The 72,089-nt window shown below is 47.5% G+C and overlaps 2 protein-coding genes across 4 annotated transcripts in view; one reads left to right on the top strand and one right to left on the bottom strand.

The window, feature by feature from the left end:
- The window catches only part of LOC149353003 (uncharacterized), a 20,722-nt gene extending 10,216 nt beyond the window's left edge, over nucleotides 1-10,506 (top strand). The window contains exons 2-4 of one of the 3 annotated variants that reach the window (XR_016290893.1): nucleotides 5,144-5,404; nucleotides 6,052-6,187; nucleotides 9,587-10,506. Coding sequence is in view for 2 of the 3 variants with exons in the window: in XM_089582205.1 (XP_089438331.1) it covers nucleotides 5,160-5,404; nucleotides 9,587-9,677 (336 nt within the window). In the remaining variant the exon portion in view is untranslated. Of the gene's footprint in view, nucleotides 1-960; nucleotides 1,042-5,143; nucleotides 5,405-6,051; nucleotides 6,188-9,586 lie in introns of those variants that run through there. The other 2 variants (XM_089582206.1, XM_089582205.1) reach the window with 2 other exon arrangements.
- Nucleotides 10,507-35,997: 25,491 nt separating this feature from the next.
- Nucleotides 35,998-44,332, bottom strand: LOC149353002 (uncharacterized). The gene is made up of 4 exons (XM_089577263.1): nucleotides 44,267-44,332; nucleotides 40,055-40,222; nucleotides 39,061-39,144; nucleotides 35,998-36,063 (listed from the first exon to the last, which is right to left on the bottom strand). The coding sequence occupies exons 1-4, from the start codon at nucleotides 44,330-44,332 to the stop codon at nucleotides 35,998-36,000; spliced, it is 384 nt and encodes a 127-aa protein (XP_089433389.1).
- Between the last annotated feature and the right edge of the window lie 27,757 nt (nucleotides 44,333-72,089).

Here is a 72,089-nt window from a genome sequence, read left to right as displayed (position 1 = left end):
TCGGATTTGGCATTGGTCCTGCTGCAGCCATGGTGCAGCACTCCCGCAGCCCCTCTGCTTCAGCGGTGCCAGTCTATGGCGCGGATGCTTCCTCTCTCTTATTTGCACGCACGCGCATGCGTCGTGGCATGCATCGTGGTTCTTGCCTGCTTCGTGGTGCTGTCTTGGTGCCATCACCTGCGTCGCCGTCTTTGCCACCTGCTTCTGCCTGCTTCGTACAGCTCACCTGCCGCGTTGCGCTGGCTTCTATATGCGCGCGCTACCCAAGCAGACGTGTTTCGCGTCTGTTCCGTCAGTCTTTTCTCTTGCGTTCCACAGACGGCCTTGTAGTCAGTATTAGTAATGCATCAGGAAGAGGGCAAAGTATGTCAGGTTTATTGTTCGGCATCTACAGATGAACAAAGAGAGAATAATGGAGGGCTCTGGATTGATTTCGGCCACCTGCGGTTTACTTCGTACTGACGTCGCACAACACCTAGATACTGTGCGTATTTAGGAAATTTCCGCAACTCAGCTTCGCCTTCGGTGGCAAAACAGCTCCTCGCAGCCGCGCGAACGACTTTACTTTGTCATATACTGGTTTACAGTCCACGACAAAACAGTTCATCGCCTACCCTCACTTGCGAAGCACAAGTTTTCAAAAACATTGCGTACCATGCCCTGCTTCCGTATGACATGCCATCTGCTAACCGGCCCCCTCGTGTGTTCGATGTCTGTTCGTTGTCGAGAGTCTGCTCTCCTGGCTACCTTACTCTGTGCTATAGGGACTTTAACCAAACATACCACAGCACGCCCTCTCCCAGCGCTCTTGTGTACCTGTAAAGCCGATTCTTATCATCTGAGTCACTCAGGCACGCGTGCACGCAAGAGTTGCCAGCTATGGGTTTTTCTGCGAAAGAAGAAATATAGCTGCCGGGCTTCGAGCCCTCGATAACGTGTCGAGATAAGATAGTGAAACTAATGTTCTACAAGAGCCTATCGAGGCTGAAGCTTCTTGCTTGTCTTGGAAAGAGACGAGAACTCCACTCTGCGTAAAAGCAGGTACGTGCAGACCTTGGCAGTGCTCAGATTCCAAGTTTCTCGCATGAACGGAAAGCATGAATATTGTCACTATGGGTGAAGGGATCCTTTCCCTGGTTCCTGTCGTCGCTAATGACGGCTGCAATTAATGTTCCGTGTTGGGTGCACGGGAGGTCTCGGTGACTTTGGGACAGGCTAACTGCCACTGAATAGATTCGCTACTGTATAGATTTGTGTAGAACTCTTCGGCTGCTTTGACTATCTTATCCATATTGCTAATGACATTGCCCTCTTTGTCTTTTAGCGCATACATCTGGTTTTTACCTATGCCCAGTTTTCTCTTCACTGATTTTAGTCTACCTCCGTTCCTTAGAGCATGCTCAATTTTCTCCATGTTAAACTTTCTTATGTCGGCTACCTTGTGCTTATTTATTAACTTCGATAGCTCTGCTAGTTCTATCCTGTCTGTGCAGTTAGACGTACTCATGCTTTGGCGTTTCTTAATCAGATATTTAGTCAGATCATGAACACAGTTTACCAATATCCCTCAAGAGAAAAGCATACAACAGCTGTATCTTACCGGTACCCACCTATGGGGCAGAAACGTGGAGGTTAAAAAAGAGGGTTCAGCTTAAGTTAAGGACTACGCAGCGAGCTATGAAAAGAAAAATGATAGGTGTAACGTTAAGAGATCGGAAGAGGGCGGAGTGGGTGAGGGAACAAACGCGGGTTAATGATATCCTAGTTGAAATCAAGAGGAAGAAATGGGCTTGGGCAGGGCATGTAATGCGAAGGCGAGATAACCGCTGGTCCTTAAGGGTAACGGAGTGGATTCCAAGAGAAGGCAAACGTAGCAGAGGACGGCAGAAAGTTAGGTGGGCGGATGAGATTAAGTTTGCGGGGATACAGTGGCCGCAACTGGCAAAGTACAGGGTTAATTGGAGAGACATGGGAGAGGCCTTTGCCCTGCAGTGGGTGTAGTCAGGCTGATGATGATGATGGTGATGAACTGCCATTGTGTTAGCTTTCAGCGGAATTTTCTTTCTTGTATCACTGAACGGATGAAGTACTTTCAGGAAAGACATAAGGCGCTTCTGCGTGTGTGTGTGTGTGTGTGTTGGATGAATTGGCAAGCAGGCCTATGCATGAGAACTATACAGCACTCAAATACGACACGATATTACAGATCTCCGATGGGACATATTTAGCAACTGAACGCATATTCTCTGTTGGTCGACTGATTCCAAAACTAGCCGCCGCGGTGGCTCAGTGGTTATGGCGCTCGGCTGCTGACCCGAAAGACGCGGGTTCGATCCTGGCCGCTGCGGTCGAATTGCGATGGATGCGAAATTCTAGAGGCCCGTGTACTGTGTGATGTCAGCGTACGTTGAAGAATCCCAGGTGGTCGAAATTTCCGGAGCCCTTAACTACGGCGTCCCTCATAGCCTCAGTCGTTTTGAGACGTTAAACCCCATAGACCATTCCAAAACTAGAGCCAAGCTGTTAAAGCCAATCCCCCAAACATTAAAGCCATTAACTCATTAATGGGACATTAACTCATTCAAATCTAAAAAGAAAACTGCACGGTTGTTCTGTGAAAATTGAAGGTGTAAAAGTAGGACAGTGAGTTAGTTTACACTTAATAATTGTAGCACGAAAGTGGAATACGCGATATAGTGGAAGAGAGCAAGGGGTCATCAGGGAGGCTTTTTGGTTCTGAATATCCGCCTGCCCCTTTACATATCTTGCAATGGCGAAAATGCCGCTGAATAGTTTTGGCGTGACAGGAACTGTGGTCAAGTATTAAGGAGCCTGAATTTGGTCCACGTGCCTATTTTCGCTGTGCAGTCTCGTTCTGAAGCGTTTCGTTGCACGTGGCAATGTAGCACTACGCGATGAAATCATATCTCATTCTTGGGCCTTTTGCATTCGCGAGAATGCAAAGGCTGTGTGCGATGGTCGGTTTCAAGCACTGGAGAAAAACTCGGTGAAAGTAATGACAAGCCTTCCTAGTCCCGTCGTTGTACTGAGAGCCTAGGTATAGAGACCTTAACGTCTGATAAAAACCTCAACTATTCCTCACAAGGAGATGAAGCGTTGATCACGGCTTTAGTTCCTTGGTCTAGCTTTTAATGCGTTTACACTAGAACCCCAATCTAGTCAAAGTCTGAACTGTCGTTTGTCTGAAGCCTCGGGTAATAGCTGATCAATGTGGAGTTAGAGAAGGGTAGAGGATGGGTGAACAGAGACGCGGTGGCCAGTCAGAGAAAGGGAAAGGGGTGATGTCTAGGGGGATGGAAGACGGAGAGGGGCAGCGCTGCCGGAACGCGGCCAGGGGTAGGAAACTTCCCATATATAGGCCATTGCATCGGGAGGGAGTTGTCGAAACACCTCCTCTCTGGACTGTCGGAAAGCGGTTTCGCCCCCGCTTCCACCGTGCTAGCGCGAGGTGCTCACGACAGTCCAATGAACAATATGGCAGCGCCCAAGGAGCCCTTATTGCAAATGTCTACACATTGTCCAGAAAACCGAGACGTGAGCGTAAATCCTTCGATAGCCGCCGGAGGCAAGCCAATTGTAGCTTCATATCTTTGTGACTGCCAAGATATCGACAAGAAAAATATTTTGATCACCGAGCGGGATTCGAATCATAGCCGGCGAAAACAGAGCAGCGTCGTTTCCCCGTGCCTCAGACAATTCGGCCTGTGCCGCAGCGTTCAGCAGTGCGTCCAGTCATGAAGGAAGGAAAGCTAAGGACAGGTCCTCGCTATCCGAGCGGCGCGAGCTGCAGTCACGTGTTTTCTCAAGGGCTACTAGGTGTCTCTGGCACATGGCGCAGTCAATGGGGAACCTGCGCTGAAGTTTGCCGTGTCGATTGCAGCGCCGTAACACACAGCATAGCGAGAGAAGCAAGCAGTTCTTGGTGCACTCGTAGTGCTATTTCACGCCACCTTCCTGAGCTTATTGGCGTGAGCTTCTGCGCTCTGTCGAAGCCACACGTGGTGCGTGTCAGTTATCTGGGTTATGTCTACAGAAGCGAGGCAAATGTTGCTATCAACAAAACGCGGGCTTCCAATCGTTCAGAATGTGCCCTCGCGTTTGTAGCGGCCCAAGCGACTGACGGCAGCAGTTTTTAGTCTAATGGTGGAATAACTGCAGTGCCACCAGGGCAGCGCAGGCTCCCCATAGTAACGTTAGACGTAGTGGTGTCGTCTGCTTCATTATCTGCTGCGCATGCGCAAGTGTGCCGAGACGGCAGCCAAATTGAAGGGGGGGGGGGGGTAGTCCTCACGTCCGGCTTCAAATGATGGTTCGTAATGGCCTCTCCTTAATTCTTTCCGTCACCATGCAGTGCAGTCCTCTTCCAGTCACCAGGTGCGCTGAAGTAGTTGAAATCGAAACCAATTGGAGTTTCCTATTCCGTGGGCCACGTGCTCGCTGCTTTGTACATACAGTTTAATTCACCTTCTGTAACTGATTGTGCACAATGTCCGCTCACGCGCACCTATTTTCGGACAAAGCTTGGGCATTTGCGCGAGCGGAGCGAACTTGAATACTTTTGTGTTTTGTAAATAGCGTACAAAGTTCTCCTCTGTCCTTGCTTGCTATCGCTCCCCTCTACACTTCTCCTCACTATCCTCTCCCTTTCCCTATCACATCCGCCGGCTGTAGCTCTGGTGCTCAATATATTAGATAGCAATTGCCGCAGCCGGCAATATTCTTTTCCTTCACCTTTTTTTTTCTTTTTTTTTTTTAAATAAACCACTACCACCACCACCACCTTCAGTTCTCATTCACTCTTTGAAGCGGTCGGACGGGTGGGTACGTAGCGTCCTCTTCCTGTCTCCGAATCGGTTGCACTTGTGTCCACTGAACGATGCCAGTTTAATTCAGCAAACGGAAACGTTAATGACCAGATATTAGTGATTTCATTCCGTCCGCACCAATTGCTCGCACAGTTGGGGGTCACTAATGCTAACGCGTACTCTGTCGCATGAATCGCACTGATCGTATGTGAATTCTTTTCGGCGAAAGCCTCTTTGTCTTGTTTCGCTGCACGCTTGCACAAGTGGCGTGGGGAAGATGCGAAACCGAGAATGTGTGTTTATTTGCCTCGACGCAGCAATTCATAGGACGACATGAGCTACGGGTATCCGCAGGCCCCACACCAGTACCAGCCCCCCGCTGCGCCGGGCTTCGCGCCGCCCCCCGCGTACTCGGGCTACCCGCCACCGCCGCCAGCGCCCGTAGCGGAGCCCTACTTTGCAGCGTCGGCGCCAGTGGGCGACACATACCAGCCGCCGCCGCCACCTGGCCCCCAGCACCTGTACCCGCCGCAGCAACAGGGCGGCTACTACGTGCCGCCTCCTCCGCCAACAACAGTGTACGTACCGATGACAGCTCCGTTAAAACGAAGGATATGTAAAAGATAGTTTTTACTGATGCAACCAGGTAACGAGCAGTACATATGGACAATTTTGTCCAGGCGACAAGCAAAAGAACCGTTTGAAAAATAAAATCCAAAGCACTAAATATGTATTAAAATGATCCCAAGCCTTAGCAGTGAGATCCTTGCTCCCTTAAAATGTCAGAAACTGCGCCTTAGGTCCTTCCTAAACTTGACAAAGTCTTCCGCATGGTCATCAGGCAGGATCCGCAAAGGTTTTTTTTTTGTACTTGTTCCCCATGCGGTATTGTCGTGAAAACAATTTGTGGGCCTACAACCGCAACTTTTTTGCGGAAATAGAACAACTAACAATAAGTGATAGAAATTCGCACTGTTCTAAAACCAAAGACTTACCAACATTATTTACATGTTTTCGTCGGACACAGACAAGTATATTGCGCGAACAACACTGGTTGACAATGACAAAGGCTTTAAAAGCATGTAATAAATTGGAAGCAGCATACATTTCTGGTTGGCACTGTTTGCCCTGCAACCCGATTTGAAGTGAATCCAGCTCGTGTCCTTGACGTACAAGCACAGCCACAAAGATTTGTGCACAAGACTGTGTGGTTTCTGATATACAGATCTCGGCTGAGCGATGCTCTCTCTACACTTGGTCGCGCGGAGCTCATAGTGACGGGAAATTCAGCGGAAGGAAAGCAGTAACGCTGACAAGAAAGAGGAAGAGCGACAGTACAGAGGACGCGCGCTGTCCCTCAGGTACCGTTTCTATACGGAAACCATATTCATGCATAAGGAAATACTCAAGTGGCCAAGCAGCCAGAAAGTGCAAAAACGACATTTCATTACATAAACAGTTGTTCCTTCTTCTCACGTAGATACAGCAGTAAACTGTCACGTGTGAACGTTCATTGTAATTTAAAACGTCAGCCTTCTTTGCTGAAAACGCAACGAAGGCTTGGCTAACACATTCACTTTCCGGTTTGCTTGTGTGGGATGCTGCCGTTACTTCACGTGTCATCCTACCCCTGAATAGAAATAGGGCATGAGTATTTGAAATAGGGGTGTCTATGTACACTACTTACCATGAATCACCCGGTTTGTATTGGCATTATTCGTTAAGGCAGGCGCACGCTCATAGATTATGATATCCAAACACCGACCGATGGAATATTTGGCCGTCGTAAGAGCACCCAGAGATTGAGGAGAAGAGCACCCACAACATTCACTTGTATGGAACGTAGGCTCCGTGTTGACCGGACAGCACTGATTCCTAGACCCTCATAGCGACGCAGCCTTTTTTACACCGATTGCGCATGAGCTACTCAGACAACAAAGGGGCGAGAAAACAACGGGAACACCGTGCCAACTGGTCACACAGTTGATGGCGTGATACAGGGTCTGTTCTGAAAGTAGTAGGACTGATTTTTTCCTGGGCGAACGGGCGGACGAGAGGCGGTCTGCGCGTGCAGGATCGTTGAAGGGGGATATTGGGAATGCTCGGGAAAATCGGCAGTCGGCTCTCGGCCGTTGAAGAGAGCAGGTCGCTTGTACTGCGAACCCCTGTCGAAGCGTCTCGTCACGCAGAATCATGGAGCGTTTGCTGGATCAGCGATACGCGATCAAATTTTGTGTAAATCTTGGTAAAACCGGCAAAGAGGCTTACGACATGATTAAGGAGGCCTACGGTGACGCTGCCATGGGTAGATCAGGTGTTTTTTGAGTGGCGCAAGCTGCTCCGAGAATGTAAGGAAAGAGTGGAAGACGACGACCGCTCGGGACGCCCTTCGACCAGCAAGACCAATGAAAATGTGTAGCGAGTGAAAAATTCACTGACCAGTGACCGTAGTATGAGTATCAAAATGATTGCTGATGACTTGAGCATTCCTCAAACCCACGTTTTTGAGATCGTGACAGAAAACTTAGCCATGAGGAAAGAGTGCGCGAAGTTGGTGCCGGGAGTGTTGTCAGAAGAGCAAAAGACCAACCGGAAAGCGATTTGCCAGCATCTTCTTCATCATGTGAATGAGGACCCCGATTTTTTGCCCAGCACAAGGCGGCAACGCTGCCTCAGGCCCTCTACAGGCCCGACTTGGCCCCGCTAGATTTTTCTATTCCCGAGAATAAAATCGACGCTCAAGAGGAAGCATCACGGACCGGTAGAGGCGGTCCAACAGGCCGTGACGAGGGAGCTCAACAGCATTCCGGTCCAGGCGTTCCTGGAGGCGTACGAAAACTGGAAAACTCCTTGGCAGCAGCGTGTAGGTGCGGAAGGGTGCTACTTTGAAGAATTCTAATCGTTTGTATTACTCTCATGAATAAAATTTATTAAAAAAAATCAGTCCTACTACTTTCAGAACAAACCCTGTATAACTGGTGCGTATTGAGGACCACCACCGGTCTTGAACTGTCTCTCTGCCTCCTCCTTGTAACCGCTTCATGCCGAAATGCTTCCTTAGTCCCATTGCCCTGTCTTCTCGCACAGAGAGGCAACCCGACGTAGGGCACACTGCTGAGTGAAGCCTATCAAGGTAGCCATCGAGACTCTTGTTCCTACGATGGTGGCACTGTCTTGACAAAACTGATCTGAGTGGTGCCGTGACACAAACCTAAGCACGTAATTGTGTATATAGGCTTTGAACGCTTTTTTAGAACAGCGCTGAACGGCAATATGTAAATACGGCATACTTGCAGAACCTTAATAAACTGTAGTAAACTTAATAAACCTTAATAAACTGTAGTGCAGAATGTTAATAAACTGTAGTAACAACTTATATAAACAACGTTTTCTGCGCGACGTAAAGATGGTTTGGTTTGGTTTGGTTTATGGGGTTTAACGTCCCAAAGCGACTAAGGCTATGAGAGACGCCGTAGTGAAGGGCTCCGGAAATTTCGACCACCTGGGGTTCTTTAACGTGCACTGACATCGCACAGTACACGGGCCTCTAGAATTTCTCCTCCAAAGAAATTCTAGCCGCCGCGGCCGGGATCGAACCCGCGTCTTTTGGGTCAGCAGTCGAGCACCGTAACCACTGAGCCACCGCGGCGGCTCGCGACGTAAAGAAATTTGTACGTTCGTGCCTTTTGATGATGAGCCAGACGACCTGTTGTTCAGTCTTGAAAGGATCGTACTGACTTGATAGCTGGAGGGAGGGTTTTGAGTCACTGTCGCATATATATAGTCGGACACACATTCAGGACCGCCGTGACAGAAAGTAGACCGTAGTTAAACGTATTCTTGTTACCTAACAAACAAGCTATACTCACGAGACAAAATTATGAGCCCAAGAATTTTTATGCCTCTGGCTTGTTTGATACAGTGAAACACTAAAAAGCTGATTTTGTTCACTGTTGTGATTGGTCAACAGAGTAATAGAGGACGCCATGGACCGTGATCCATTGCTACCAACTGCTGTTTTTTTTTACGTTGCATCCTACTACAGTACTACTTCAGATGTAGGGAAACTTTTAGTCATTTGTGAATAGTTGATTGTCATGAGATTCTGTTTTAGAAGGATTTCTGAAAGTATTGGCATTAAAATAACGAATTTTAATGTCTGAAAACGTGAAAAAGGGCAAACTGATTCCCATGATGACACTCAATACAGTTTCTATCTGAATGACCACAGGCGCTCGTCCGCTTAAGGAGGACCGCCTGCAGGCAGTCAGATTAAAGACATGAATCAGCAAAAATACAAGAAGAGCTCGGCAGAGCGTAATTAGCACTGGTTTTAGACGCGCTGATGGAAATGCGGCGGAAAAATTGCGTTCCTGTCCCATTTGTGCTTTGGGAGCACTCCGGCATTTCATGGGAGCTAATGAGTCATTATCTGGTGCTAAAATCTAATGTTCCATAAAGATAATAACGTGCAGCGCCATCCCTTTTCCTTCTCATTGTTGGGATGAAAACACAGAGCTTATAAAACATTTTTTCCCATGTCATATCGGCTCCTCGACCGCCGTTTTTTTCTTCCCTTGGGCCCATTTTCTGTCCCCATTTTCGTCGGTTTCAGCGTAGTGCAGCAAAAATGTAGATATTGTTTAGATTCTTTCCGCGAAGTTAATTTCTTGGTAACAGTGTTTCATTTTATGCCGGCAGACCACTTTTACTGCGAGCACAGCTTCACAGGCTTCACCTTTTCCCCCATCTGCTTGCAGGATTGTGAAGGAGAAAGACGACAACTGTGCCAAGGACTGCTGCCTGTGTGCGCTGTGCATGGGTCTCTGCTGCCTTTGTTGCCAGGATTGATGCGGACAGCCCTAGTGTTTATACACTCTCTGAAAGTGCTCCAGATATGGACAGTTGCGAGGCTCGTCGTTTCTTTCACTGAGTGGCGACTGCGCTCAAACAGTGGCCATTGTATGACGCTTGCGAAAGCCGAAGAAAGCACGTACTCAGTGCGTTAGTTCCTCTGAGCCTGCCACAAACAAGAAACCTAAAAATTAGAGTCAAATACAGGCAGTTGCAGATTGAGCCACGGAAACACAGCCGCCTGCTCTGCAAGTGGACAAGCGGCCCTGTTTCGATCAGGTGAAGGAAAAAAAAACGAGAGTGATTTTTAGAGATTTGTGTTTATTAGTAATCCATATATGATTGCAAAGGAGAAAGTTGCATGCATCGTGCATCGCGATAACTCTCGAGCCGAAAAGAAATAAATGTTCCTTCCCCCGCTGAACACCCAAAACCTTCCACTCATTCCAGCCTGTCAGAAGCGTTGGAGATTTCTCGGAGTGCAAGAGCGGAGATGCAAGGTTATTTTTTATTATTGAGTAGGGCCCATTGCCTGTCTTTCGAAGGATTAAATTGGAAGTTTTCACTATATGGTAGGTTTTTTTCAGTTTCGCCCTTGAAGTATTCAGTGCAGCTCTGCTTCATTTGACCGTAGCAGTGGTGCTATATATTTTTTTTATTGATTGCAAAGACCCACATCCGCTGCTCGGATCATTGCAGTCAAGGGGTGTACAATAAGGTCCTAATCAAAATTGACAGATCAAAGTGTTTGGTGCACCGAGAGTTGGAAAAGAAGTCTCAAGAACACTCATGATAGTAAAAATAAAGGCAGGAAAATAAACATCTATACGTATGTTTTCAGATGATTTGTGCAGAACGAAGTCGCTTTGAGAAGGTGGATTGAGTCTACGCACTAAATGTAGACGCATTAAAAGTGCATTAGGAGCTCAAAGAATTGGAAACTACTGTCTGCTAGAGGGCGATTTGAACTTGTCTGGAGTCTGTGTCAATAAAGGTAGAACGAGGCTCGCGCAGAGCGATATGACTTGTAGCTCCAGCCTGCTCGAAAAACTTATTAGCTCAGCGCTTGATACGAGATCTGGCCTGGAGGCACAGTCTGCGAAGCAGGTGAGCAGCTGGCGTTCGGTGGTGCGCCCAGTCCAGCTGGCGTCGACCGTATTTCTCGGCAAATAACCAGAACGGCACAGTGTGAACCTCGTTGGAGGTCACAGCTCACATTAGAAACGCAGGGCAGCGCGACGACTCTAACTGCAATGGAACGAATAATCTCAGCGGGATTGGAACAGTGATGCAGGCTATGCTTTGCGGATATAAGGCTGCAAGAAAAATGGAAAGCTGTTAGAAAGGGAATGGCTTGAGCTCGCGTTGAAGACGCATTTCTCAGAACTTGGGGCCAAGACCTTTCCGGAACATTGCGTCGAAATCCACCCGCACGTTTCAAGACCGCAGCGTCGGTTATTAGGGACGCACAAAGAGTGTAGCGCTGTCGTTTCGTACTTGCGAAAACGCTTCTTGCTTCCGGAAGTTGTTCACTTTGGAGCCATGTACAGGGCCGACGATATGAGCGGGAATTGAGGTGGTGGTTTCTAAGCCGACGTCAGTGGTCTACTACTCTAGTTACGTCTAACAATACGTCCGAATCCCCAAAGTAGGAAGCATTTGCTGCTCTATGCCCGCTGTCGCCAACAGGATAGACAACTAGTTTTTATTGTGGGTGTATTCGGGCTTTTGGAAAGGGCGATAAGCACTGCGGCTGTCCGAAAGCAAGAAAACGAGGCAGTTGCAGCGCTGAAGTGCATATTCACCTGAAACTCGATGCCTGCAGAACCGTGCTATTATCGAACAATGGTAAGTACTAAATAACAGCAAGAACGAAATGAAAGACACAAACAGTGCACGGACACCGCTGGCTGGAGCGCAAAGTCAAACTGCACAGACCATCACACGCGTCATCTGCAATCGTCTGTTCCTGCTCTCTGCGCCGCACAGTAAGCTACGTGGTGGTAGTGACAGATGTGCGCTGCATGCATCGGCATTGACAACGTTATGCCAGAAACGCGGCACTGATGCCACAGGCCATAGGCCATCGGCGTTCATTGTGTTCATTGGCATTGGCATTGACAATGTTTTACACTCCGATCATAATAAGGAAAGGAATTGTGCATAATTGGCTCCCTGGGTCAGTGGACGCCTGAATCGCGCTTTAGGTACGTAGGGTGATGAGAGAGAGATGTGGGCTGCATGCGTTAGCGCTGACAACGGTGAGCAAACTCTTGCGATCACTCATTAACTGCCACCTGCCAGGGTTGCAGGGGGTTGGGGACTTTAATGTAGATATATTTTTGCATTAGTTGTCGTCCGCTCCGACACGGGGTGTCAGGCGTCCGTGGGTGACCTCATTACTGCGAACGCAGCCACCGCTGCGCAGGACTAACGGAACAACCTCCGGCATAAACAGCATCGCTGTTAAAAGCAGGGGTCCCAGTACAGTGCAGTAACAGAGAGATAAGTCCGTGACAGATAAAGTAATGGCTTAAGAGCAAAACTTGGCTAGTGGACTCCGGTATGATGGGGGATTTGACAAGGACGCTTAGCAGCGCAGTGGCCTTCTGGCGTCACGTGTTATGCAAAACAGGACGCCCGCTGGACTTGCATTAATGGCGCCCGTGGAAACCCAGAGACTCGACCATTTTTTCGTGCAGACTTCCATGTTTATAGATTAACGCCCTGGAGTTGAAGATAATCCATTCATCTCCGCGGTGAACAGCGCGAGGTTAGTCGCTTATCTTGGAGCGAGCGCCACTCATGAGAGAAACATGCAAATAATTGGAGGATTGCAGAGTGAGCAGATGCGGAATGTAGGTACTCGGGAAAAGTTTATTGTGGTGTTGCCTCGCGTTCCACTCGTTTAACATTTATACCAGCGTGTGGCGTGTGAGCGTCATCTTATACCTGCATGCATTTAAAGCGATTGGCAGGTGTGACTACTCCGAATTTTTTTTTTCGCACACCCGCATCTCGTGAACTTTCGCTGCCGACTGTACACATAAAAGGACCTCCACAGCGCTATTACTGAGATGTCAGGTCTAACGGAGAGAAGTAGTTAGGTGGCAGTGGGGCTAATGGGCGATAGGGCTTTACAGAGGGTGACATGGATGCGGAAACTTCTGATAAGCTTACCTATATTTCGAGGAAGCCGCGCATAGCGGCCTAAAATGCAGTGATAAAAAGAGCTATCAATGCGGGAGTTCGTTTAAACTTAAACAAAATATTAGGGAAGAGAGGCACTGCAAGCGAATGACTGTCTTTATGCTCGAATTTTATTGTTGCATGACCGGAGGCAAAACCTAACCGAAAAACGTAAGCACGTCATCTTCACGTATGGCCCCGTTGCGGCGAGTATCGAGTGAGAGCTTTGCCTTAACTGGCAAGCCACTTTTCAATAGCCGTATATTCCGCCACACCACTACCAACCTCGCACACCGTCCCATGGACGTGAAAAGAAAGAGAAGAGAATAGCACTGCTTTCCTGCGGGCACACGTATCAGGTGAAAAAAATCACTGCTATTTTGTTCACCTACTTCAAACTGACCTAAGCATATTTTGAAGATACACGGCATCAGAAAACAGGCGATGTTCTTCTTTTCTTTACTAGGTTAGGAAGCCGCCTTTCAGAAGTCGGGGCTCATTAAAGTGCGAATACTTCTGCAAGAGTGACACTGATCGCTCACTTTTCCAAAGTTTCCATTTTGAGAATTTATTTTGTCAATCTGAATGATAGAAATTCTGCCATTTTAAAATTAGACATGCACCATTTTTTAAAAATAAATACCAGCCCCCCAAGGAAAGTTACTGCTGCCGTTGAAATTGCGCCGTTTGTTTTCTTCACCAAAAAAGGCCGTTGATCTTACCAGATATATATCCCAATACCGCGCGGCTCCGTCTAATGCAGGGGAACATCATACTAATTAAGCTGTTTGTGCACGCTGATAGTTAACTCCCACACAATTGCTGGGACAATGTAAAGTGAAGCGCACCCAGTGCGCGTTTTATCACGACCATGTTAAGTTTGCCGCGCTTTAGCGGGCACAAATGGAAGATTCTTGCTTGAATCAAGCATCTTCCTCGTTTCTTTTAGCGTTTCTTCCAAGAAACTGGTTACCTATGGTACGCTGAATGACCGATCACCCATTTCTCGACAATTTCTAAAAGCGAGAAAAATAAGTGCAATTCGGGACCTATGACGCCGACAATACGCGCTACGTTTTTTTAAGCTAGTGAATACTGGGGTCCTACTGGTAGTTGTAGTAAGATGTAGTACTTATGTTTTAACTATGAGACGGCCTCATGTTGCACCGGCCGCCAGGAAAAACAAAAAAAAAGAAACGAATGCTAGTACTTGAAATGTCTCGTACCAGAATTTTCTAATTTCCCTGCTTGGTGTACGTTAGTAGCAAGTCATAAATGAAACAACAACTAATGCTTGCTGTAAGCAGTTGCAATAAATGGAGAGTAAGTACGGGCGAGTTGGATGCGGCCCGCTCTCCGGTAGGAGCGGACCGCCGAGTGCGCCGCGCCGCCGGTGATCGCGAAAGTTCTAGTTTGCGCCGCCGTGGCGCTGGCTATCGGTGAAGAATAGATTCTCGTAGTTAATGTTATGGCTGTGGCTAGAGTTCCGTCCAGACGGAACTACAATTCGCGCTAGAGTTCCGTCTAGACGGAACTACAACTTGCGCCAAAGTTCCGTCCAGACGGAACTGCATGTAGCGATGGGGTTCCGTCCAGACGGAACTGTATCTGACACCATACAGTTCCGTCCAGCATTATCTGCCACAAGAGTTATGTCAAGACGGAATTAAAGCTGGCCTTAGGGATTGTGAAACCAGTTTGCTTGCATACTTTTGCATGTCCATTTAAAAAAATGGCAATCCTGTTCCGCCTAATGTGTGACAGGATATTCTGCTGCATCATTTTATTTTCCAAGCAGTCAGTGAGAAATGGCAATAGATCGAGTTTTGGCTTGGGTTTGTTGGTGCGTTCGCATGATGCTTGTTGACCGTTTGTGTACGTCTTAGTCTTTTTCGCGCTACGTCATCTTGCAGCACAAATAGCGACAGGGCTTCACATCACTTCGCGAAGAGTTTCTGCACTCTGCTTCTAACAGTGTCATTTTCGCGATCCTGCATGCATGCACGGAAGTTATACCTACGAGGATGTAACTAAACGCAGTACGCGGACAGATATTTTAGTGCCGTATACATGCGTAGAGAGAACATCTGGATACAGCTTGGTCAACTGGTTATTCCAGACGCAAAGAAATGCTTTATGTGGGTAGAAATCACCGATTTTGAATAGTATGGGCCGCACGGACATTAGACAGTTTTAGTTTTACGTACGTAGAACCTTCACACACGTAAACGTGAGCAGTCTACGTAGCGTACGCTCGTGTCGCTTCGTACAGTTTGCGTACGGGACGCAAACTGTGTAGATTTGCCGTAGAACCTAAAAATGCGCTATCATGTGGAGCCGCGCCATCTAGTACAAAGAAAACTAATTTTGCTTAGTCGAGCTGCTTGGAGCGCAGCCAGGCCAAGCCGCAGTGCGGGCGGCAAACACTTTCCCCCTCTCTTCTGACAAACGTTGAGCGATTTTATTCCACCGAACTGTATGTTGCATGTTATCTTCAAAGCGATTGCATTCTTTCACGCCCCGCATCATATTTAAATCATCGCTTTCCGAGAAGCGAAGGCGCGCTGGTGTCCCACTCATGTTGACGACGTGTACGTATGGAGCCAAAACGTGCACCGTTTTGCTTTCCCGCTGACTGTGCCGAGGGTCTCGCGATATCACGCTAGGTTTTGAGCTTCGCGTGGTCTCGCGAGACCGTCGGCACACTCGTTGCTATGACGACCACAAACGCTTCTCCGTCAGGCTTAGAAGCTGCTGAAACGGATTTCTATCTGGAAAACAAAAGCTAGTTCTCACCTAAAACGTCATGCGAGAGCAAGAATGGACCAACTGAAGGCAAATACAGCAGCTTACAGCACGATACCACGTCGAGGGATTAGCGACGAAGCTGTTATCGTTGTGAAGCGGGCGTGCAGGGCGCCGCCATCTTGCCAACGCCACGTACGCAAGCAACGTGAAGACCGCAACGCAAAGATCCGAATCTCACGTACGTCGGTGCGACCCACACAGACACTTCACGTTCTGCACATATGCACACTGGTGACCCGTAAGCGCTCTACTTACGTGAAGCTTCTACGTACGTGAAAATAAAGCCCTCTATTGTATGGACGGAACTCTAGCTGCAGTAAATATTCCGTCTGGACGGAACTGCAGCAGCAGCAAATGTTCCGTCTGGACGGAACGCTAGACACTCCGTAATGTTATACAATGAAAGCGTATTTCTACGCGGAATCCACCGGCTTGCGTGGGTCGCCTCGAGGATGCTGCCGGATGCAGCGGGACGCCATGCTGCAGACGAGAGTTTCACTATGGAAGTACGCCGGCTAAATGACTAACAAAAAGGATAAAAGAGCAACAAAGACTTCTGCGCTAATGAACAACAAGAGTTTGTCACTTGGTTCCGAACATATAGGCGCTTACTTGGCTGAAATTATTTCCGGAGAGCTAAATCACTGCTCGCCATCTTTTACAGACGTCCTCAATGCTTAAAGATATACGCTTTGGCTTATTTGATAACACGCTTTTGCCCAAGAAAACAAAAATAAGTGCGTTCTGGACAGAAATAAATAAAAGAGAAGCCTTCAGCCAGCGCACTCTAAACAGCATTGATAGATAATACAACGCGTCAAATTACATCCCAGGTAGAACGCGCTGTAAAAATTTTTACGCTTACAAAAGTATGAAATGATGGTAATTCGGCAAGTTCTCTGTTCTGAATCATTACGGGCATCCTTAATGCTCCAGAAACCGTTTAAACGATAAGTGATCTTCTTTCGCAAAATCGAATACGGCCCTTGGTTAGCTGCCTCAGAAAACAGCGCGCCGAGAAAGGGGATCTAACTGTACTCGCTTTCCACCACCTGTAAGCATTATTAGAAATCTAAGCTTATGTTTAAAGTAGTGCGTGGTTATTAAATTTCTGAGTACAAAATAGCAAAAGGGCAAGGCTTTTTCAGATAACCCTCAAGCGACTGTGTTGCGAACTTTTCTAGCTTGTTTTCTTCGCAAGCAGCATAAGAATCGCTGGGCCATGCTTACTTGAATTGCTAAATCCAAAAAATTGAGTTTACAGTTTTGTCATCTGCCGGTCCTCATCACCGATGTGATTGGTGTTAGTTGCTTTCCAACGCGCACGTCGACCGTCTACTGCTGCGTTTTCTCGTCGGCTGTTTTTAAACGGTAAACAGCGGCATGTTCCTTGTCTCACGCTTATTTCATTCCACCCTCGAGAAACGAGACTGTTTGCCTCCCACGGTATTTCTACCATCTCAGAAAAAGCAGAGTTTATCGTAAAATTTTTAAATAACCGCGGTTCTACTTATACACCATCTGGCAAATAGTTTGTCGCACTGTGAACGGCAGAGCTCCTTCGTCCACTCAGGGCGAAGGAAGACAACAAATAGTCCCTCAAATATATGGGTAGTGTTGAAACAATTTTTGAACACTTATATTGCAGCAATTGAAAGGTAGTTCTGATTTTTATTTCTTTTTTAAAAGTGCATCGAGCGCTTAATTTTAAATAAGGGGAGAAACATCGCGCGAACGCAGTACTGCGGAGGCCTGCCGCGAAGAAGTGCACTATCATTCGCAGAAATGGCGTCCGCCGAGTCTCCTGCGTGCAGCAGCTCCACGCTGGTGTTTTCTTTCCTTCCCTATAATGGAGCCACCAGTTGCAGGATGACAGGAGGGAGGAACGCATTTTTAAGCGCGCGTCGTTCTGATTGGCTCAGATCACCTCATCTATGGACTCCACTGCGCTGCAAGCTACTTTAGAGATGGAGTATAGGCTAACTCAAGAAGGAGTCCTCTGTGGCTCCACTGTGTTGGATAACTTGAGGCGTCCTCTCAAGGTCTGGAAGATCGCCAATACATGACTTTCACTGACGTCACAGCAGTTGTCATTCTGGTGAACCACGAGTACAGCGAGAATGTGCGCTTTCCTATAATCCGCTTGTCGGCTCCGGCCTGCACTGTGGAATCTATGCGCGGTTAGCCATCACGGCACCCGTGGCGGCACGTGAAAGACATCTGTTATTCAGTACCCCTTCTGAAAATCAGCCTGCTGCCAGGGCTGGTTGAAGTCCAGCGTTGCCCTAGTTCTAATAGCAATTATTCAGGTCTATGTATTGCACACGGTGGAAAATAAGCTGATCGGCTCGCAATTTTCAAGCCTTTGAATCATCTTTGTTGCCATATAGCAACGCTGTGATAAACATCAAAGTCCAGCATAGGTATCGAAATTCGACCGCCGTGGCCGGGATCGAACCCGAAAGACGCGGGATCAATCCCGGCCGCGTCGGTCGAATTTTGATGGAGGCGAAATTTTAGAAATTTCCGGAGCCCTTCACTACGGCGTCCCTCATATCCTGAGTCGCTTTGGGACGTTAAAACCCATAAACCAAACCCGTATAGGTGCTCTACGCACACAGCTTAGGATGTAAAACCTTCCTCTGAAAATTTGTTGTTATTTCCTGTGCCTTTTCAAACTGCCGCTCTCTTTTCGCACTCCTGTCAGGTCAATTCTCCACCCCCAATTTACAATCTCCGCACAAACACCCACACTCACACGGATGTCAATTTTATCGCACGATGTTCGCGCGAACGGAGCGCAAATTCCAACCGACGCAACGGTGGTTCGTGGTGACCTCAGCAGCTTCACTCACGAAGGGCGCGCAGAGCGCTGCATCTCACTCAAACGCGCTAGGCGACACGAAATTTTCATGCTCGTTGCCGACGATAGCCAACCCCTCGCAGCAATAGCTTCGTACACAAGCGCAGCGACAACTGTTTCCGGCGGCCAGCGATATACTCGCGGAGCAGAATCGGACACGCGTTCTGCTTGCGAGCCCTCATTTTTTGGAACGATGAGCTAAACTACGTGAGATGATGAGTCAAGTGAAACTTTCGCGCTGAAACATCTTATAGCGTGTGGTACTTCGATCAGCTGGTGGCACGGGGTCTTGCCCCCTCCCCTGCCGCTGCTTCCGGTCAGTAAAGCATGCCCCATCTCACAAAAATACCGTACAGCGTTGCGCGGAGCTGAAGCTACAGTCAGCGAGTGACGGGGATTGGCTTCACAAAGCTGGTGGCACGTGGGTATTGCTCGCGATTGGACTACGCCACGACTATCGTGATAGGCCCGTGCGCAGCCACCCGGGCAGTCACGAAGCGTTCGAATGAGCGATTGGATTCGTGAACACGGCCTCTGATCCTCTGACGCCAGCTGTCACGTCACCAATGCTGCACGGACTTCCTGAGTCAGCACGCAGCATTCCCCACAAGTTTTCTGATGACGGTGCCGCGTTCCGCTGCTCGCCAGCGCCGGATCCGGGCGGCCCCCGCTTCCGCCCATTTAGGAAAGGAAGCCCGCTCTCCCTACAGCCCGACATAAAGCCGGTGATCTGAAGCGACGAGATCAGGCGTCACGAAGCCTGAAACTCGTAAGGGACCATAGGCATGTCGGTGACGCACCGTAAACGCTGCGCCGTCTAAAGTAATTTAGCGGCTTTTCTTTTTTTGTGGCTGCGAGGGTTATTCGTTGTGACCGCTACAGAGCCCGTTGAATGCGCCGTTCTGCTGCCGCAAGTGCGAAGTCGCCCGTTTGGATTCCGAACGGAGCGGTTGCTTTTGAATGGCAAATAACTGAGAAGGTAGTTTTAGCCCAATTCGCTCGATATCAGCGCAGGCGGTATGAATAACATAGTCACGTGTAAGATGCACGAGGAGCTGTTTCAGAAGCATTGCTTGAAAATTTTCGCTTAGATATTCACGTTTAATTCAGCGTTCTTCCTTTTTTTTTAATTGACTGGCTACAGTTGCACCTAATATTACCCGTTGTTAACGTTACCTCCACAGTGTTACGAAGTCTATTTTTTCTCCAAAGATGTCCGCGCCTCGCACTCACGTCCACTAAGCTTCTTCCGTATACTACTTTCGTTAGACCAGCTTTAGAGTACGCTAACGCAGCTCGGTTCTCTCGCTCAATTACTAACGTAATGAAACTAGAAAAAAGTACAGCGTAGAGCATTGCAGTTTGTTCATAACAAATATAAGTGCACAGATTCACCCACTAACCTTGCAGCTATTTCGGGTAAAGTGGCACTGTAAACTAGAGCGCAATAAGCCGGACTCAGTTTTATTCACAGCTCGATTCACAGCACAGCTTTATTCACTTGATTCACAGCTACTACAAGATAAATTATCAAAATACTTGTCTTTTTCGATTTCACGATCATCGAGGAATAAACAAGCGTGCGTCATAACAGAATACTTAAGGGATGATGACACGTTCATGTATTCTTTCCTTCTCCTCGTGATCAGACAATCGAATCAGCTCGATCCTTCAGTAATTACTGCATGCTCATTATCTCAATTCAAGCTAACTTGTGAAAAAAAGGCGCTAGATTAGCACACGTAAAAAGACAGGACGACGTTAATATAGAGCCTTGTTTCCCAAGTTAATATGCAGAACCAACTAGCCCGGCAACATACCTCACTTAAGTTAAAATGACGGATAGAATTCGTATCAATTAATCAATAACGCTGTCTTATGTATTTATTAAAACACCTCTCAATACTTTGACTGATTCTGAATTTGTTGTGAAAATAGTTTTTTTTTCTCGTTCCCGCTCACCGTTATTTCGCTGACGTTTTCATTGCGATGCTGCACCTGACTCCCTGACATGTAATGTTTTTTTTTATTAGTGCTTTTATTTCTAACGTACCTTATACTTATGTGCTCACCTTTGTTTGACTTTTTAACAAAAATCCGTAAGTGCACTGTTTGAACATATAATTTTTTTTTTAAATTTGCTCCCTCACCTGCTATGGTCTCAATGAGATTGGCAGTATTGAAAATAAGTGTGCAAAAATCACCCAATGTTAACAGGTTGTGAAGTGTCGCTCGTTTTGCGTCGGCAATGGTCCAACTGTCTAGAGGGTGAGGGAACCTCTCGTTTTCGCCCCTACAGTACTTAGGAGTGCCAGGTGCGCTACATGAGGCCTGCTACGTCGCGCTGCATCAAAACCAGTAGCCTGAGTAGTTTTGACAAAGGTTTCATTCAGTAACAGCTGCAATTAATATCAAAACAGCACAACAGCACGTTTAGTACAAGCCTTTGTGATCAGCCGGATAGCTTACATATGCGCTTACCTAAATCTCAAGTCAGCTGAAAAAGAGAAAGTGGAGGCCACAGTCAGAAAATGCGTCAAGGAAGCAGTTGGGCTAGCCATCCGCACAGCGACTGAGAAAGTGCTGGGCCTGGGACCTTATAACACCCTAAGTGAGGTTATTGAAGCGGTCACCATCTCGCAGTACGAGCGGCTATTGGCCACATCAAATTTCATACAAATTCTGCCCAGGTATAACATACGACAGACATAACTACGAACGACAAGGCGTACCAACAACTGACCTTCTCAAACATATACGACAGCTTCTGGTCATCCCACCGATACCTCGGATCATGCACCCAGTTTTCCACTTTGAACGTCGTGCAGAGAGAGCCAAATCGTTGCGAAAACGTTTTCTTAATGATACCTCTGTAGTATATATAGATGAAGCAGATTCCTCGCCTGACAAGATGCTAGCTGTGGTCACCAAAAAACATGGTGCACTCATAACTGGGGGGAACTGTACGCACTCAGCACTAATGTTGGAGAAGAAATAGCATTGCTCTAGCCATTGCGAGATCCTCGGCAGAAACCACTGTCAGCGACTGAAAGTTTGCGATACGTAACTACACGTTGGGAAGGATCGCCCCACAAGCAGCACGGATTCTGCAAAGTTCTCAGCCTACACGGCGCATTCGCCCAGTCTGGACGCCTGCTCATGCCTGCCTTGCTGGTAATGAGGCGGCTCATAACCGAGCTCGAGAACCGGCCCGCCGAGGTGGGTCGAGCAGTTCGTCCTCCCTATACTGGGGCTAGGACAGGTTGTTTTCTTACAGAGAAGCACTACAGGCTTGCAAGGCTCAGATTCCCCCCAGCAGATAAAACGCTCTCCAAACGACAGGTCAAAGCCTGTCGTTGAATTCAAACACCCATCGAAATCCCCAATTGTGTTGCTTCTGTTCGGAAGGAATTTACTCAGACAGCAAAGGTTGTGATAGTAAAGCCGATCTAAATCATATCATCTGGAACTGCTCGCAGTCCCAACCCGCGAGTCGCTTCATTACCGGATGTGATCATTGGGAGTCTCTAATGCTCAGCCTCGACCCAGGGACACAAAGCTCCTCTAGCTGGCTGAAGACGCCGTCGCTGCCCAATGGATAGCGGCCGTCGTTTAAGCGGGGGGTGGCTTCGGGTCACTCTTCTGTATCCGCTGGTAATACAGTCTCACCACCACCACCACCACCACATCCACCACCACCACCACCACCACCACCACCACCACCACCACTACCGCCACCACCCCCGCGTTAGGTTTTCCTGTCTCCAGTTCGGAAACCGAGCGCGCCCGGTGGTGAACAGGAATCCCGCGGACTGGGGCCGCACTATGGTAGAACGCTTGGTGCTTTCCCCATCTAGGCGAGGCAGCACTGAAAAGAATCTAAGCAGGATAAGGAACATCAAATGACCAAAGGACTCGCTGTCCCCATTCCCGCCCAAACTCTCATAACCTAAACCTGAAAACTAATTTCCCTTTCCCTTGCACCACATACCTGCCCACCGCTTCCCAGGGGAGATGAGGGATGTCTTCCCGGGCCCACTCCCCCGGCTGTGGGTCGCTATGGTAGATTTTAAATTTTTTTTATCCATCCACATTCGGGTGTGTAAAATCTAAATTGTCCCTTTTCGCGTCTCATCATTTATATTACAATCGGTAGTGCACCTGTGGTACTGTACTGGCGTGTGATAGGCTTATTATTTTTATTTATTTGTGCCTGGAATTGCCAGCTGTAATTTAATACACGAATAAGACGACGCTCTTTATGATTCAACTGTTTTCTGGGCTGTGATCGGTAAGTGTAAACCCTGTTGCACTCTTGACTAGACGCAAAATAAGTTCGAGAGCACTTACTTTCAGCTTTACGTCGACTAGGCTGTTCAAGATTTAAGTTACAGCGCATTTCATTTTTGGGAAAGAAGGAATCAAAAGGAAAACTGACACGATATTATTTGCTTTTAAAGAAACTGAATTAAAGTAATAGCTCACTTGTTTCTGATAGGGCATGCTGCAACTCTATTCGAAATTCAGATATTCTCTAGTAAGGCTAGGCGTGTCTCAGGCGTTATTGAGTGGATGAACGCTGTACAACGAGTTGTTCTGTAGCTTTTCTGCAGGGTTGGCTGCTGCATAGCTTCGCCGCGTCAGATTTATATCGAAAGAGCAAACGAAGTTAAGAAGCATCTCTTTGCGGGAGTGGTTGGAGGTGGCGTTCATTCATATTTTTACAATGCATTTCTTGAAGTTACCGATAGTACAGGTGTTCGACTCGCTCCTTAAGCGTGCCACCTTCGTGGTTGGCTCGCCCCTGTTACATGCATCTCGTGAAACCTGACGCACGTCTTTCGTTTTGTAACACCTACTGTAGCGAAAGCCACAGTAGGTTACAAGAAGCGCATTTCGCGATGCCTGCCAAAGGCCACTACTGCGTATGCGCCGTTACCAAGGCAATCAGTAACATGGCAACCATGGCGCCACTCGGACTATCAATGATAAGAAAAGAATAAGAAAAGAAAATTTGAGTCTACGCGGGAAACGAACCCGGGCCGCAGGCGTGCGAGATGGGGACGCAGCCACTCTGCAACACTACTTTTCTTTCTTTATTGAACGGAAATAGTGCCGAAAAGAAAAATCTAAGCATGCTTACGCCACAAAACACCAGGCCACCATACCGCTGCATTACCCCACCTTCCAGAACATCAAAAGTCTGGGAGGCACACATAGTAGCTTGGTTTGGGCTAGTTGGTAACAGCTCTTCGAAAACATAGCGCAAAAAGGACACGGACGACACAGAAGTGGACAGGACAGGCGCCTGTCCTGTCCACTTCTGTGTCGTCCGTGTCCTTTTTGCGCTATGTTTTAAAAGGCACACATATGCATCCAGATAGGGGAGCCAGCTGGGCGACTCTTGCAGGACGGCATAGATTCCCGCACCAAAGCCCATTGTTCACGAAACACAGAGGTCAACGACCGTGGTGATGCGGCGTGGCGGTCCATCATGCGGCTCTCACAGAGACTCAATAGTCCCAGCAACATAAATAGATCATATGACACAACACAGTTTTTCTCCACAGGCAAAAAAACAGATACCGTAGGGTGTGATGTCAATGTCTTTCTTAATTGTTCGTTGTAATATTTCCCAGAAGAGCACAGCATCAATGAACAGAATAAAACAATGGTCAATTGTGCCTGGTGTACTGAACAGGCGGCAATTCACCTTCCATGGCACAAGCATCTCCTTAGCATGAAGCCATGCTTTCACAGGCAGCGTAGATGTGTGCAATTTAAAGAAGAATGTTTTTGCAGTAGAAGATAAGCGCATTCGCCTAAAACTTCTTAAAACACTGGTGTCGAGGAACTCTAGATAAGGTTGCCGATACAACCGTACAGGAAACAAATACTCTCTAAGTGCCTGAGTCATCTGCCTTATGGAGAGGCTATACAGGTAGCCTAAAGAAAAGCGCACAGTGAGGAAATTGAAGGTGTCAGCAACTTTCTTAAGGAATCCCCATAAAAGCCCAACACGAGTGTGTCCAATCGGTGCGAACAGGAAAGGCAAATAAGCACTCAGGCAAATAAGCACAGCCACTAAAAAAGGGTGGTTTGCCGATATGAAAAAGAAAAAAACGCGAAACAAGCTGATGCACGAATAAGTGAACAAGGCCTATTCCACCAGACTCTAGAGAAAGAAATAGCTTATCGCGACGCATGGGTTCCCGTTGGGAACGCCATACGAAGGTAGCAAATATTTTGTGCATCACCTGCACTTTCTTGTTCGCACAGTGGAGAACCTGCAGCACATAGGCAAGTTCTGCAAATAAAACAAAAATGTTGCAGACTTGAGCCCGATCAAACAATGACAGTTCCCTACCCAACTAAGCCTGGATTTGTTGCCTCATGGAGATTATCTGGAAATCCCAGTAGGCTCCACTGTTGCGAATTCGGTGAAGAGGAACCCCTGGGCAGCGAAGGGTCCCGCAGACCCTGCTTATGCCATCATAATGAATTGGCGTTGTACCCCAATGGCCCAACCAAAACCCCTTGGATTTATCTAAATTAAGAGACGCACCTGACACCTCACAAAATTGTTCAGTCAAATGTAATGCATCAAGCGCACTCGTTTTGTCAGAACAAAAGAGGGCGACATCATCTGCATAGGCTAAAATCTTAATTTAACATTGCAGCACAGAGAAACCACGGCCAGTTGCGCTGTTAATAATACTGAGACAAAGGGGTTCAAGATATAGGGAAAACAAGAAAAGCGATAATGGACAGCCTTGGCGAACAGATAATTTAAATAGAATAGGTTTGGTTAGCTCTTGGTTAACAATTATCCTTGTATAGGACTCCTTATAGCACAGTCTTATGCCCCTAAGCAAAACATCTCTAATATTTGATTGCTCTAGGACCGCAAACAAGAAATCGTGACGAAATTTATCAAAGGCCTTGGCAAGGTCAGTCTGAATTAGAGCTACTTGTCCGGTCTCATCTGATAATACTGAGACAAAGGGGTTCAAGATATAGGGAAAACAAGAAAAGCGATAATGGACAGCCTTGGCGAACAGACAATTTAAATGAAATAGGTTTGGTTAGCTCTTGGTTAAGAATTAGCCTTGTATAGGACTCCTTATAGCTCAGTCTTATGCCCCTAAGCAAAACATCTCAAATATTTGAATGTTCTTGGATGCTGCGGCCTCTGATACCGCAGACCTGATGCATGCCTATTAAGTGAGCGACAACTAGCTGCAGACGATTGCAAAGAACCTTGGAAGAAAGTTTGTAATCTACATTACAGAGGGAAATTGGATGATATCCATCAAGTGTTTTCAACCGGTTTGTATCTGTGCTTTTTGGAATTTTTATAGCATGCCCAGAATAGAAAGGGGGTGGCAATAAACCAACATCGTAAGAAGCCTGGAAAACCTCCATCAAGACAGGCGCTAGCTAAGTGGGAAAATGTTTTATAGAACTCGCTAGTAATGCCATCTGGCCCGGGAGATTTCTGAGCCGTCTGATCAGAAATGGCAGATTTATTTTCGTCCAAAGTGATAGGCCCCTCCACTACATCGTAAAGTCGGGGAAATGCTTCAAATAAGCGACTGTAATCTGACCTCACATTTATGCCACACAACCCCCCAACAGCTTCCGATAATAGTAAAAGAAAGCATCAATAATACCATGACCATCGCTGTATGTGCAACCACCATACTGAATTTCCAATATTTCTTTAGCAAGAGCAGTCTGCCTTTCATCACTCAGGGCCCGTCGAGATGGTTGCTTATCCAGAAACCTACGGGTCCGAGACCTTATCAAGGCCCCTGTGTATCTTTTGGTTTCAAACTGCTGAAAGTCTGCTTTTACGGCAGTGGTATCTTTTACATAGGCACCTGGGCTAATCCTCTCGAACTCATGTAGCTCAACCATAGTACGGCCGAGCTCTCGTGGGTGATGTATCTTCAAAAACGAGATTCTTGCTGAGGCCTCAATAGCAATGTTTTCTTTTCTATCTAAATAAGTCCCATTTTTGCAAAACTGAGAGATCACCGCGTGACCATGTCTTCTTGAAGCAAGTAGGTACAGCACATTTGAAGATTTCGTCTGAGAGCAGACATATATTCAGCTTCAACAGCTCCCATCGAGGATGGAGTATGCGCTGACTGTACCTCCCTAACTGAAGGGACACCATGCAGTGATCACTGAAGAATATGGGCCGCAGCCAGTAACCAGAAACGCAGGCTAGCATGTCTGCTAAACGTAAATCCTATCAAGCCGAGCACTAGAGGAGCAATGGAAATGAGTAAAGTGATTGTTATGTCCCTTATCTTGCCCAACGTCCACCAGGTTGTATTCGCATGCCAAATCAGTAAGGAAAGCAGAACTAGGGCCGTAACGCTTACTTAACTCTGCTCGGTCTTCATCCCTACAAATACAATTGAAATCACCAACAGCATAATTTTGCGATCCGTGCACAAATGGTCAACTAGTGACAGGAAAAAGAGCCTTCTATCATGCTGCTTTACAAGTGCATAAACTCAAATAATTCGCCACTGTACACCCGAAATTGCGAGATCACAGCAGATAAGTCCCCGTCATCATCTGTACGATACGACGTGGCAGTAATCTCCAGTGTGTTGGCCAGGAATAGCATGCACCCTCCTGAGAAGCCTCTCGAGTGACTAACGGTAACATTGAGTTCTGACAAAGAAGGCTCGAGAGCAGCTTCAGTCTCCTCATCAGAGGACAGCTTTGTTCCCTGGATGGCTGCCCCACTCACACCCCATTTCTTTAAAAGCTGCCGTAACTGATGTTGCCTTCGACGGTTGCGCAACCCCCTAATTTTAAGGGTAGCGACCTGAAATGCCGCGACGCCCGCCATTTTTGGTGCTTGTCTTATCGAACGCCATCCCCTGTACTGGGGTGGCCGGCCTGCAAATCGACGGCCTGTAGGGCCCACATCACCCTCCGTTTTTAGGTCACCCTTCCCAATGCCATCACACCAGTTGCCTTCTGCTCATCGCCACCGACACACACCTCATCATCTGCAGGACGCCTCAAAGGTGCGCTGTTGTCCATCGCCTTTTCTGAGGCAGCCAAGGCTTCGGCCCTTGAAGCCGAGTGGACCACGTCGCTCGCAACCACGCTGACAGCCGACGGTGCACCGAACACACCAGAGGCTGACACTTCAGGCGACATACTGCTGCATTCTGGCAACGAAGGAGCATCGCCGGTGCAGAAGGCATGTCGCACATTCACTGGCTGTAGCGACTGCCTTGACTCTACAGAAGGGGTGTTCTGCTCTCGCTATCGCTGGGTAACAGATGGCTCCTGAGCAGCAAGCACAGGACTCAAAGTAGCAGGCCCAGGCAGACCCGGGTCCGGTGGCTTTGGGCCTGGAGACGGGGTTTCCTCTTTGTCCGTATTTGCAGGCGGTCTCTTGCCGTTATTCGGTGCAGTAGCCTTTGGTCCGTATCCTGTTGGGAGCTCATGACTCAGTTCACCCGACGCTTTCCCAACAGCCGACACCTCCATAATGTGTTCTGACACCACTTCATCCTCATGTGTCCAGTTGCCCTGGCGTAACCTGTCAGCATAACTCATAACACAGTTGTCTACTGTGTGCCCAAAGCGTCGGCACTGGGTGCATCGAGGCGTACGACACTGACGCCGTACATGGCCCACACGGCTACAACGAAGACACAGAGGAGGCCTGCCTGGAATCACCACTAAAGCTTGTACCCCGAAAACATTGAACGTGTGAGGAATTGTACTTGCTGACACTCCGTCCTTAAGCGTGAGCGAGATTTCACGGTTGGCTGTTTCCATGTGCTCCATTCCGGGGCACCGCCACTTCTCGCGTTCGATAGTTTGTACAGTTCCAAAAGGCTACGAAGCTCTTCCACAATCCTCCGGTGCTTCATATAGCACAGGAGCCAAACAAGCTTAAGCTTCACGATTTTAGTGTCCGGGTCAAACACGATACATTTTAGACCTTTGATGCAGAACTCTGCTTTGTCAACCAGCTTCTGCTTTGAGGAACTGCTATCGCAGGTAATCATTAAAACGTGGCTCATTTGGTACTGGCCAATACACAGAATCCCACGAAGGTCCAGAATTGCGCGAGCGCGTCTCGGAAGTCGGGAGCATGGTATGGGCGACCCTTGAGGTCACAATGCAGAAAGATGGTGTTGAGGACAACATTACCGGTGGGTAGTCGAGGGAGAACAACTTTGTACGAGTCCAAGGCAACTCCACGTGTCGGAAGACCTCGGCCAACAGCCGATGCGCTGTTTCCAGCTAGAAGCATTTCAAGACACAGCCGTTCAGAACGGCTTTCTCTTCCTCCTTCTGCAGCGACACGTTTTAAACTGAATAAAGGCGCGTCTAGTGAATGCACAGTTCTTCAAAACACATTTAAGGCTGTTAAGGCTGCATGAGTAATTATGAGCGTGTTAATTACAGATGTCGCAATCGAGCGAGTACCAAATTTCCTCCGTTTCTGGTAAATTTCCTCCGTGCTGGATGGATGGATGGATGGATGGATGGAGAGGAGCGCCTCCTTTGAAGCGGGGTGGTGGCAATTGCCACCATGCTCAGCTTTTCTTTTTTTTTGTTTACTGTGTTGGCAATTCTCATTAAGAATCGCCATCATCTTTACCTACGGTTTCCTACAATTCGAACCTTATGCCACATCTCTGCTTTTCAGCCACCAATCCTCCAATCGCTTTTTGCTAACTTCCACTGCAGATTTATTTACATGACCATTGTTATCTTTAAACCCTAGGGCCTCAGGAAGAGTGACTGCGCCTGCATCGACAGCCGGATGGATACCATCACATTTGATTATGAGGTGTTCAATTGTTTCCACAGATCTACCACACACTGCACATGTGTCATCTTCTTCGTGAAATTTCTTTTTGTAGCTGCGCGTTCTAAGACACCCTGACCTAGCTTCAAAAAGTAGGGCACTGCCTCTTGAGTTATCATAGAAAAATTCTTTCCTGATCTGTCTTTTCCAGTATCGATATAGTTCTACACTATGTTTCTTTTCCATTGAATTCATCCAATTTTTAACTTCCGCGTTTTTAACCTGTCGTTTAATGCTCTTTCTTTCTCCGTCCTCATGACCTGCATACTTAATGGTTAGTTTTCTAGTTTTCTAGTAGAAGCGCCATCATGCGGCACCCACTGAAAACTCGTCTGTCTCGCAATGTACGGCGCTGGCCGAGTAGATGGCGCAGGTAGCGGACCGCGCACAGCTTCCGCGCCGCGTGAGAACGAGGCGAGAAAGGCTCAGCGGGCGGCCGAGACGCCCGAAGAACGAGAGGAACGTCTCGCGAGGAGACTCCGCCAAGCTGCTGAACGACAACGACGGCATGTCGCTACCGAAATGTCTATACATGAAACTGCTTTCGCTACGTATATCCTGACCTAGCTGAGCTAAGGCACTGCCAATTTTTCCGCTCAGAAATTTGTTCTATTTACGAGAGAAAACAAAGTAAGAAGCCCTCTTGAGAGTTACGCTCCAATATGCGATCTACACGCTAACAAAAACAGCCGAAAGCACAAAACAGTTTCCTTGACGGCAGCGAGGAGCGCAGGGAGACATCAAAACAGCAAAGGCAAAGGATGTCAAGTTCGAGAAAACTCGAGGAGCGAAGACTGTTCGGTGAGCTGATTATGCTCAGACTGGTGGAAATCAAAACGAGTACGCACACGAAAGAACGCAAGTGCATTCGCATCCAATAAAAGCAGGGAAAAGCTATGGTCGGCGATATATACAAGCAGGAGCACAAGTAGGCTGAAAGAGCTTAGGGCAGTGTCCGGGCCTATTGGCAGGAACCGAGTAATGAAGTTGATTGGGGGATAACATCGCTTGCAGGCGGACTGCGAGCAGCGTCCAAATTAGAGGACCCAGCACTTCTGCTTCCTACGACTCGCACGACCCTGCTTAGCAGGCGAGGGCAGCGAGCGAAAAGACGTGTGTCGACAAGAGAAGTGTAAGTTGATAAAGCTGGTCCGGTGGTCCGGCACGAGCGATAGCGAAATTTCTGTTGTAATTTCCCTGATAGCAGTTGCTTTGGGACACGCGTCGCGGTGCCCCAATGGCTTCTGTGTTCAGCTGCTGATCTCAAGATCGCAGGACCGATCCCTGCCGCAGCGACCGTATTCAGATAAAAACAAGTAAATGCAGTCGTCATTTGCTTGCGGACGGAGCCCTGAAAAAGAAAGGCTGCTTGTTTGGCGCCAGTACCCAATCGTCGTCAAGAGCTGATTTTACGTTTTTTTTTGCTATAGTAGCTATAGAAAATCTTAGTAACTTATCAACTGTGAATCATGTGGAGCCAAGTGTAGGTACCATAGAAAATGTCATTTTGACGTCTCCTGGAGTTTATTCAAGCGTTTTAAAATTGTCTTAGTGCTTGAAGAATGGCCTAACTTTGTTCCTGAAAGCAAAGTGAAACAATCAGAGAAAATAAATTCTTGCATACATAACGCGCTCTACACCTTCAAAGTCACACTCAGGATAACTCTGTCCATTTTTTTGTTCTCAGCAAACCTCGATTGTATGGCTCTGTTTGGATATGCTGGCGTTTGTCTAGCAGCGAAAAACTGATTTAGTGCCGACAAAAATTTATTCCAAAAATTTCTTGCCACTCGATTCAAACTCGTGACGTCTACACCGAAAATGACTCCGTGATCATCGTTGTGAAGTGAATGGAAATATAGCTTAGCCTCTGAAATGCGCGCCCGGTGACCTGTGTCGGCGCACCGCAGTTTATTTTCGCAATTCGCGGCTGGTGACTACACTTGTATTTAATTTCCTGGGCCTTTTCTAGTTTAAAACAACTCCACTTTCAGTGAAAGTGGAGTCTGTCTTAAAAATGCCGTGATCTATCGTTACAGGCTGACTTAAATTTCTCCCTATAGTGTCCCTTCCAAAGTTCACTCTTTAGGCAATGCTTTGCTATAAACCGACGGCTAGTCATGCATTACTCTAGCTTTTTGGTTTCTGGTTTATTTTAGACTAGTTTCTTACCAAAGTGCATGCTTTTCTGCGATCACGCTCTTAAAGCTGAGCTTGCAGTTCAGCGTTTTCTACATGAGAAGAATAGCAAGTATGGCTTCTTTCTTGCTTCGCGTAGCTGCGATAATCTACGTTTCGCATTCATGTAAACTTCCCTTTGGGAACACAAAGTTCGTCGATTCCTGCGCAACTTATGGTAAACGGCTAGACATAGATCTGCTATTAGAGTTACAGAATGCCTTGCAATGGCTGCCGCATGTAACCAGTGTAGGTAAATACAAGTAAAGACACGTTAGAAATCATATATTTTCTTAAAATTTGCTACTCTTAGTAGAGGCTGACATGAAGCAGACGGTGTAGCTTTTGCTCGGACAAAATTGAAGATGTTAGCTTCCATTTCCAGCACGAGCTATAGAATACTCCCGGACTTGTAGCTACTCCTTTTTTTTTCCGGGCAGTGTGGCTATGCGAAAGCAGCAGCTTTTTCAAAAACATTTCGGTTCAGAAAGAGCAACCTGAAGTCCTACCAGCCCCCTTTTCACCTTAAGGCGTAAAAGGCGCCTCAATATACCCGACTTAACGATTAAAGACGCATGAGGCATAGCTCTGCAGTTAAGTTATAGAGCCACCAAAAAATATTGTTTTGAGCGCGTGTAAAACTTCTATTGCGCGTGTAAAATTGTCTGAATTGCTGTATATACTTCGCATGTACAGATTCGCTTCCTGCCAACCAGTCTTCGTGAAGTTTATTAAACAGAATGGAACGAACAAGCTTCTATGCCCCTTGAGCTACCGCCTGGCCGTGATGGGGAGCGGGCAAGGTGCGGGCGCAGTTCAAACTTACGGATTCAGTTGGATCTTTCTGGAGCTGACAAGACCAAATAGCGGTCTGGGATTTGTCTTACGCTGTTCGTATCAAGGAGACAACATGAGGGGCCCGCATTACTTTTTTTTCCTTCTCTGTGCTCGCATTTCTGCACCGGACAAAGAGAGGTAATCGAGAGACACAAAGAATTTGCAGTGTTCGCCAATCTGTGCACATTTCGCCGAACAATCCTGTTATCGCTCAGAGTCAACATTTTGGCGAACTGCTCTTGTTTGTAACATACTACGCGCCATGGGGTTCAAAGAGAAGAGAAATAGACTTTAAAATAACAAAAGTGAAGAAACTGCGACAAAATCGCAAGCAAACAAAGTACGAACAAAAGAAAGGGTAGCTTGACCAAGCATTTCCATCGTCACTTTGGAGTTGTTTTGTGAAGATCGATTCCTAGGGATCGGATGCGTTGGTTCTCATGCACATTGATACCATGTGTGCCACAAGCTTGCTTTGAACAACGAAGACGACGGCACAAGGATTTTGGTGACGGTATATATTTGCTTTGCCCGGGCTTGCCTACTGGCGGTGTCAGGCTGTGCCATTATATAGACTGTGTGAAGCCGGTTAGCGGCCAGAGAGAACGGTAGAGGACAGAACAATGCAAAATTAAGTGGCGAGCAGACTCTATGGAGTATGTTTTCGCGGCCACATAAATTTCATTCCCTGGGCCGTATTTTGTCAAGATTCTTTGCACGATTCCGTCTTTCTCCCCTCTATCATTAGTAGCAGTCACTTGTGACGTCAGGGCCGAGCAAACGATGCAATTCGTCTGCCCTGCTATTAGGTCGGGCGGGAAAAGGGAGAGGATGCCCGATGGCAAAGACGCAGAAAAATGAATAAAATGAATATAAGAGCCATTGTGCTTAAATACTTGCCAGGTCACCTCTAGTACACCTAAAAATGCACATTAAACACCCTCGAAAACAGTCGGCAGTGTTTCGGAGCCAACAATGGAGCCATTTAGCAGCAGAGAAGCTTTCAGTATAAAAACGTGACTCATGTAAATGCATTCTATTGCATGGCCACTGAGTGCCCTGAGGGGCACCCTAATAACGCCAGAAAAGTTAGCGGCTTATTAGAGCAGCTTTTGGTAATAGTTTTCGGACCCTTATATTTATATATGGTCCTTCTGCGCGTTACTCGAACATGTTCGCCGCAGATAGTCGTGTTTTGTAGCCCACGGGGTCCTGAACAGACCTTTTAAGGCCGATTCACACGACGGTCCGTTCGTCCGCGGCCCGCGCATCACGTGTTCATGCGATCACCACCTTGAGGGGCACGCTGTCGGCCCGCGGACTGGTCAAGCAAGGAAGCACAGGTGCCTCTCCCCTCGCGGGAATTAGCGGCGGCCCGCGAAGATGCTTGCACTAGCTCTGGCAACTTGGCTAGCAAGACGGTCCAGACCATTGAGGAATTGGACAAAGGGCCGCACCCCCTCTGCAGGACTTCCTCTGCAGTTCAATAAAGATTTTAAGGCGAAAGCCTTTAATGGCTCATACTGTCGTGACCAAGACGTGTTAGCAAATTTGTCCGCGTTTCAGATTGGTGGAAATGGTCATGACGTCACTGCGCGCGAATTTTGACGTGTGTCCACCGAAATATGAGAGACAGTTACTGCGCAATTTCCTTTTCTCAAATACAATTTTCGACTCGTGTCCACCGAGATATGTGAGACAGTTACTGCGTAATTTCCTTTCCTAAAATACAATTTTCATTTTCTTCATTAAGGCCCCTCTTCCTCTTTCTTCTTTCACTCCACTTCCTCCCTTCCTGTAGGTGCGGTTCAGGTGTCCACCGAGATGACAGAGAATTACTGCGTCATTTCCTTTCCTCAAAAAGCGTTGCGTTCAAAGGGCAACGCATCGCGCCGAACGGGTGGTGGCGTTTCGTGGACTCCCTGGCAGCGCTACAACACGCTGTCGCAATCCAGTCCTAAAGGCAAAGATTAAGCGTCATTAATTGGCAGTTAATTAATGCACCAACAGAATGTGAAGTGAACAGTCGCGTAGCAGAATGCAGCACTAAAGCTTTCGCCTTTCACCACTTTAGCCGCTAAAGTTCCTCGTAATTTTTTTTTTCATTCAATCGCACAGTCATAGGTCGGGAGGAAAAACCAGTTCGACCAGCCTTGCCAAACACTTTAAAATAATCTGGCAACTGTGGTACACCCAGCGCGTCGTCTGCTCCTTTGGTCCGTCACGTCCGCTTCACGTCTTCGGATCGCAGGCCAGTTTTCTGTGGCGTATGAACACGTGATGCGCGGGCCGCGGGCGAACGGACCGTCATGTGAATCGGCCTTTAGCGCAGTAAGCAAATACATTACGCGGGTCGAGCCGGTGACACGCATAACATCCTGCAATGCCTTCGGGGAATTCGGGGAACAGATTTGAACATATTTTTTAGAGCGAAAGCTCTACTCCTCCCATACAAAGCTGAAGGTGATGTGGCTATGAAATTTGACCTTCAAACCAGGAGGAGCGGTGACTTGGCTCTGACGTCATGCCACGTGACTCGCCACGCCTCGCCACAGCTGCGCGTGTTGAACTGACGGCACTCGCTCACCTCGCAACTATCGAATCACGTGACGCACTGCGCCTCGCCACAGCTGCGAATGCGGAGCCGATGGCGCCCTCGTAACTGCCGGAAATCGCGTGACACGCCGTTCGCTATATAAAAGCGTGTGGCGTGTGCTTACCTTCGTGTGCTTAGCTTAAAAGAGTTTTCGCTCGTCTTGCTAGCTGCAGCCGGGTTGAATGACAGGTAATTTTTTTTTCCAAGTGCACGAGAAAACAGTTGTACGCGGTTGGGCTGTCAAGACTATCCAATTTGCGCTTGCGCATAGTTAGGATAGCTTGGAGCGGAGGTTCGTGCATGGAGAAGTGCTGAGTCCACAGTTTTAATCACCAGCAGCAACAATCGCACTTCTACAGAGGCAAACATCCAGTACGTACGGACTCCAAGCACGTTGTATGGATCCAAAGTAAGCCCCATAAACTGGGTCTGTACAGCGCGTTATCGCTTACTGGAAGGGGTATTCGCTGGAGGCGATCATTAAAGCTTGGACGCAGGCATGCCAACGATAGAATTACTCGCTGTGAAGGCGCAGCGTAGGAACACTGTAGTCGAAAGCTCACGCCTCCGAGTTAAATGCATGTGTATGGATGGATACACGCCCACGCTACACAAGACAACTGCAATTTTTATTGAACGTCGCAAGAAAATAAAAGACAAATGCGAGCGAGATCTTCACGCCGTCCTAGCAATGTTTTTATGCTGATCGTAGAAATTCGAACCAAAATGACATTATTCCCTCTTCTGGCCATATTGTCGCTGGACCTGCTGCTTCCATCTATGCACTATCGGTATTCTTTTACAGGTTTTGACATTCCATAGAGTTAAAGTAAACGCGACAGCAAAGTTAAGTATTATTTTTTTCATCTCAAAACGTGCTCCGGGCACATCGGATGAAGGCAATTTCTGGTGTATTACTGTTCATATCAAACAAAACATGGAGGAAGTAAACACGCGGTTGAGCAGTCAGCAACGCGGCCTGCTCTCAGTTCTTTATGAGCGAGTACACGAAGTGCACAAAATGGAAGCCTCCGCAGACAATAGCGGCGACCTGCATAAGAAAAGAAAGCATTGCATTAGAGGCATCTACAGAGGACCAGACAGACAAGGTGCAGCTTTGCAAGCCATCGTAACGGCTCATCGCCCTCTGCAGGAATACAGGTGAATTAAGCTAACCGACCATTGAAGCTGCCTGTTGAAACTGCTTTCTCCACATCTACAGCGAAAAACTTGAATTCATGTTGCCTTAGATTTCAGTGACAAGCAGCTAAATGTGTTCTGATTTGAAATGGTAGACAGTATGCATGCACGCACGCACGCACGCACGCACGCACGCACGCATGCCTCGCACGGGCTCACACCAATTCGAGTGCGGTTAGGGAGTACCATAAGCACCGAAAAGGCTGCGTCGCGAAGTGTGCCTCAGGGAAGCATTCTTTCCCCCTCACTGTTTAACGTTGCAGTGACTTGCCTTTCCGATTACCAGCCGAAAAATTGTGGGCATGTGCGTAAGTCGATATATGCAGGCGACATTTGTCTTTGGTTAACTGGCTGCCAACACAAGCGATTAGCCTGGATAGCTCGTCAGGCCCTACTTTCGGTACAAGATTACCTTCAAGGTGTAGGATAGTCTCTATCAATGGAAAAATACGGCTTCGTCCTGTTTCCAGATATAGCGAGACGCAATGCGCTGTGCAAGATAGAACTTGGTCACTCTTGCATTCGTCAATTCAGTCACACGAGCTTTTTGGGCGTAATTATTGACTACCGTCTACAGTGGCAACGAACTGTGGACTCGATTGTCTGATCTCTATCTTCGCGTCTTAATGGGATCCGTATAATCGCAAGTGAGCTATGAGGAAACCACCCCTCCTCAATGGTCAGACTTCACGAAGCACTGGTGATTAGTCGCATAATGTTCCAACTGCTTTTCATTTCTCCCTCGGTATAACAGCTCGAACGTCTAAAAATTTCGAGCAGAAAGGCCCTGAAGAGCCCTTGGAGTTCCGCAGGCCGCAGCGAACAATGCAGTTCTTCATGAGTCACTATCGAAACCTCTTGGCCTTATCGCTTCACAACGGTTACTAATGCAACTTGGCCGTCTTGGAGAGACGGTAGTTTGGCGAGCTCTTTTGCAGCGGCTCCGAAAGAGATCTTAGCTCCTAGCTTACTTAGCACTTGATATTTTTAGTTCCCTAGGCCATGATGTTTGAACACAAAGCAAGCGGTTGAAACCACACTGGTCGTCTACGAGCATCAACTGTACGGTCGCTATTCCTCACGCGCGCGCTACGCGCAGTTCTCATTTGGCGGCAACCCTATCGCTCGTACTTGAACATTTAGAAACAGAGTATGCCCGCCATCTTCAAATTTTCACAGATGGTTTTGTGGAAAAGGTCGCAGGAGCTAGCGCAGCGGCTTTTCATATTCCTTCTTTGAATCTTTGAATATAGCTTGGTCTGTACGCTTTACTGAAGTCATGCCCTTAGCAACAGCAGAAAGCGCTGTCGCTGAGGTGGCTTTACGGAAGCTAGGGTCTTGTCTGACTCCACCTGTTGGGATACTGATGGATTCCAAATCCGCCCTTCAAAGGTTAGAGCGCAGGCTCCTACTGATGCCTTGTCTCTTAGCTCTCTACGCAGGGGGCATAATCTGTACAGCAGAGGGTTCTCTATTCGTGTCCAATGAGTGCCCTGTACATAGGTGTCATAGGCAGAGAGGTGGCGGACAGCCTCGCCTATGAAGCGCTGTCAGGTAATCCATCCAGAAAAGTCCCTGAAGATGCCAAGAGACTCTTCAGAGAAAAGGTGCTCAGTACCCTGTAGAGTTCACCCAACAAGCCATCTGTCACCAAGGAACTAAAAAGGTCCCAAGCATCGCATTCGAACGGGCTCTGCTCGTACCCCTGCGTGGATGCATAAGACGTGCCTGGCTTCTTCTCCGCTATGTTCCACATGTGGCGTGCGTGGGGGTATAGAACATTATCTTATGTGTTGTCCAGTGTACAGCGCGGAAAGGTGTGTGTTGTTCGGTTCCCACAAGAATACAGGAGCCCCCTCACAGTTCCCTTCAGGACGGTGTGTACCAGCGCGGAAAACAGTCATGTAGAAAGGAGGCTTGACGCCTTCTTTTAAAGTTCCTCAAGAACTACGATCTGGACTCCAGATGGTGACAGCAGGAGTTGACTGTTGACTACTATGGGTGATTGTGTGTATAGCGCAGTAGATCAGCCAGGTCTAAGGTATGTGTAAGAAGTACTTGAAACTGGGCTTGTTGGTGCATATTCGTTAAAGAAAGAGAAGCGTGTAGCCTGCAAGCCTCGACTATATGATTGCAAAGTGCTATTGAAAAGCCGAGATAGGACTGAACGTGAGCTTGTGGAAGCCTTCTATATCAAGAAGCGAGGTGATAGTTGTATTAGTGACACGTCAGTTGTTCTTCGCCACAGTGAAATGCTGTTTCTTGATGCGTATCTGTGAGAGGCGATTGTCTGCGATCAAGAGCATGGATAAGAGCAAAGGCTATTTAAACATTCTTCCCTGAATAAATACTGTTGAAAGTGCAGCGCTCGTCCTGTTCCCTTCCTCGTCCGTGTCCCCGTTTTGCGCTCTCATTTCTTTAACTAAGGTATGTGCCTGGTTTGTGGGGCTTATTTAACACTGAAGTGCCGCTACGGTGGAGCAATTGCTGGCAGAATTCGCAAAGCTAATCCAACCTGTAGCTTGCAGCAACTTCAACTCAACTCAGTTAAACTCAACTCACACCGCACCACACACCGCACAACACCACACACACACCACACCGCACCGCACTACAATACAGCACCCGGGTACGTAGGTGTTTTTTCAAATGAAAGTGAATCACCGCTGATTGTTTGCAGAATCAAGTGGTTAGATTTCCGCAGTTCAAGCAACCTGCCAATACTAACGCGCATCCAAGCACCACGACCGGTCGTGCCAAGCACAAACCACAAACCAGTGGCACAACCATCGGTAACCGCATGCACGTCTGACACTCACGCTCGTCAACGCAATGGAGTGTCACTCACCCCGTCGATGACCGAGGCGTTGCCAACGCTGCCGACTCCGCCGCAAATGTAACAACCGGCAGCTATTAATTGGAACATGGTGTACTGAAAGGCGAGGAAAAGGGCACGCACGTGTTAGAAGCAGTGTGATGGACAGAAACAGTGTATTAACCCCGGAACAAAACTCAGAGGGTTTAGCGTTAGAGAATCGCGATAGCGTGGCCAACTGACAATGCACCAGCGTCTCGGTTTTTAACGCTTTTCTCCTTTCAAACTATATTTAGGAGTGGCCGATAAATAATAGTCCATCCAAGAGAGAACATTTCTAAGCCCACGGAGTGCAAAACTAGCCTGTTTAGAAGTTGAGCAAAGATCAGAACCACCAATGGAAGCAAAGCTAAGCCGCCCCGCACATTCGTGACACAAGCTGGCCACACTGTTTTACACCTATTTGATTTCAATCCCCTGCACTTGTGCATGAAGTAATCACTCACGAAAAGAATGAGTTCGCAGAAAATTAGAAGTTAATTTTCACTGGTATTGGGATTTCACACACAATTTGTTCAGACAACAATTTGTAACGATTACTAGATTATGGTGCTCGGCTGCTGACCCGAAAGACGCGGGTTCGATCCCGGCCGCGGCGGTTGCATTTCTTTGGAGGAGAAATTCTAGAGGCCCGTGTGCTGTGCGATGTCAGTGCACGTTAAAGAACCCCAGGTGGTCGAAATTTCCGGAGCCCTCCACTACGGCGTCTCTCATAGCCTTAGTCGCTTTGGGACGTTAAACCCCATAAACCAAACCAAACCAAACCAAACCAAACCAAACCAAACCACACCATTACTAGCGTTAAAAAAGAAGTTACCTCGTGAAAAACAAAAGCGCTGCATTCTTATTGTTTCAAGGGCGTCAATACAACCTACAACGCAGTATTCTAAAGGAGAGCGCCAGACATCGGCCAGGATACGAGCCGAGCGGCCGGCTCTGAGGAAGAGTATTCGATGGGCACACTCACGTAAAATAACTTGGGCAACATGAGCGCCGTGTGGAGGCTCAGCATGGACGAGCAGAGGAACACGCACCCGTTGGCGGTGAATGCGCACGCGCAGCCGTACAGGAATTGCTCGCTGGCTGTGGTCGCGCCAAGAGTGCCGTACGTCACCCACAGGAAGGTGCCCACTATCTGCGCCCAAACACATCACGTACGCTGACAATCTGGACAGAAGAGCGAAGTTCCAGCAAATATCGCATTAGCACCGTGTTCAACGACGATGAATTGAAAGCGCTCAGAGGCCGCCTATAGTGTGCGCTCATGAGGAGAGGCAAGGTGCTGTTCTACATCTACTGTTAATATTGTGCCATTTCGTTATTCCCTCCATTGGACAAGGTACAGCTGTGCGTTCATTTTGCCTTTGTTGCTTGTTGTTTTCTAATTACCGCTGGTACGTTACCTCAGATTGTTTGAGCGCTCTGCAGGGCCGGATTTATGGGGGGAGGGGGTCGTCCTCTCACTCGTCCCACAATTTATACTATACTGAGCCCCATTTGTTCGACAGAAAAGGTCCAAGAGGTATATGGTCAAATAGACCCCCCCTACCCGCCCCTTCCCCCCCAAATCACTCTCTTCAAGAACGACCCATAAATCCGCCACTGGCACTCTGTTGTTTTTAATCATAGAAGACTGTGTTCCCAGTTTCTACCGCGGGGCCTCCTACTGAAAAGAGTTTGCAAAAACATGCTCTGCACAATGAATTTGTCACAAAAGATTTTGAAATAAAAAAAGAGAAGATAAAATTAATAAAATATTTCTTATTTTCTTCTAACTTACGGATCCCCAAGATGGTGGGGTGGCGCTCAAGATCAAAATGTACTTTGGTAGGGCTCAAAACCGCGTTTTTTTTTCTCGGTAATTTGTCCGGCAGTGTGCGTAAAGCGCTGCGTATAGAATAGCGGGTACTTACAGGAATATTAAGCGCATTCATGCATATTCTCATTGCGTGCACAAGCTAGACTTGCGGAATTTTTAGGCTATGTATAAGCTCACAGATTTGCGCGTCCAGGTGCGTATGTTTCATTCGTCTTTGTTGTGGCCCATCTTACCTCCGGCGCTCAGCGCAGTTATCCGTGACGTCATTACCAACTTATATGAATATCGATATACAGGGTGACTTTGTAAAAATTTTACACTTTTATTTTAAAAGCTCTGCGAGATACGTTGGTGCCTTCCATTGAGCTGGATTGTACAGCAAAGTGGACATTTTGGACCTCATACGGATAAATAATTAGACGATTAATGAACTTAAATGAACAAATAAACTTCTGTACTCAAACTTTCAGAGGGCTAGGCTATATTGAGAAATTTATTGCCATGGACATTGAAGAAAAGCCCTATTTTTAAGTTTTCTTAATCGGCAATGCGTTTCGAAATATTAAACTTTAACAATACCCGATTGAAAGCTTGTTAGGTTGGCTTTCCCGCATTACCTAATCATAAAATGGCGTGTTTGCGCTAAATATTGTAGGCGAAATCAAGTTAACTTATTCTGTATCATCGAATGCGCCAACTGCGCCTGTATTTGGTGCATAAGAAGTGGGAGAGATTCTATTCTGTAAATATGCAATGCGAAAAAGCCACCTCAACGGGCTTTAAATTGCGTATTTTTGACTACATATTTCGAAACAAATTGCTGATTAAGAAAATTTAAAAACAGGTCTCACCCTCGATGCTGACGGCCAAAATAAAAAATGAAAAAGTTCATTAGATAATTTCGGTTAATTAATTTTGTAATTATTGATCCATATGAGGCACATAATGTCCGCCTTGCTGCACAATTCATTTCCACGGATCGCACCGATTTGCCTCTCGGGGGTTTAAGGATAAGAATTCGTGAAGGGTAAAAGAGACCATCTTGCATGATGATTAGTAGCGTCGCTGTTGGGGAACAGCGTCATTTTAAGAAAATTTGCCCAATGCACGCAAAAATACAAGAAGAAAACACACGTAAAACCCGTGTTTTCCTGTGTTCTGTTTTTTCTCAAGTGAAGTACAACAGCGCTTAACAAAATGACCCATAGCATGTTGTAGCTTGTGGGAGCATAGTTTACGAGGCGGGGCAGGGCGCGCGCTGAGCTGTCGGAACAGGATGCTGATTCAAAAGCGGAAGTAGTCTTCAGGCACAATATTGAGTCTCGTTTCTTCGTTGCAGCGCACAGCGTTGCGCTGTAACGCTACAAAGCGCAACTCAAGACGAGGTCATAGTTTCCCCTAGTGGTGGTGGTAGTCCCGCTAGTGTCCGCTGACCTGACAATGCACTCAGGAGCCGAGAGGAGATTCTTCCTCAAATATTTCATTATGCAAATAGACGCACAGGCGTGAACCATACAAAACAAAGCTCACTAAAGGTCCAGCTCATACAATCATTCGCGTCAGAGGCTGCATCAAGCAGGATTTCTGTCAGCCTTCTTCGTTTTGTTTGTTTCGAGATCATTTAACAAAAATTACCTCGTTTGACAGGCAATTTTCTTAAAGGGGCACAGACATGATGTTATGGTTGTCCGTTTTTTTTTTTGCCTTGAAAGAGGCCTATTAAGGTCTATTAAAGAGGCCTAGTATTAATTAAAATGAGTTAAAACACCAGTGGACAGCGTTAATAATTACTAACGATTTTGTACCGGAAGTTTAGGCCTCGGTCGGCGCAAGCACTGAAGTGCACCTTGACGTCACGGTCGACCGGTCAATGTGGACTACCACATTCGTGATGACGTTGGCGTCCCCGGCAAGCACTGGTTGTTCCTGTGAACAACCACCGAGTTTGGTGACGTCACAATACTTGGGGCAAGTGCACCGTGACGTCAGTGGATGCGGGTGGAAATGCCGAGTGGCACCTCGGACAACATTGGTTTGGTTTATGGGGCTTAACGTTCCAAAGCGACTCAAGCTATGAGGGACGGCGTAGTGAAGGGTTCCGGAAATTTCGACCACCTGCGGTTCTTCAACGTGCACTGACATCCGACAGTACACGGGTCTCTAGAATTTCGCCTCCATCGGAATTCGACCGCCGCAGCCGAGATCGAACCCGCGTCTTTCGGGTCAGCAGCCGAGCGCCATAACCTCTGAGCCACTGCGGCGGCTCGGACAACATTCAAAATTATGACAAATTACGTTCCATTCAACGTCTGCGACTGAAACTTGCTAGGAAGTATCTCCTTACGCCCAAGAAACAAGCGATATCGTTTGTTTGCGTTCGAAATTTTGGGCCTGTACTCCTTAACAAAGCGATGACATTTCTTTTAGCCATTTGGTTTTATTATCTCCAGCATGACTTCGCTTTCGGAACCTCGCCCTCTTCACCGCATTTAACTTGCACGAATGAAACAAGCTGCGTCAGGTAAGATTCTTGTAATTTTGACAGCCAAGAAAATTGAATTTCGCAGTGTTTTGTCCTCCTGCTTGGGCTGTGGAAGCTGCAGCATTGAATAAATAAATTACGAGCAAATTGGTTTGTCTTGCCTTTTTCTTCTCTTCGCTCACCCATTGCTAGCTGTAAATGGATATCCCGACGATGTGTACCGATTGTCTGACGTATAAAAGCTTACTAACAAGCGGGGAAGATGAATGGATGAATAAGGACTTCGTTCCAAGAGGAGGGATTGCTCTTGGCCGCTGTTTGTGAAATCGCAGAGAAGACGGGGGGGGGGTTCGGGATCAGAAGCAGATTCTTGTCTTTTAATGTCCTAGTGTTCTGTCTTGCACGTTGCTTTGCTTCCTTCTCGAACTGCATGATTTAATTGTGTTGTCATAGCTTAGGTCAGTCTACCTGTAGAGCAGTACTCGGAGGAGGACGCTCTGAATACCGTACGTTGCAATGGAGCGCTGCGTTGCGGTGCTAGAATGCATCTTAATTGCTAGGAGGCTCATATTGTCATGTGGTATGTGTCGAGTAATCTGTCTCCCTCGTTAGGACGCTGTGCAGTTCCTTATGAGTTGATCTACAGATCTGCTCTACAGCGTTCTTGACAGAGTGTGCATTGACTGTGAACATGCGTTTTGTGTCTGGCTGGAAGCCATTTGTCGAGCACGTGCGGGGTGCGCGCGCAGCGTTAGCTATGAAAGAACAACGCATCGGCTTCTCTCAGTTTCGCCTGATATAGTGGTGTTCTCACGATAGCACTACCGACGTCAGCGACAAACTCCACGGAGCCAATGGGAATGTTTGTTGCCACTCACCACCTCCAGGACGTTGAGCCATCCGTCGGTCGTCAAGGTGTATTCGCGGATGTAGATACGCACCATGGCAACGCAGTCACGCTTCTAGACCCTGCACGCGCAGTGAACAGCAATGTATCGAATTCTTCAAGTGAAAAATATCCTGGAAACTATCTCACATGCTCAAAAAACCTAGCAATATTTCAAATATTTGATTAGAAACGCGTTTTTTTTTGTGCGCACAAAACCTATGGATTGTGATGAACTGGGATGATATTTATTGAAGTACTGCGGTTATATTCTTGCCGGTATGCTTGAATGAAATGAAATTTAAAACGAGGCGGAATCATATTGGAATAATGTAAACCGGGATGGAAACGTCTGCTTTTTTCTTGAAGATTAACATGTCGTGCCGGTATATTGCAGAGCAGGTTATGAAAAAATGGTGTAGCTGCCGCTGCACAGTTCCCTGGTTGCTTTGTACACGTTATCTCGAGTTAATTAACTGCCCTTAGATCACTGCAGAGTGAAACAGCGTCAACGAAGACGGAGCGTGCAGGAAAGAGATAGCGGGGCTATGCTGTGTAACCTCAAAGAGCCCGCGTCGCAATTCCAATCTTGTCGTGGGTTAGGTCGGAGGTTGCGTTATTGATCTTTTGAGTAACAAGGGGACAGAAAAAACAACGCTGCTATTTTCTCTGTCCAGACATCTATTTGCATTACGTTTTACACTACCGCACAACATGTATTACAGCGACTGTTGAGGGTGTCGTTGCGCAACCGGTAATGCTCTGGATTGAGCTCGGTCACAAGGGTAGCGGGAACGCTGCGCAACGGAGCTTGCAAACAGAGACAATGGTGATATTTTTGGGCATGTCTTCTACGGGAGTAAAGGAAACGAGGGCGTGTATATCTGCATGAGAAGTTTATAGTTTATACGGTAGTATTTTATAATATTAACAGGTTTTTATTTTAAACAGCGTGAGCAATTCAGAAATAATGCGCGTGATGGAGCTCGATTAATAGGCAATTAAGTAAATTAACTAATAATAATTTGAAGTTTTGGTTCCGAGGCGAAAGGTCACGATGCTATGGCGCTGCTGTCTACACGGAAAACTGCGTTGCAGGTTGTCTATGCAGTCTATCGCTGCCGGTGACGTCACTGTGTCAGACGCCACTATTGGGTAATGCTGTGAAAGTACCACTAAGGTTTGTGGATGTAAAGGAGTGAGGGCACTTTTCTACATGCATGGGATGGCCGTGGGACGCGATAACAATTAAGCGCCTCTTCCAGCATCATCATCACTCTAACTACGTCGACTGCAGGACCAAGGCCTCTCCCAAATTCCTCCAGTCAATCCTGTCCTGTGCCAGCTGCGGCCACCTTATCCCAGCCAACTTTCCAACCCTCATCCGCCCACCTGACTCGAACCTCTAAGTACGAGGCCGAGAAGCCGTTCATGACCGTAGCACGGCGGCGGACGCGAGATACGAATGCGAGATGCACGGTGCAACATGCACTACTCGGAGCGTAATGTTCGCCCGTTTCTGACCTCTACATTGCGGCGAGGAGCGAATGCAGGCCACATCGTGTGTTAGCTATATATCGTCGCAAACACATTTGCCGTAAGGCGAAAATGTGAAGCGCGGCTTGTCAAAAACGCGCTAAAAACACGTTTCGCAGCCAGAGCTATCTCGATTTATAGGCGTTGGAGAAGCCCGCAAAACCCATTGCGCTTTTTCTTTTGTTTTGCGACTACTGGGTTTTCCCTTTCTATCTAAGCTTTAGGTGCCACCCAAGAGCTTGAACGATGACATGCAGCAGATCGCTCTGGACTATGCACTCAATAAATGTCTGATTGTGGGAGACAAACGTATAAGTAAAGAAAATAAATGAACAGTCAGCGAGCTGTGAATCAACCAGCATCTCGTTATGGCCAGATGGCACACTTACGTAAAATTTAACCGCCACTGGGATGAAGAAGGCGAAGGAACAGGTAGGGTGGGTGATGACCTTCCCGAGAGGCCTCCGTGGCCTGCGTGGCGTGACTGACTCTTTGTTACCAAGCATGGAATAACAGCGTCTCTTGATGCGAAACAGCGGCGCGGTCTATAGCTGTCATGACCTGTTCTCCTCATGAGCACCTCCTTTGCTTCGACGTCGTCTTCGATCGTGTCCAGTGGGATCACATCATTCAGTCTATTTTTATCAATAACACGCAATGTCTGCTGCCAGAAAGTTTGTCCTGCATCTCGAGAGTTCATTAAAATTCTTTTCGGGGAGTTCACGCAAAAAGTTAAAGCGTATAGACGCGCTCCGAATCGCGCAGTCGCGCAAGGGTGGTGCTGCCACAGGCAGGCTGGATGGCCCATAGAAACCACGTAGAAAAAGAAAAAACAACAACTAAACTTTCATAACCTATTCATAAAGGTACTTTCTGTAAATACCACCTGTGTTTTTTTATGCACTTGCAAAATGACGGAAGTTGAGCTGAGTCTAATGCTTTATTATAAACGTCAGCCAAAAAAGCCATCTAGGGACTTAAGCTGGGACGAACGCCGACGTGAATGCGCGGCGGAATGCAAATGCAAACGTTGCATGAGGGAAGGAAACCCGCAGTTAGTGTCGTACTCTCAAGTAATAACTTAACCACACGGTGAAGGAGGGAAGGAAAGGAGGCAGAAAAAACAGGACGCCGTAGTGAAAGGCCCGGTGTTGATTTCGACCATGTGGCGTTTTTTACCGTCCAGAGACATTGCACAGTACACAGAAGTTCATTGCATTTCGCTTCCATGGAAATGCGGCCTCTGCGGCTGGAATTCGAACTCGCCACCTCGTGCTCACTGGCCTAGCGTCAGTGTCAGGGGAGCCGCCGCGGCAGGTCACTGCGCATCACCGCTCCGTTTGCCGGTGTGATTCCCTTGTACAGCGCGCGCTAGCAGACGACGAAAACGACAGGGCGAACTTTCGCGCACAGCTGGGCCCAATCACGTACTCAAAAATTATGGACAAGCGTATTTCCCGGTGGAAAATAGTTAATGAACGCAATTTTTCATACATTGTTAGATTCCACTGTAACAATGAATATATACGCAGCTCTTCCTTCGGTAGAGTTAAATTTTTGAGAGCACAGCTCTTCAGCGCCCGTTCGTGGGTTGAGCCGCGTATCCTTCGGAGGTGTAACTGAGCGCGGGGGAAGCGAGGGCAGGGAAGGAGAGTGAGCGCGCTCCCCCCGAGATCCGTGTCTAGTAAATTAAAGTACCGCCGCCGCTCACTCATAGATGGCGCCACAGTGGTGTGCTGCTGCTAAACGAGCATCCCGAGAAGAGGCTCAGCGCCGCCGCCGCCGAGAGGACCGCGGCATAGTCCTTCAATGTTTTTTCTGGTCACAGAACTCCGGCCAAAGTTGCATATAGACGCTTTACAGAGCCGTATCATGGTGGCTGCCATCTTTGATCAAGTGATCACGCCGCCATTACACGCCTCCTGACCGCTCGGCGCGCGCTTCGTCGCGGCGGCTGCTGCGTCTGATGGTTCGGTTCCGACAGGCAGTGTTTCGGCTGATACGGTTGTAAAGGAGTGGGAAGACGACACTGTGGTTTGTGCAAAGCTTCGAAGGAGATGTGAGAACCATAATGTGATCATTTTAGGCGTGAAAACGTGGTCGGGCTTCATGTCGCGGAGAGCCGCTGAGCTCTCCGCCAACTCGAGCCAGCGGGTGGATCGCCTGAATGCTTGTCTTTGCATCCGCTGAAGGCTTAGCTTAATGTTTTTTATTGCGAAAGCAATAATGCCCACAGTTTGAGCCTTCAGCGTCGTCCTGGCGGATCCACCATTGACCTTTAGCATGACCTCTGTTGTGACGTCACGCCAGACCGAGAGAGACAGTGCCCCAACTCGTCTCGTCACGATCGTTCTAGCGGATCCACCACGCCGCGCCGCGCAGCAGCTGCGCGCCGCTGCTGCGAGGAGGCGCTCGCTGTGATGACGTCAGACAGAGAGAATAAAACAGGGCCCCAGCTCGGCTCGTCACAGTAGTCCTAGCAGATCCACCACGCCATGTCGGAGGCGAAGTTGCAACGATGTGCTGCATCTAAGAAACGGCGGCGTGCTGAAGAAACGGATGAAGAACGGGAACAGCGGTTAGCCAAACGGCGTGCATATTGCGCAGCGAGGCGTTGCTGTTACAATTTCCGGGCTTAACCGAGCTAAGCCTCTGCCAATTTTTTTATTGCTATTATCTAAAACAGCAAGGTTTAATGCTCCTGCGACAGTGCAGGTCGTTGTCGCATCGTGTACATACATGCAGGCACCGCTCTCAAACGCTCACATGCACTTGCCGCTAGTAAACTTTGTTAGCGGTGGTTTTCTGGCCAACAATTCACGCGCTTACTTTCTCTCGTTGATTTTTATAAGACGGTGATTTTTGTATACGGGTCCAGCTTGCGCATTCATTTTCACGGCAACTTGCCTGCAATGCCACTCTGGAAGATCTAGCGCAGTGGTCTGGGTTGCGCCTGTCTCGGCCGAGTCCTCGCTTTCATCTAAGTGCACAAGACTGCTTACGGCTGGCGTTTACCTTGTGAGAAATACTGTAATCTTACTAATGATGAAAACAATACGTTGCGACGACATTTTAAGAACCGGAGTGCGCACTACAAAAGCGATCACATGACGAATGCACCAGCAGTTTGATGGTGCTACCTCAAATGTTTTTTTTTTTTTTTTTGCTGACACTTTCGGAGGTGGCAAAGCCAGCTGCTGAAGACTGTTGCTACGTAAGCCATTTGTTTACACTTTGCCACGTTGTGACTATAGAGGCGCTGGCGAGTGCAAGGAAATTTTGAGTTTTTTGTTCATTGCTCATGTGCTGGCTTTGCGCAACCAAAATGAGAGACAGGCTGTGAGTGGCCACGTAATAAGCCAAAAATGAGCAATGGTAGGAGTCACGGAGCAACATGTACAAAAAAAAATAAAAAGCGGTAGGCCTTGAATGTAGTTAACCGAACAAACGTGCGACGCATGTGTTTAGCCTGGTTGGCACATGGTTTTGCTTTGCTGGGTCGTCGGCACGTCTGGCGACGATATTAAACTCGAGTTAAGCTCTGATCGAGGTTAAGCTGATCTGATGTGTTCGTTCCGCAGGTGGAAGTTGATGAAGACGACGGTGTGCAATGCGCGCAGCGAGACAGTGTGTTGCAGTTTAACACGAAGCGTATTCGGCGATAGCCTAGTGCTCTCGTGCAGTCCATGGCCAGCGAAGCTGATCTGTTCGCGCCGCCGCGGGTTCGAATCCCAGTCGCGGAAATATTTATTTCATTTCCGCACCCTCAAAGTCAGGGACGCTACAAGATTCTTGGTTCGGTTTCACCCCGTGAAGTAGTGCTTTCGCACCAAAAGCCATAAGCACATTGATGAGTACAGCTCTCTGAAATGCAACATCGTCACAGATTCGTGCTCAAGTGCGCTGGTAGGCCTTTGAATATCCATGGGACGGCGCCGGACTTGAGTTTCAACTTCTCGCGTTGCAGCGACACTGCTTCTCCGTTGATCAGAAACTCGTGAGACCGAATTAAATCCACTGGGCAAAATGCCTCTCTCACACAGGGACGTGCTTGGAGTCGAAGCTAAATAAACCGCTTTCCTGTCGGGGTATCGCTCGCTTCCATATTTTACGCTGCGCGGCGTCGCTCGGCAAACAGAACAGCGAGGCCTTTTCCTGCGTACCTCCGTAGCCGGAGCGGCAACCTCTCGCGCAGCAAGTATTAGGCATCGCAGCTTACGCGTCACGTGCACTGTACTTTTTTGCGAACGAAGGCGAAGTCAGGAGAGAAAATAGTTGCTGTCACACCGCCGGTGTCCCATTCCGCCCGTAGACTCGCGGCCGTAGAGACGCTCGCTTGCTCGCGTCGTTGCCCCCACGTAGTGTTCCTGTATATGCTCCCGACAGGACTTTTAGCGCTGCCTCGTGGAAGGCGCGGTCAACGTATGAACTCTCCCAGAGCGTTACGGAGAAGTTTCATGACAACAAAAGCATTGAAGGACTATAAACGTTCCGTTCACGCCACCGAAGCAGAGCCGCGCTCAAATTTCGCATTAGAGAGTATCGTAATCGTACTTAGGATTTTTTTTTTCCTAACAACATTTCTGCTATCGTCAAAAACGTTCCCCGTTGGTTTTCTATGGCAGTCCTAACTACTCGATGCGATCGATGGAAAAACTTTAAAAGAGAAAGTTTCCTACGCATCGGAAGAATAGACCATTACCTTCATTCAATATTTAACAGTACCTTACAATATTCCACAGTTGCCTCACAATTAAAACTGATGTCCAAGAATCATGGACTTGCGCTGGATTGAACCAAGGCCGCAGCGGTTGCATTTCAATGGAGGCGGAATGCAAATAAGCTCGTTTGCTGTGCGATGTCAGCGCGCATTAAATGACTCCAGGGCCCGTATTCTATGAGCTATCCCTTTTCCGTTGTCCATTTCGAGTCCGTTCGATCCTCTGTCAGTGTAGTCACTCAGATATACGCGCGGAATTCAAGCGTCTGTGAAAAGCGACCCAGCCATTGGGTGGTTGGTGACCGGACCTCACCATTGGCTGCCATTGGCTGCGCTATGCAGCCAACGGTGAGGTCTGGTCTCCGGGTCGCTTTCCACAGACGCTTGAAAGACGCTTGTCAGTGGTCAGAGTGACCACTGACAGATGAGCCAATGGGCGCGAAATGGACTGGAGAAATGGAGAAAATGGACGGCTTATAGAATACGGCCCCAGGTGGACGCAATAAATGTAGAGCCGCTGCATAGCACTAAGTTTAGCGCATACACAAGGGTAGACAGGGAAGTCTACACCTCAAGTCTGTCCTTGTGTCGGCGCTAAACTTAAGTAGTATGTGTCACCAACTAGTCCACGCTTTTCATAGCTCTTGTGGAGCTTCGGGATGTTAAATTTACATACCATAACATATACCAACCTTCGACGGACAGCGAAGAGAGAAGCGCATTTTGCCAAGCAGTTGGCCAAGCGGCACGCTCCATAGCGGTTGTGGCTCATTCATTAGCGCTATACTCACGCATCCACCAACCGCCGACAGAGAAGGGTTCGAACGCACTTCGCTAAGGCTGTCAGGTGAAAGAATTTTATGAACACTAACTTAATGCACAACCGGCTGAGGTTCTGGACCAGTTTATTTCGCATTACTTCATTTATTTCTCAGTGCTTTATTTTTCCTTCCATTGTCTCTCTTTTGTGTAACTAACTAACTAACCTTGAGGCTAGCCTTAATTCACGAAAACTTCACTTAAAGATAATTCCTTTGAGGCCCGCTTGGGACTCTCAAGTGTTCGAAGTTTTTTTCAGGAAGGCTGTCATGGCTAATCTTACTCTTAGGTGGGTCGCGGGGCTAAAAGGTTAAAATTTGAACCTCTAGTTCGATTTCAATACAGTTTTCAGCATTGATGCATATTTGCGCTGCATGCGCTTCTGGAAAGTTTTAAAATGACTTTATGAACGCTAACATAACCTTTAGGATAGTCGTAAGGCCTTTCGCCAAGATTAACGTAACTTTAGGAGAATTCCATTGAGGCGCGTACCTCGTTTTGCGGTTTTAGAGGCTAGAACTTATTTCGGGAAGACTGTCTTGCGTAATCTTATTTCTAGATCGGAAGCGGGGCGGAAATGTTAAAATTGGAGTCACTTTTTTCTGTCCGAAAATAATTTTCAGCGCTGATGTATACTGGCGCTGTACGCACTTCTGAAAAGTTTTATTGCTCTTGCTCATTTGTAAAGGAGGTTATAAATATAAAGACGTTGTAAAGAAGGTGCGCGCGCACCTCCTCCCCCCCCCACACACACATACACGCACGCACGCACGCACACACACACACACACACACACACACACACACACACACACACACACACACACACACACACACACACACACACACACACACACACACACACACACACACACACACACACACACACACACACACACACACACACACACACACACACACACACACACACACACACACACGCGCGCGCGCACGCACGCACACGCACACACACACACTTAGAGGCCATTCATTGTCAAAATTGTTGCAAATGCCGGTTTTGTGTCGTCTGCGTGCAGCAGAAAAAAAAGAATGCTTGCTGCTTCAGTACCAATCTAATCTAAATTGCTTTTGTAATAGATGCATGCGTTACGGCGGCGCATCCCCAGCGCACTCTCAGCGTATGCGTTGTGCATTGAGAAAGAATTTTCCACGGTTCAGTAGCCAAGCTTGTGTACAGTGAAAAGAAGCAACGTTAATAGCAAAGACGCCAGAGAAACCACAGTCTGTGCCGACCAAGGAAGTGCGCGAAACGCGCGAAGTAATTATCATCCGTGGAGGAATGCCGTCTTCGGCGAAACAACCACGCAATGCACAAGAACGAGGCTGGTTTCCCCGCATGAACCACACGTTGCAGCGAGTAAAGCTTGCTTCGCCGCAGCACGGCAGCCGACGACGCGAGCGCTGAAGCACACGCGGGCCGTCCACCGGCGCTAGGGTGTCCGTTCGAGGCGGCCGTGCCCGCGATAGTGAGCTTCACTGCATAACCCTGCTGTCTGCTGTGTTGGTGCGAGCAGACCTCGAAAGAAGACAGCCCTGTACTAAGGGAAAAAATAAACATGTAAAAAGGATGCAGAGTTCAGAACGCTGCACACGGAGGAAAGGAACACACGACTGTGCTAGACTGTCTGGACACACACACACGCACACGCGCGCGCGCGCGCGCGCGCACGCACACATACACACACACGCACGCACGCACGCACACGCACGCACACGCACGCGCACGCACACGCACGCGCACACACACACACACACACACACACACACACACACACACACACACACACACACACACACACACACACACACACACACACACACACACACACACACACACACACACACACACACACACACACACACACACACACGCACACGAATGAACGTAAGGCAAGAGTTTTGTGGCGCACTTTTTTTAAATACATGATCACTGGTTTTGAACCGCTAGTCCTTGCGTTAGCAGGCTTTTCGACGAATAACTGATACATATCATCGCAGTTTTGTGCGACCGTTGTCAGAAGTGTATCTGCAGGGAGTCTTTTTTAACCTTTACAGAATTTTATGTTAAAACCTGCGAGAGATTCGGCGGTGTGGTCTCTTGCACAATATTGCAATGCAAGGAGCACATTATGTGCCTCATAAGGATCAATAATTAGATGTTTAATTAACTGAAATTAATTGGTAAACTTTGTTATTATTTTGGATTTTAGGGGGAAGGTCATAGTGCGAAATTGATGGTCGTCCACATCGAAGGTGAGTCCTGTTTTAAAATTTTCTAAATCGGCAATGTGGCTCGAAATATGGAACGTGCAAAATGCGCATTTGCAAGCTATTTGAGTTGACTTTTCCGCATTACTCGAATTATAAACTGCCGTCGCGGTGCGTCGTATTGTCGCTGAAATCAAAACAACTTCTTCTGCATCACTAAATACATCAAATGCGCCTCTATTTGATGGACAGGAAGTGCAAAAGACGTCATTTTATGGATATGCAACGCAGGAAAGGCAGCTCACCAAGCTCACCAAATTGAAGGTAAAGCAAATTTTAAAACATAGCTCACGTTCCATGTCGACGGCCATCAATTTCTGAATATGACCTCGCCCCTAAAATAAAAAAATAAAAAAAACATAAGCTAATTTTTGTTAATTATTCGTTTAAATATCGATCCATACGAGGTACTACATAGTGTCCCCTTTGCCAGTCAATAGACCGCACCGACGTACCTCTCACAGTTTTTAATATGAAATTCTGTAAAGGTTAAAAAAATTACGCCATATACAGAACCCAGGGGGTTTGCTTAGAAGCAAACCCCTTGGGCTCGCAGTAAGGATCCGTGGATGGGGGATGCGAGAGGGGGATACGAGAGCCCCTCTCAACTTCAAGCTGTTTGGAGCGCTGGCGGTGCTAACGAAAGCGCCTTGGGCTCTTCACTTTCGACGAACGCTGCACAAGGTAGGCCTCAGCCGTGAGCCTTGCACGCTTCTCTCGGCATTTGGTGACAATGCGAGCGTTGTGGAAAATCGCTGCAGGGCCTCGTTAGTTTCAACGAACAGTCAACTGGCATTGATGAGAAATAAACTCGGGGTATGAGCGACGAAGATGCTAAGAATAGCCTGCAATTTGAAGCGCTGGAATACGCTTGTTCGGCGCCACAGCGGCGTTGTTTCCAAGATTCCACGGTTCTACTGCAAATTTTATACATGTATGCATGAGACGGGCCGATGCACCATAAATGGTAGGCTGGGCAAGCATGGAAACAGGTTTAGGGAGTTGGCACGTCAGAGACACTTGGTTGTTCACCGTGGTCGAAGAGTAAGTTGCCAAGGCAAGCTTGAGCATGGCCGGTGTCGAGGGGAGCGCGTACGGTTCTTCTTATTAAGAAAGAGTGCGCGCTCCCCTGGAGACCGGCCGTGATCTGAGTTACAACAAACATATGTCGGTTGGAAGGGGGCGCTGTCGAGAATGTATTGCCATCTGCGGTCATGTTAATCAGGTAAGCTTGGGAGCGGGAGCTTTTGGGTGGGGGTCCGGCTTCCGGTTACAGCAAATGCAATGAAAATCGATCCTCCTTTTAACTTTTCGCGTCATCCGGAACGCACTGTCAGGCTTCCAGATTTGGGACTAATTCCAGGTTGATTTATAATGCGGCCCTTATTTCAATACTGGCTGTACTCATTGGCGTCGAGCCTGCTCGATAAGAAAAAAGGAGGGCGGAGCCTAACAAACGGTTTTATAGAACATTACAGTGCTGTACTTGGTTTGGTTTATGGGGGTTTAACGTCCCAAAGCGACTAAGGCTATGAGAGACGCCGTAGTGAAGGGCTCCGGAAATTTCGACCACCTGGGGTTCTTTAACGTGCACTGACATCGCACAGTACACGGGCCTCTAGAATTTCGCCTCCATCGAAATTCGACCGCTGCGGCCGGGTTCGAACCCGCCTCTTTGGGGTCAGCTGCAGCCGAGTGCCATAACCACTGAGCCACTGCAGCGGCTAGTGCTGTACTTAAGCTTAGAATTTGTTTCGTCCTGTGATACTAAAGGCACATGCAAGTGTATTTGTATTTCACCGCAGCTTCTTTTCTTCGCAGTTTTTAATATACGAGTCAGTCATAGTTAGTCCACTTTACTGCTGCCAGCCCCTCCGATTGTTTTTCTTGCGCCTGACTTTCAATACTCCGTTAGTTTTAGGCAGTTAGCGGAACAGGGTCGATAGCATAAGCGGCCGCGAACCATTGATTTGAGTTAAGCACAGCCGTAGTGGCTTGAGTAAAAAATTCGCTGCGGCTTCCCTTTTTTGCTTCCAACGCAACAGATGCACCGCTGCCCAAGACGAGATAGGCGGCTACTAATTAGCCCAGGAGAAGAAGCCCTGTTTTTCTTTCCCCCTCTGGTATCGGAGAGTACTGGCCGAGTGCTGAAGGGCTAATGGGATTACCGCTCGGCGCTGCCCTATCCGTGCCTTCTTGCAATGACGACCAGCCGGCTCCGCACACTAAATCTTCGCCCGACGAGAGCGGCAAGAGGAACGAAAGCAGGCCCTTCCTCGTCATCTTAAGAAACGGCAAGCGAGCAGCAGAGGCTCGGGTGCCTCATGTCTGACAAGCGATTAGATGCCTGCTCAGGGTAGCTCGCTGCGCGGGGAAGTTTCCCTGACGTATGCCACTCGGGTAGGAAATAAGAGTGTTTTTAATGACGAAAAAAAAAAAAAATCCCAGTGCGATTCTTTGCGCTAGGCGTGCTTTGGTAGGGGCATGCGATAGCCCACTTTTTGAAACTTTCTGTATTATCAACTTCGCGGCGCCCGCTTCCATGAAAAATTTGTGAGTCTCTGTCGCAGTTCCCTGTGGTGTGGATGGATATGCGGCGAATGTCCATGATAACTGGAAGTGACCACAATACAAGTGGAAAATTCAATGGGCAGGCTTGTTGAATTAGCTGTTGCGCTGGTGGCGATTGTGGTGCAGTAACCACACAACACCGGTTTGCAATGGGAGAAGCAGGTGAAGTTGCCACGCTCCAGCAACGCCGGCGATATTTTGTCACGGGAAATGTCCATGGCTCTACTACTCTTCGTCGTCGGCCTTTTGGTATCACCTCCAGCAACCATTCGTTCTTGCCATACAGCCATATGCACGATGAAGAAACACGTGATCACATAGTAATAACCATACACGTCATTTCCTTCGCACGCATCGAGCCTGAAGTCGCTACTAGCAACTAAAGGGATGTTTACGAGCCACTTCTATGGCGATGAAGTTGCGTAGCATAAGCGGTTTGACATTGTTTTGCAATAGCTTTTGGGAAAAGCAGGAAAACGCACCAACTAGACAAGTTTTCTTCAATCTGGTTGAACACACCTCGACCCAATAACGAATCTGCGGCCAGAGCTGACTCTCTTCGACCAGTGACTGTCCACTGCTATTTGAAAGGCAGTTAACGTAAATGGCTATCCCAGAAGCTCGACCGCAAGCCCTCTTACTTATGGCGCTGTTATGTCTGCACACAGCCACATAAACATCAGTCTATGTCCCGGCAGACACAGCAGTCTAACTCGAACCTGGTGATTGAGATAGTTCTGCTCAACATCGGCTAGGTGCGTTCGCCGTCACCGAGTGCTCATAGCTCGCAAAAGTGCCTGCTGCGGACTACTTTCAGTGCCACGCAGTTGCTGGCAACTTGTGTATACGCTGTCGTGACGGCAATTACGCAGACCTCCAAAATTCGACAGCAACGATCAGACCGAGATTTGTTTTTCGATGACTAAAAAGTGAAATCGTCATTAGCGTTCATCAGCAAAAGGTTTTGGAGACTGAAGGCTCTGCTCAGAGCATAACACGTGACTTTCTGAGGGTGCCGTCTAGTGTAGTCGCGCAAGGCCTAGTCATAGGTACACATTTTAAATTTGTGGGACTAGCCTAAGTGAAGAAAAACTGCGTACAATGACTCGGGACAACCCACCGGTACACTTTCATAATCTCCGTGCGCTATTCGTTAAGGGTGCAGTATTCGCTGAGACCTCAATTGAGTTTTAATTATGCGCCGTTGACCTACTGGCCAGATTGTGTTGGCTTCAGTACAGCGTGGTTACCTTAATTTTCGAGGGAAACCGAGAGCACAACCGCTTCGCGGACTGTTTTTTATCAAGTTGTATCTGTGCAGTTTCAAGTTTCCGACGGCGCCATTTATTGATTCAATCGGCGACACCCGTGTTGAGAGTTAGCACATGTGGCTGCAGAGACAAAGAAGAACCTATTTCAGCAGACTACTCTTTGCGCCGGTAATCAACGCCTCTACCCAATTTTGCTTATGTGAGCAGTCTGAGTAGGTTCTGTTCCAACCGTGAGGTCCCCGGCGTGACAGGCCCGCAAGTTATATTTTCCATGGACTACATCTCTGCCGCTGTAAGCTTCTGCGTCTTTGTTGAAGGTAAAGCGCCAGACTGACTTCGAAATCTTGCAGTTTTTAGTTTGTTTCGCCACGAACCTTGACCGACAAAGGTGGATTTTGCCCGTGTTCGAGAAATGGCATCCAGCGCACATCCGTTCCAAAGTTCTGTTTATTGATTCACAAAGCTTTCGTGACAACTTTGCGAATCCGCGCCTTTGGATACACACTTGGACTGCTGCTCTTGACAATTGCGGTGGGATGCCGTAATGAACTGGCATTTACAGACAACCGAGAGTTCTGACACCACGGTCTGTAGAGAACGCCATTCATTCAGAATCTGCTTCCAACGCATCGATGCTGGTATTTCTGCACGGCTGTTCTTTTTAAGGTATATCTGTGGTCTCCTGTTGGTACCGGCGGTTGTCAGAGTAGCTATAGGGTCTAACGCTTCCGACAGAGGAGCTGTTCTTCGCGAGTGGTAAGACGCGAAAGGACGGACTGTTGAATGCAGCATGCGTAACAACTATGCATGGTTGTCTATATAAGCCTCGCCAGAGAGGGGAATTTTTATGCAATGAAATAAATCAGGAAGATATGTTAGTCAAAAGAGCACAGATCTGATAAAATGAACTTAGCGCTTTCGCTGTGGAATGAAACTATGCTGAAGACCCTGTGAACGGTCTCCATGGCTCTAAATTTGAGGAGAACACGAGAAAGGCGTACAAGATAAGCGAACTCTCCCAGGCCTGTTGTGATCGCCTACTTGCTTGCCTCTTTCCCCGAGTTCAAAGTCCTCGCAAAGTGCGGCGGGTTCAGAGGGTGGCGCCCGAATAAGCGTGATCGCGACGGTTACGTTACTAGGCTGAGCAAACGGGCCGCGGTTGAAGCTAGGCGCGAGTGCTCTTGGAGTGCGCTTATGCTGCCCGCAAACTTCGTGGTTTCGGCGGCCCGGGCCAGCTGACGAAACATTCCTGGAATCGCCTAGCGGAGTGGTGTCCTTCCCCGGCTCTTTAGCGGTGGTCCCACTGCGGCAAGCATTGAGACCATGGCGGAAGCGGCATTCTGGCGTGGGTGGTTGTGACGCCCGCAGCCCCGTCACTTACTTCGCGCTGAGCTCGGATTAGTGTCGCGTTGTTTGGCTAGAGCCGCCGCGAGATTCCCAGTGTTGTAGCGCGTGTGCAAGAGTGGCTGCGATGCCCGGAGCCCCGTCACTTGTGCCGTGTCAAGCTGAGACTGGAGTCACGCTGTTTTGTTCGGGCCGCCGCGACATTCATCGCTTTGTATCTTTGTGTTGTTTGCCTACAGGTCTCAGCGGTTGGCCCAGCGTCGGCTTCCAGGAGCTCAGTATTACATCCTCAGTACCTTCGCTATATTGATTGCATCGCATCTTTGAGTGTTTGCTGTTTCCGCGGAACAAACTGTTGCTTTTGTCTCCTTATTGTGGTTTGTCACTCGCTGTGCGAGACCACGGCTCGCGAACTCCATTAATTGGAAGGTACTGCCTGTAATACTAAGAGCAAATTACATAATCTCCTTTTAATTTGCCCATGACAGGGCTTACATGCGGGCAGTGGCGACAGTTTCAGGGCTTCATTGCTTTGAAAACGGTGATAGCACACGTTTTACACTTAGGTTATTACGAGTTTCTGCGTCACAACTATCTTGTTTTTTTTTTTTTTACTTAAATCCATTACTATTGCTTCCAAAATTAGCATATTTTTTCCACTCTGCATTTTCTAATGTTTCTTTTTCTTGTTTCTCATTTTGGGTGGCGTAAACGACCGAAAAAATAATGTCTTCTCCTGTAGTGCTCAAATTAAACCTTGTAGTGCTTGTAGTGAACATTGCTATGATGTTTTTCTCTTGATTTGAACACTTGATGTTTATGTCGCGCATTAATTCTTTGTAAAAGTATGTTGTTAAGTAACATATTCTTTTTCTGTTATAAACATGTCGATAGGTATCTCATGAGCTATAGTGCTGCAGCGTTGTGTACTTTTGAGTTCTGTACTCAATTAAGCAGCTGTAGGGGGCGGGGACCCGACGTCAAGAATGTACCTAGGCTTTTTGTCCCCTCCCCTCACATCTCTGATGTGGAATAAACCTGACTGATTAGAAAAAGTTGGCGCAGATGCTATAGCTTAGACCCGTTATAAGGTAAATTCTAGGTGCAATAAAGTTTACGTGTTTTTTCTTAACTTTGAGGCACGACCATCGCCCGGTTTTCTTTAATTTATTGTCTTATTTCTTTAGTTCTTTCACGAACTGCATTCAACGTCGCATTTTCTGAAGGTATGCCCTGCTTTGCATCAGTCTGGGCAGCCTATACTTTTTTGAAGTGTCGGAAGGGACTTGTGGATATGGAATGCACATCCTTACTTCTTCGCTTGGAATGGCAGTGCTCTTTGGAGTGCCCACTGAAATCAAATTTCAGTCCACGACAGCATTGTCGCTTCATGCGTGACTGTGCAGTGTATTTGCTTTGAGTGGAAGCATTTTTACTTGGCTCTGAAGGTGTCTGTACAATGCACTTGCACATGAAATCCACAGACAGTTACTGGCTTTATTTCTCATTAGCCGATGATTGAACGTTACATAAAATGCACAGTGCGTCGGCCTTCTTGCGTGTGTTTTAAAATTAACCACGCATATATCACTCCAGTTAATGAGAACAACAAAAACAGTTCCGTACGTTTAATACGGTACGCAGAACATTTTACACTCCAGAAAAATACTCTTTTACTTCCTAAGGGAATGGAAATAAGACCCGCATGAGAACGCAGATATTGCGCACGCGAATAGAGAAAGACAAAAGTTCCACATAGAATCATGTCCTTGCCAACTGTATAACTTGACCAAGAAAAGCAATTTAGACTCAGATTTCTTCATTCTTAGGAGATATGTAGGTATTCATGGTTAAATAATACAGCACAAAAACTATGAAATAGGTCCTCATTCCTTTCCATAGTTATTGAAAACATCACAGCATACAACTATTTCAAAGACAAGCCGCTAACACACCTTCACAAACCTTTTTTTTTTTGTGCAAGTTAGAGAAATTGCGTTTAGCATGTGCAGTTAAAAAAAGCAGTTGTAAAAATGCAGGTTTCATTTATCTATTCACTGTTATCGACTGCGTTTCGTGCCATCCCTCACGCGATGTTAGTTGCTGTTTTTTGCGCGTTCCCGTTAAGGGTTCAGTTTATACGGAGACTTCTTCAAGGGCAGCTGCACCACTTTTTGAGAATTTTGCGGTGTTCAAGGATTCAAATCTATATAGGCTGTAGGTAAAGCATCTCAAATTTTTTTGTACTAGCGTTTAAAATAGTCGCGTAATCGATTATTCAATTTTGCGCTTGTTCTCAAAGCACCAGAGGAGTGCGGGGAAGTTTAGCGTGACGTCACGGAAGGTAAGAGTTCAAGTTACCGTTGCCGACAGCCACACCCTGCGGTGCCTTGTTGGATGCTGCCAAACAACGGTTGGAGGGCTTTGTCTTCGGTGGTGTTGGTTTTTTCCCTCAAAGCGAGCGTTTATGCATTGGAAATGTACCGATTACTTTGATGACGTCATTATGCGTCCACCTACTTGGCGTTGTGCTTTACCTGCAAGTTTCGCACAATCGACCCTTTTAAGCTCAGAGATTTCTAGAACCTATGCAGTTGCCCTTTAAGCCTTAAGAATCGTCATTCCCCGCCTCAACCCAGATCCACTCACTGCGTCGTGAATGCTGCTTCTTGGTCTCATTTCGCACTCCCATCTCAGCAAAAAAAAAAAGAAGAAAAAAGGCAATTACCGCGAAATACGGCGCAAAGAAGCTGGTTTGCTTAATATTTCGCCTGGTTTTGAAGAAACCATCCAAAATCTTCATGTGTTCTGGCAATAAATAAATAAATAAATAAATTGCCTAACCGTTCCTACTACGAGGTATTCTGTGATGTTTCCAATGACAACGAATAACGTCGACTGTTACAGCCTCGGCTGGTTCGGTAGCGAGGCTGACGTAAATAAAGGCAAGTCTCGAGGTCGTCGCTTGCGCATGCGCCGTGAATGCGTCCCATTCACGGGAGAACACTTCAGCTGCCGCTCTTGCGTAGTCCCATATACCACACGCCGCTTTTCACTAGTCCAAAACCCGTGAGCTTTTGCACCCGCTTGTGCTGCATCGAGCCGTGTCTGCTTACAAGGAGGCGCGTTCGCGTTGCGCCAGCCGGCGCCTGAGCTTATTTTGACGGTGCGCGGCCAGCGTAATTATGGTCCGCGCGTACGAAGAAGCGCGCATTTATTCGCTCGCGGCAAGCGGGCTGAATAGATAAAGCACGCGGTTGTGGTTCTCCTCGCGTCGCGCTGTAGGGTCGGCCCGTGTATGCCGAGCACGTGTGCCGACGAACCCCTCGGGCGAGGTGAAAGCTGCTAATGCGCTCCGAGCGTGTTAGCCGTGATGGAGTACTTCATCCTTTACTTTCGCGTTTTATTATTCTCCATCTCCACGTGCCACCGCTGGCAGAGTGAGGCACTAGACCGTTCGGCGATGCAGCTTTTGCGCTCACAAGCGCTCAGGAATTCTTTAAAAAGCAGCGTGCCTGAAGCTGCGCCGAGCCACGGATGCGGCTCACGCTTATCCGCGGTTGTCTCGGCGTAGGCGAATTTATTGGCATGTGTAGTTTATAGAGCGCTGCTTTGACGCAAGCTGCAAAGGTCGTCGCTTTCTCCGAACGCTTGGGAAACAGTGTCTGAAAGCTGCTTCGCTCAGCTTTTTATGCCTCGTTGCACACGAGCACCGGCCACCTTTCAAAGGAAGTTTCTGTTGAAACAAAGAGGCCTTCGCAGAAAGCTAAGCTAACTGGTAGAGAGCATGTAAATGAGGTTGCGGCGTTGTTCCTGGTCCGTTGTTTCACAGAAGGTTTACCTCTGTTCTTGGCGCTCACGCAAGATACAAACAAGGCAGCCAAAGGCTTTCGCTCTTCGCAGCTTAGTGTGCGCCCTCGCCAGTGCTGCCGATACTTGTGGGCAATTGAACGATTGATGGCGCTCCTGCATGGGCAGTTTAAAAGGCATCATGTGGCTTGAAGCATGGGCTGCGAATGCATAAATAAGTTCACAGTTGTAATAAATCGCCAGCATAGCCGAATGGCAGATCGCATTGGACATGGGTCGAGCGAATCTCCCACAAGGTATACTTGGGGAAGGAGCAGAAACTGCGGGTTTTGGAACAAATAGTTTTGTTACGAAGGACAAGTCTACTACAGCTTAAATCGCCTCCAAAACAGTTACTGTACACGGCTTTAAAATACCCAGTGACGATGTCTAAAGCACAGGCAATGATTGAAAAGAATTCTAAAACAAAAACAAGAAGCTTGTGAACATTTTTGTTCTAACGGGTTGTCACCACTTTTTCACTTTTATGGCACATGGTTACAAATTCTTTTACTTTTTAAATCTCATACTTTTGAGCGTGTTCGTGTCGCGTGTAGCCTAACCTTCAGAGCGTTCACCAGCGTCGATCCCAACCCCAGCGGCGGACGTGGGACGTCCTGCTGCGCCGTACGTGCCATGTACATTGAGATCGAACGGAGGTCATGGGTTTAGGCACCACCGCCAGCATGTTGTTGTCTTTCCTTCTGCTGTCTGTAAGCTTCTCAACAAACAAACAAACAAACAAACAAACAAACAAACAAACAAACAAACAAACAAACAAACAAACAAACAAACAAACAAACAAACAAACAAACAAACAGACAGATAGACAAACAAACAAACAAACAAACAAACAAACAAACAGACAGACAGACAGACAGACAAACAAACAAACAAACAAACAAACAAACAGACAGACAGACAGACAGATAGACAAACAAACAAACAAACAAACAAACAAACAAACAGACAGACAGACAGACAGACAGACAGACAGACAGACAGACAGACAGATAGACAAACAAACAAACAAACAAACAAACAAACAAACAGACAGACAGACAGACAGACAAACAAACAAACAAACAAACAAACAGACAGACAGACAGACAAACGAAGGAACGAACGAACAAACAAACAAACCAACAAACCAACGAACAAACAAACAAACAAACGAACGAACAAACAAACAAACTGGAGGGGACACAAGCTCCACCTTAAGGGTATGGTGCGATAGTGTTAATGGGTTGATGCCCATTTACGCTGAATTGGCAATTCTCCACTTAACATTCACAAATCCCTGGGAGTCCTCATACCACACCTGGCGCAGTGGTGTAGCGGTTAAGCGGTGCGCCACTGGCCCAGCAGGTGCTGGGCGCAGCGGCGTCGCCCGCATCATCGGCGCGTCTGTCAATTGCCGACGTCACGGCGCGAGCCGAGATTGTCTGTTGCGCATGCGCAGTGCTCTGAGACGGCGGCCAACTAGCGACGGGGAGCCCTCATGCCTGGCTTCAAAAATTGTGACGTGACGGCCTCTACTGAATTCTTTCCTTCCTCTATCTGCGGAAGAAATTTTGCCGCTATAATCGACACCGTCATAAAAAAAGAAATGAAACTAGATTTAAGTGCAATTTGAGACGTTTCTTTGTGTGGTGCGTCGATTTAGGCTCGAAGAGGTTGAGAAGCTGCTGCACTCGTGAAGAACATCATGATCAGGTGGCATAAAAGGCAGTCATCGTGCGCAGATTTATTACTTTGTTTCATTCTTTCTTCATTCCTTAACTTCCCTGAACCCATTTTCTAGTAGAGTATGGCAGGGACAACAAAAAGCTCTCTTTCGCTACCTGCCTTTGTTTATTTTTATTCCCCTTCCCTGGCTACTAACAACGGGATTTAAGGAATACAAATGCAGTCCGAGGAGGCTCTTGCCACGCAGGAAATGAATCACCCGGCGCGGCCGCTGAAACACCCAGGGGAATTCAGTCTACTGCTGGGCATTTGCATATCAGCTTCCGCGTCACGGTCTTCATTCACTCCGCGAGCGTCCGAGCTACATGCTTGACTCCAGGAACCACAAAAAAATACAGGCGTTAGCGACTGTAAATCAGCATTTGAATCTCGTTTTATCTCGTCCTCGACAGGAATACGGAGACCTCACTTGCACCGCTTGCACACTCGACAGCGCTGACACGAAGTGCTTTCGTAAGCAAGTAATGCAAGTGTCTGCCTCAACAGGTTGTTGCCAAGTTCATTAAGTTAAGAACATGCCTTACCTTCTGGAGTGTAACCAATACTCTCGCCGCTGTGAGTTTCTCAAGCAGGAACACGCGATGCTTGGAACACGCCGCCACTTTCCACCCGGAAAGTTGTCAGCCTGATGGCAAGTCTGGTAGGAGTGCACCAAGGCTCTGCTTGGATAATCTCTTAACGTGTACTGTTTCCAGTGCATCCCGATAAATTGCAGCGCTATAGTGGCCTTCGGTATTGGGCTACAGGGTGTGACAGATTCTGATTCTTTATCGAGCATCACGCTCTTTTAGCATTCTATTCGCTACTTTTTCGCATTGTGTCGCCTTTTCAGGAGTTTGGTGGCCGGAGGTGCATCTTGAACAACAGTCGCTATCTTCCATCGACATGCGCTTACGTCGACGGAAGATAGCGACTGTTGTTCAAGATGCACCTCCGGCCACCAAACTCCTGAAAAGGCACGATGCAAAAAAATCTCACGTGATTTATTTTTTGTCACACACCTGGAGAATTCCTTCGGCAGTGCTGATATTTTAGCGCATTTTATTAACCTTGTTTACACAAAGCAGCTGCCATATTTCTGAAAAGTTTTATAAGACACATACAAAGGGGATTTCGTTAAAGCTCCGGGTAAGCTATTTCAAGGCAAAACGAAAAGAACGCAGTGATGTTCAAAGGATCGTTTCTTTGAACTCTTGAGAGGTTTGACCCTTGCAGTCTTTGTAATTTAACTGTTTAAAAACCTTTAAAAAGTGAAAACTTCGTTCACGTTTTTTTTTGTTCTCAAAAGTACATCGAAGTGTGAAGGAACGATGGTTAATTTTGAATCCACGTAAATATATCCCTCGCACTGACTTCACTAGCTGTACTCACAGGGACGCATTAGCAGTGCAGTTTAAGTTTTCTTCTACACGGCGCTTGCATCAGAATAACAATGTGACAAAGCCTGGCATCGAAATAGCACACTGCCATTTCTCGCGTCATCACCTCAGCTGTTCTACAGCTGCGCGGCTACTCTTGATACAGCTGGAAGTAGCTCACAGAGTCCTGCTTGCCAATATTCCTGCGCACGGTGCTTGACTACAGGAAGTGCCTGCCTGTAGTACTGAGTCCGTCCAAAGGCTCACGCCCTCTGCATTCAATTCCTTAGTTCTCTCTCGTCTTTTTTGCTGCAAATTTACGGTTCGTTCCACAGGCTACTCTTCCTGCTTGAGTTATACTAGGCGGAAAATTAGCTCCAATGCTTAGGCACGCTATTGTTACTGTATTTGTCCTAACTGCACTAGAAGGAATGCAAAGAAAAGAAACACGGCCGCCATATTTTGATAGAGGCAAAAGGCAGAAACCACCCGCGTGCTGTGCGATATCAGTGCACATTAAAGAACCGCATGTGGTGTAAATTAATCCGGAGTACTCCACTACGACGTCTCCCATAACCCACATAAAGCTTCGCAACTCGCCCATACTATCTACCACCTAACATACAAAAAAAAAAATTGGAAGGGACAGCCAAGCTCCGCCTTAAGGGTATGACGTGATAGCGTAATTGGTTAATTCCCATATATGCGGAAGGTCATTTCCTACTTTGCATTCATAGATCCATGGGAGTTCTCATACTCCTTCTGGCGCAGTGGTGCAGCGGTTAAGCGATGCGGCACTACGCTGTAATGCCAGGTGTTCCCAGCGGTGGGCCTCGTGCGGCCGAGGTTTCTCTTCCCGAGTGACCAATAATTAATTTAGATACCATCTGCTACGATGGGCAGGTTGTGATGACACCACAAGGTCACGTGACCCAGGTGGCCCACCTGCCTCCTAGGTTGCTCTCTGGGGACCACCTGCCAGAGCCATGCCTGTGATTTTTCCGTAACAACGCCGACGCCGAAAACGCCGGCGCCGGATCTTGTGGACAGCGGGGCCTTTAACGCTTTCGCGTTAACAGTGAGACCGGGACAGACTTGTGCTCCGCGTTCACGACTGGTAACTTAAGGTGAATGATTGGGTTCGAAGGTACTGAATTAACCAATTCATGCAGGTAGATAGCAGGAAAAAAAGTTAGGAGTGTTATGGAATGCCTTGCTCCTTTCGATCAGGATTTCTTCGCGAAACGCAGATGCGGGTTTCTTACCATGCCTGGAATTTGCACAAGTGACGCGTCCAAGGTGTACACTCATGGTGGAGCACGCGGCCATCATTGTTTGAAGGATGTTCAGTCCTTTTTGGTGTGAATACAAGTCTGCTCTGAAACTGCATAGGAGCAGACACGGATTCATCATGATCGAGGCGAAATAAAGTTAATTTCTTTTCTGCAAATAAGAGCTCATTCACGGTTGAAGAAGTAGTTTGAACTTCCAGCTTCTAGTTAACTTCGGAGCTGAAAGCAGGAATTCCTGCGTTGAAAAAAAGTCTCGCCTTCTTATTTAGCTATCGCTGACAACAAAGAATTAGTGAGGTATAAAAAAGGGCTCTACTTTTCTCGTGAAACTGAAAAATGTGTCCCTTACTACTTTAAATACCAAGAAAGCGAATCTGAATAACAGGTGTGTGCTGCCGAGTAAGCTGCAAAAATACTTTATAAGGCCTTTCAGTTTTTTCTCTTGAGCTATCACTTGTCGGGAAAAAGAAAACCGCAGAAATAGCTCTTGACGATGACATCTACACTCGCATGAACTTCTTCGCTTCACGTACGAGCTTACAACCCTCATGTTGTTTTGATCATGCCGTCAGCATGCTGGTCTTACCAGCAAATAGCATCGTAGGTATACATTAATGCCCTTTCAAGGCATGCGGCCAACGAGTTGCTGCGTGATGCGAAATAGATAATTCTAAGCATAATTACTGAGGGATTACAAAGATAAGATAAAGATCAAAGGTTATGAAAATTTTACTCTCGAAGTACACCAAAAAGAGTCGAACCAGCGTTGGTAGCGCTTTGCATTCGATAACGCTCTTAGTAAAAGAATACATTTCGATTAGAACGCACAGAAGAACGGCGTCGTTTGCGCACAGCGTACGCGCTATCTCTTTTCATGAACTTTGAACTTTGAGCGGTATGATTCAATTATGAATGGCAGAGGGAGTTCATTTCACTTAAGGGAGGTTAAATACTTGTGTGCTTAATTATCGCAAAGAAAGAGCAATAATGACAATGTCCGATTGCATGCCTTCTGCAGCAGTGATGTCCGTGTTCTTGTGACCATGTTTTAATTTTCTCGTTCCCATTTCATTTGTACTCGACAGGGCTCTGTACTTGTTGTGATCTTCCTTACTCTACTGCCAGTGTGTTGTTTGCTCTGATAACGTTCTGGAAATTTCGGCAGGCTGTTATCTGATCTGGCGTACGTCACTCGCGCGGCGGTGACTGCGCGCTCTCGTGCCTGATGGCGGCTTTATTGCAGAGCTAATCAACGGCGCCTCAGACACGCTTTAATTACAGTTCGGTAGCTTCTCATGCGCGGTTTCTTTCCCTCTCGGCGATAATGGGAGTAAGGGAGTAAACATTCATTCAGTCATTTATTGTTCTCGCTGGTGGCGCGGACGTGCTGCTCAGCTGTTATCACACGGCAGCTCACAGTGCCTGCCTTGCTTCTCTCGAGGGCCGTTCTTTTTTCGTGTAGCCACCTCCACTGTGATTAAATTTTGTCTCCCCAGTTTTTTTGCGCACCCGGGAGCGCCGGTACTAACGCGATAGCGTTAAAGACTCCGTTACCCAGAAAATCCGGCGTCGGCGTTGTCGGTGTTGTGAGCGAAAAATCACGTGCATGACTGTGGAAGGCGGTGCCCGAGTGGGCTACCTAGGTCACGTGACCTTGCGGCGTCATCGAAACCTGCCCACTGGATAGTGAGAAAACGGTCCACAGTGGCAGGTGGCAGTTCAATTAATGATTGGTAGCTCGGCAAGAGCAACCTGGGTCGCACAAGGTACACCGCTGGGAGCACCTGCCATCGCAGGGCAGTAGCCCATCGCTTAACCGCTGCACCACTGCGCCAGGAGGGGTATGTGGATACCCAGGGATCTATGAATGTAAATTAGAGAATGACCTTCAGCTATAAGCTATCAAAGTTGATAAATAAGGGCAAGGTAGTTGACATGAGGATGTTTAACATGGAGAAAATTGAGCATGCTCTGAAGGATGGTGGTAGCCTAAAAACAGTGAAGAGAAAACCAGGCATGGGTAAAAACTAGATGTAAACGCTAAGAGACAAAGTGGGAAATGTCATTAGCAATATGGATAAGATAGTTAAAGTAGCCGAAGAGTTCTGCAGAAATCTGTACAGTAGTCAATGCAATCAAAACGTTAATGAGAGTGGCAGTAGAGTATAGCAATGGGACATCCCGCCTTGTAACGGAAGAGAAAGTCAAGAAAGCCTTAGAAGCAATGCAAAGGGGGAAAGCAGCTGGCGGTGATAGAAAACAGCAGATCTCTTGAAGGACGGAGGGGAGATTGTGCTAGAAAAGCCAGACACCCTGTATACGCAATGCTTTATGACCTCGAGCTTACCAGAAGCTTGGAAGAACGCTAACATTATCTTAATTGATAAGAAAGGAGACGTCAAGGACTGGAAAAATTAAAGACCGATCAGCTTACTGTCTGTTGCCTACAAGGTATGTGCGTAGGTAATCGCAAATAGAACCAGGACAACCTTAGACTACAATCAGCCAAATAATCAGGCAGGCTTTCGTAAAAGATATTCGACAATAGACCATAATCACGCAATCAATCAGGTGATAGAGGAATGCGGAGAACACAACCAACCCCTATATATAGCGTTCATTGATTACGAGAAAGCATTTGACGCAGTGGAAACCTCAGCAGTCATACAGGCATTGCGGAATCAGGGTGTAGAAGAGTCATGTGAAAATACTGAAGATATCTATAACGATTGCACAGCTACGATAGTCCTCCATGGAGTTAGCAATAAAATTCTAATAAGGACGGGTGTCAGGCAGGGAGACAGGATCTCGCCAATGCTATTCACCGCCTTTTTACGGAAGGTGTTCCGAGGCCTGGATTGGGAACCGTTAGGGGTAAGAATTAATGGAGAATGCTAAGTAATTTGCGGTTCGCTAAGGAGAGTGCCTTGCTAAGTCACTCAGGAGACGAGCTGCAAAGCATGATCGATGAGTTAGACAGGCAGAGCAGAACGGTAGGCCTTAGAATTAACATGAAGAAAACCAAAGTAATGTTCTAAAGCCTCGTAAGGGAACAGCAGTTCACAATTGGTAGCGAGAGAGAGAGAGAGAGAGAGAGAGAGAGAGAGAGAGAGAGAAAACTTTATTGTCGGAAAAGAAGGATTCCTGGACGCTTAGCAGAAGGGCCAGGTGGCCGTTAGCTGATAGCTGGCGGCGACCTCTTCGGCGCGCTCGATGGCTCTTGCCTGGACGGCGGGGTCCGAGCTGCGCAGCACTTCTTCCCATTCGTCTGGTGAGGGAGATTCTATAAGAGCTTCCGGAGGAGGATCCTCCGGGCAGTCCTATAGCATATGATCGAGGGTGGCAGTGCAACCGCAGTGTTTGAAGGTGGGGTCTATGAGATATGAATCGGGGTAGATGTGGGCGTAAATGTACGGGTTCGGGTAAGAATGGGTTTGAAGTCTTCTCCAAGCCACCTCTTGGTGTTTGGAGTGTGACTTGTGCAGGGGAGGATAGATTCTTCTAGAGAGTTTGTAGAATTGGGTAATTTCGTGGTACGAAATCACTGCCTCCATCTCGGATCCCCCTGGACGAGAGCCCACCGCTCGGCCGACAAAACCTCGAGCGTGTTGGTTGGCGAGGTGCTATAAGTGGTAAGGGAATGCGCATGCTTAGGTCAGGCAATGGCCTGCTATATCCGGATCATGAGAGGGAAATAACTAGATGGATAAGAATAGGGTAGAGCGCATATGGCAGTTTCTCACAGGTCATGAATGGCAGTTTACCAATATCCCTCAAGAGAAAAATATACAACAGCTGTATCTTACCGCTACTCACCTGCGCGGCAAAAACGTGGAGGCTAACAAAAATGGCTCAGCTTAAGGACAACGCAGCGAGCTATGGAAAGAAAAAAATGACAGATGCAACGATAAGAGACCGGAAGAGGGCAGAGTGGGTGAAGGAACAAAAGCGGGTTAATGACATCCCAGTCGAAATCGAGAGGAAGAAATGGGCAATTGGGCAGGACATGTAATGCGAAGGCGAGTATCGCGGCTGAGGCAGCATAGCATAAGCCTATAGCTAGTTATGTTTTATTACTTTTAGTACTTTACGCATTGTTAAGCAGAACTCTTCATTTCTGTCAAGCTGATTGCTTCGAAAAGCTACGTCACTAATTTCACTGCAGCGATAAAAACACACTTAAGCTTCATGGCTTTTCAGTCCTATTTACTATTTTTTTCTGAATCTTATAGTAACTGTTTCGGTTCTTCCACAATAACTAAGAAGAAAGAAGAAACTAAGAAGAAACATTTTGAACACAATTAAGCCCCGGAAATGTAGTGGACAGCCGAGCTTAAAAAGAAAAATTGTTTCTTACCTCCTTATATAAAAACATTTAGGTGTTCTAATGAAAGCTCCTTCTAGCGCAATCGCATTTTGTGGAGTTAGATGCTCGTTGTGGCTAATTACTTCGGTCTAAAGCATGGAGCTGGGTAAGAGAAGCTGGGTGTTGTTAGCAGCATGGACAGATAGGTCGTCAATATATATTTAGAAGAGGACGGCACCGAGCGCAACGACATGAGGACTCTCGGAAGATAGGGACTTATGCATCATTTACTGCGGAAAACCGTTTTCTGCCGCAGTGAAAGTCATTAATTTTACGAAGCTAAACTAAGCTTGATAATTAGCGGTTGGGGTCTCGCTTCATCAAGAATTTTTCAAAATTAAGGAAAGGGGCACATGCTTCGCTGTCAGGATTTATGTGCACGCCGCTATAGTGAGTGTGGAGAACAGTGTTTTATGGGGAGTGCGGTGAGACCAGCGTTCTAGATGCAGCAGATATATCTTAAGTCGGTGGGAATTAATATAGATTTTTGGACAGTTATGAACTTCATGACTGCGGGCTGAACATTGGCCAGCACATACACGGATAACAGAATACAAAGCATGTTTTAGTGCGACAGCACTAATCCGTAGGTTCAGAGCTTAGCATGTTGCCGGTGTATGTCCACGTAGAAAAACGAGGCGCGAAATAGAAA

Source organism: Amblyomma mixtum, chromosome 3, assembly GCF_055824585.1.
Source record: "Amblyomma mixtum isolate Tamu chromosome 3, ASM5582458v1, whole genome shotgun sequence".
Lineage (NCBI taxonomy): Eukaryota > Metazoa > Arthropoda > Arachnida > Ixodida > Ixodidae > Amblyomma > Amblyomma mixtum.
This window is presented reverse-complemented; position numbering and strand designations above follow the sequence as displayed.

Coding starts and splice junctions, on each gene's coding strand:
- LOC149353002 (XM_089577263.1), bottom strand. CDS start 44,332: ATGGTGCGTATCTACATCCGCGAATACACCTTGACGACCGACGGATGG. Junction 40,223..44,266: donor GGCTCAACGTCCTGGAGGTG/GTGAGTGGCAAC, acceptor GTTTGGGCGCAG/ATAGTGGGCACCTTCCTGTG. Junction 39,145..40,054: donor TGTTGCCCAAGTTATTTTAC/GTGAGTGTGCCC, acceptor CTCGCCTTTCAG/TACACCATGTTCCAATTAAT.